Source organism: Lolium perenne, chromosome 1, assembly GCF_019359855.2.
Source record: "Lolium perenne isolate Kyuss_39 chromosome 1, Kyuss_2.0, whole genome shotgun sequence".
Taxonomy (NCBI): domain Eukaryota; kingdom Viridiplantae; phylum Streptophyta; class Magnoliopsida; order Poales; family Poaceae; genus Lolium; species Lolium perenne.
In genome coordinates, this window is record NC_067244.2 from 203373739 (window position 1) to 203445827 (window position 72089).

The 72089-nt window shown below is 42.8% G+C and overlaps 4 protein-coding genes and 2 long non-coding RNA genes across 7 annotated transcripts; 3 read left to right on the plus strand and 3 right to left on the minus strand.

Moving 5' to 3' along the window:
• Positions 1–9804: 9804 nt before the first annotated feature.
• Positions 9805–14711, plus strand: LOC127319747 (uncharacterized). The gene is made up of 4 exons (XM_051349717.2): positions 9805–10359; positions 13041–13523; positions 13677–14183; positions 14288–14711. Exons 1-4 carry the CDS (start codon positions 9859–9861, stop codon positions 14369–14371), a joined length of 1575 nt encoding a protein of 524 aa, XP_051205677.1. The 5' UTR covers positions 9805–9858; the 3' UTR covers positions 14372–14711.
• Positions 14712–19668: 4957 nt separating this feature from the next.
• Positions 19669–33003, minus strand: LOC127319781 (uncharacterized). Its single transcript, XR_007862679.2, has 3 exons — positions 32042–33003; positions 20534–21003; positions 19669–19924 (listed from the first exon to the last, which is right to left on the minus strand). It is a non-coding gene; the product is annotated as an uncharacterized lncRNA (long non-coding RNA).
• On the plus strand, positions 20814–24291 carry LOC127319751 (uncharacterized). Its single transcript, XM_051349731.2, has 13 exons — positions 20814–20869; positions 20955–21246; positions 21365–21513; positions 21600–21779; positions 21878–22003; positions 22082–22215; positions 22309–22384; positions 22470–22762; positions 22850–23048; positions 23147–23263; positions 23334–23593; positions 23695–23770; positions 23857–24291. Exons 2-13 carry the CDS (start codon positions 21129–21131, stop codon positions 23989–23991), a joined length of 1863 nt encoding a protein of 620 aa, XP_051205691.2. The 5' UTR covers positions 20814–20869; positions 20955–21128; the 3' UTR covers positions 23992–24291.
• Positions 33004–34017: 1014 nt separating the features above from the next.
• On the minus strand, positions 34018–36401 carry LOC127319766 (uncharacterized). Of its 2 annotated transcripts, XM_051349757.2 has the most exons (2): positions 34788–36401; positions 34018–34613 (listed from the first exon to the last, which is right to left on the minus strand). In XM_051349757.2, the coding sequence occupies exons 1-2, from the start codon at positions 36138–36140 to the stop codon at positions 34464–34466; spliced, it is 1503 nt and encodes a 500-aa protein (XP_051205717.1). In that variant the 5' UTR covers positions 36141–36401; the 3' UTR covers positions 34018–34463. The 2 variants fall into 2 exon arrangements, with proteins under 2 accessions (XP_051205717.1, XP_051205709.1); XM_051349749.2 differs by having other exon boundaries at positions 34018–36399.
• Positions 36402–42676: 6275 nt separating this feature from the next.
• Positions 42677–43391, plus strand: LOC139833880 (protein ALP1-like). The gene is made up of 2 exons (XM_071824246.1): positions 42677–42796; positions 42930–43391. Exons 1-2 carry the CDS (start codon positions 42677–42679, stop codon positions 43389–43391), a joined length of 582 nt encoding a protein of 193 aa, XP_071680347.1.
• Positions 43392–46735: 3344 nt separating this feature from the next.
• Positions 46736–48739, minus strand: LOC127313098 (uncharacterized). The gene is made up of 3 exons (XR_007858797.2): positions 48643–48739; positions 47792–47948; positions 46736–47106 (listed from the first exon to the last, which is right to left on the minus strand). It is a non-coding gene; the product is annotated as an uncharacterized lncRNA (long non-coding RNA).
• Between the last annotated feature and the right edge of the window lie 23350 nt (positions 48740–72089).

Here is a 72089-nt window from a genome sequence, read left to right on the forward strand (position 1 = left end):
TTTTGCTCACGGGAGAGGTTTTAGTCAACGGATCTGACACGCTCAGAAACGTATGTATTTTGCAATTCATTTGCGTCTCAACGCATCACTCATTTCCAAATGAGTCGGCATTAAATATGTTTGGTCTTCTGGTGGAACCTTAATTCCGCGGTCTGAAATATGTCACTAATATTGTCACACACAATATAGCTTCAAAGTTCTGACTCTGTCGGAACTACAGCAAGTTCTCAAAGAACCTCTTGACTTAACATCCTTTGTCATTGTCAAAACAATGACATACTCTGCCTTCTTTTGTAGAATCCGTCACAATATTTAGAACTCTTCTAAATCTAGCATAGACAACTTCTAGCTCATTGTGCTACCTTTTAAACAACACTTAGTCTAATTTGAGATTTGAAATTTTATTTTCATATGTGACAAAACTAATATCGGTGCAACACCTTACAGCGATTTGTTTTGTCATTTCTCCATACAAAAAAAAATATATATCCTTGGTTCTTCTCAAGTACTCAAGAATATTCTTACTGTTTTTCAATGATCATCACATGAATCATTCTGGTACATGCTCACAACATTTTTAAGAGCACATGACATCTGATTGTGTACATATTATTTGTGATCTATAATCACTCATGTGTTTTTACTCATTGAGTGTCAGATACACTCAAGTCTTGTTAAAACTTCACATGATGAGAATATTTTCTTAATATTTTTATATTGAACTATTTCAATATTCATTCTATGTACTTTGACTTAAACTTATTTTGTGTTTCAATCTATCTTCATAGATCTTGACACTAAATATGTTTCAGTCCATATTCTTTCATTGAAGTTAATTTCTCAATGAAAACTTTTTAATCAAGTATATAATTACATCATTTATAACCAACTATATGTCATCTACATAAGTATTATAAATATGTCTCAGCGCTCCCACTTAATTTCTTGCAAATGCAAGCATCTTCATCATTTCTGATGAAATCAAAAACTTTTTGACTATTTCATCTGGTGAAGATTCCAACTCCGTGATACTCACTTCATCCAATTGAAGTTCGTATACCTATCTAGTATTCCACGGACTAGCAAAACAATCGGTTGTATCTTGTATACACCTTTAATACACACTTCTGTTAAGTAGTGTATTTTGCCATCCTACTAGCATATCTCATAAAAGAAATATGTAGTGATTACTAGAATAATCCACATAGATAATAAGCATTGCTACGGAAGATCTAATCTTATCGTAGTCAACTCTTTGAACTTTGTCGTAAACAACTTTTTGACTAGTTGAGCTTCTTTAAGGATATTTCATCCAAGTCCATCAATTTCATAGATCTATTTACTTTCAAAAAGTATTCATCTATCTTGGATTTCATGGCGTATAGCCATTTTAACGGAGTCAGGGCCCATCATAACTTCTTTGTTTGTAGTTGGTTTATCATTGTTCAAAATCAATCCTTTGTCCACAAATCATTTATTTGATCACAAAGTAAACCATACTTACAAGGTTCAATATGTACTTCGATCTCCATGGCTAAAACACTTTGTAGTCATGGGAGCCAAGATCGTCGTGGCCGCTTCCGAAACCAATTCCGATGCTGCGCTACTCTGATCATTATGCTCAGGTTCATAAACCTTATCAAATTATATTGTCCTCCCACTCAAATACTTCACTAGAAACAATTTCTCGGAAATAAGAAACATTGACAAACACTTTTGTCTTTGTCTCGTGGGAAGAATTCCCAATTAAATCTCTGGAATAACCAACAAAGACATTCATCCGATTTTGGTTGTAAACTCTTAGACCAAAATTTTAAAGAAAAGACTATTAGGGTTTAAACCCATACCATAACTTGTATGGTGTCATTTCAACGGATCATGATGATGCTCTATTCAGTGTAAAAGCGGTAGTCACTAAAGCATAATCCACAAAAATATAATGGCGTCATAATATTTTATCTCATCATTAATCCAACAAGGTTTGGATACATCTCTCGGATACTATATCATCATTATGATACTCCAAGAAATGTGAGTTGTGGAACAATTTCATGACTCTCTTAGATGTTCGCTAAAACTTGTAATTCAAATATTTTCACCATGATCCAATCATAGATATTTGACTTTTCTATTACGATGATTTCCACTTCATGCTGAAATTTGTTTGAATACATTCAAATGTTTCAAACTTCTTCCTTATTGAATATATCCACATATATACTCAATTCATTGTTGAAAGTTTTCATGAAGTAGAAGAATCTCCCGCACACAACTATGCCCAGTGAACCATATACATCATCATGTATTTTTCACTAAGTTAGTTGCCCGTTCAACTCTTGGCCTATGAACGGTATTTTAGTCATTCTCTTTAGAAAAAGATTTGCAAGCGTCAAATGATTCAAAAATCAAATGACTCCAAAAATCCATTTGCATGGAGTTCCTTCATGCGTTCCTTTCTAACATGACCTAAAAGGCGGTTCCACAAATAAGTGGAATTCAAATCATTTGCCTTATGGCATTTTAGCGTCAGTGTTTATGTATGTGTGTTTCACCATTAAGATTTATAATAACTTATCCATCGTACATGGAGTAATGTCATAATTTGAACAACTCATTGTTTTCATTTGACCAGAGCTTAATAACAATTATTAAGTTCTTTATTATAAATTCTAAGGGCTAGATAGAATACCAACGACGAACATAATAACACTTTATTTTTGTTCTAGACGTGCATTCCTATCATATTCCTTGTCAGTCACTTAGGCCATTGTATTCTTGTATTGCGTTGTTTTGTATGACACTTCATACCAACCAATATGGTACTAATACCCAAGAATTTCATTGTGTGACCTAACTAGGAATACAACCATAACATGTATATCATTTATATACACCTGAGCTAGACTTTCTAGTCTTTTCTTTCTTTCTGCCAATAATCTTTTGTAGTTTCTCTTTTAGCTTTCCTCATTATTCAGAAAAACACTTCAACATCAATAACTTCTAGGTTTGTTGGTCAAATACCAATAACCTTGAGGTTCTTACTTTGAAGTTGATCATCATATGACAAGTGTTCTAGATTTCACTATTAGTAACTTTGTAATGTGATGAACAATTTCACTCATAATTTTATCCATTTTATCATGATGACTTTCCGAGACCATGTCTATACATGCTAGGCTCATAAAGTTTTAACCTTGGTATTCGCATGTGCAAATCTGACTTGCACCCGTTGTATGCACACGTAGAATCTATCACACCCGATCATCACGTGATGCTTCAAAACGGCGAGTCTTAGCAATGGTGCATACTAAGGACGATAACTTCATGGATATGCGAATATCGTTAGTGCCCCAATGGTTGGAGGATTGGGACGCCTTGCGTCTTCAACCTTCGTACATTCCCATAAAACTTATGAGTTTATGTAGTCTCACCAAATTATATTCTATCATCTTGCAATAAGGTCTTAGATATCACATATATCTCATACCTTGATTATTTCTGAAAACTAAATTTTCAGCTCCTTACTTTTCAAACAGATTTGAACTTCAAGTTTCACGGAGACAAGATAACTTTAGGTACTTATTGAAACCATAGTTCTTTGAATCAACAATGTGAGGTTTACTAAAAGTTTGCAATAGGACTTAATCAATTCTTGATTCTTTAACAATACGGTACCAATCCGTAAAGTTTCTTGTCAGATTTTAACAGTATTTCTATCTCAATAACAAGACTAGTGCATGGTAGAAAACGGATGCCAATACTACAAAATTAATTCAAAATACTACTCAGACTATGTTTATGATAATTAGTTCAAGTTTTAATCTAATTACTAATGAACTCCCACTTAATACAACATCCCTCATAGTTGTTAAGTGGTACACGATCCAAATCCACTACACCAAAACCGATCATCACGTGAGATGATGTAGCTTCAATGGTGAACATCAACATGTTGATCATATCATCCATATGACTCGTGTTCAACCTTTCGGTTTCCGTTGTCCCGAGGCCATGTCTGTACATGCTAGGCTCGTCAAGCAAACCCAAGTATTCCGCGTGTGCAACATGGCTTACACCCGTTGTATATGAACGTTGAATCTATAACATCCGATCATCACGAGATGCTTTGAAACGACGAACTTTGGCAACGGTGCATACGAGGGGAGAACACTTTATTATCTTGATATTAATGTGAGGGATCATCTTATAATGCTACCGTCGCGTTCTAAGCAAAATAAGATGCATAAAGGATTAACATCACATGCAATTCATATGTGATATGATATGGCCCTTTAGTCTTTGCGCCTTCGATCTTCATCTCCAAAGCACGGACATGATCTCCATCATCAATGGGCATGATCTCCATCATCGTCGGCGTAGCGTCAAGGTCCATGGCGCCGTCTTCATGGTTGTTCACCTCATGTAGCAACTATTACAACTTCTTTGAAATACTACTCAACATGAAATTTAAAGACAACCATAAGGCTCCTGCCGGTTGCCACAATACAATAATGATCATCTCATACATATTCATCATCACATTATGGCCATATCACATCACCAAACCCTGCAAAAACAAGTTAGACGTCTCTAATTTTGTTTGCATATTTTACGTGGTTTAGGGTTTTCGAGAGAGATCTAATCTACCTACGAACATGAACCACAACGGTGATACTAATGTTGTCAATAGAAGAGTAAATTGAATCTTCACTATAGTAGGAGAGATAGACACCATAAAGCCTCTTATGCAATACAAGTTGCATGTCGAACGAGGAACAAGTCTCATGAACGCGGTCATGTAAAGTTAGTCCGAGCCGCTTCATCCCACTATGCCACAAAGATGCAAAGTACTCAAACTAAAGACAACAAGAGCATCAACGCCCACAAAACCATTGTGTTCTACTCGTGCAACCATCTATCCATAGACACGGCTCTGATACCACTGTAGGGATTCGTTGCATAGAAAACAAAAAATTTCCTACCGCGAGAACGCAATCCAAGCCAAGATGCAATCTAGAAGATGGGAGCAACGAGGGGATGAACGAGACTAACCCTTGAAGATTTCCAAAGCCTATAAGAGTAGGCTCTTATTGCTATGGTAGACGATCACTTGCCGCTTGCAAAAGCGCGTAGAAGATCTTGATCACGGTGCCACGATCGGGCAGCACCTCCGTACTCGGTCACACGTTCGGTGTTGATGAAGACGACGTCCTTCTCCCCGTTCCAGCGGGCAGCGGAAGTAGTAGATCCTCCTCGGAATCCCGACAGCACGACGGCGTGGTGGCGGTGGTGGTGGAGAACTCCAGCAGGGCTTCGCCTATGCGCTGCGGGAGTTTGTATGTGGAGGAGGAGAGGCTAGGGTTTGGGGAGAGGGGGGGGGGGCTTGGGCGCCGGCCTCAAGGGGTGCGGCCAAGGTGAAGGCTTGAGTGGCCGGCCCCCTCCCCTTGCTCCTCATTATATAGGTGGAACCCCCAAGAGTTGTAGTCCAAGTCTTCGAATAAGACCCCAACATACAAACTTGGCATAAGGTGGGAAACCTACCCAAGGTGGGACTCCTACTCAAGGTGGGAGTCCCACCCCTTCCTTGAGGGGGTTGGCCGGCCACCATGGGTGGAATCCACCTGGGATTCCTTCCCCTTAGGGCTGGCCGGCCATGCTAGTGCCATTCTTCCGGACTTTTCTAGAACCTTCTAGAACCTGCCATAAATGCACCGGATCATTTCCAAACTTGGAATATGACTTCCTATATATGAATCTTATTCTCCGGACCATTCCGGAACTCCTCGTGATATCCTGGATCCCATCCGAGACTCCGAACAAAACTTCGAACTCCATTCCATATTCCATATCTACTTAAACGACATCAAACCTTAAGTGTGTCACCCTACGGTTCGCGAACTATGTAGACATGGTTGAGACTTCTCTCCGACCAATAACCAATAGCGGGATCTGGAGATCCATAATGGCTTCCACATATTCAACGATGACTTTAGTGATCGAATGAACCATTCACATACGATACCAATTCCCTTTGTCACGCGATATTTTACTTGTCCGAGGTTTGATCATCGGTATCTCTATACCTCGTTCAACCTCGTCTCATGACAAGTACTCTTTACTCGTACCGTGGTATGTGGTCTCTTTATGAACCATTCATATGCTTGCAAGCTATTAGACGACATTCCACCGAGAGGGTCCAGAGTATATCTATCCGTCATCGGGATGGACAAATCCCACTGTTGATCCATATGCCTCAACTCATACTTTCCGGATACTTAATCCCACCTTTATAACCACCCATTTACGCAGTGGCGTTTGATGTAATCAAAGTACCTTTCCAGTATAAGTGATTTACATGATCTCATGGTCATAAGGACTAGGTAACTATGTATCGAAAGCTTATAGCTAATAACTTAATGACGTGATCTTATGCTACGCTTAATTGGGTGTGTCCATTATATCATTCATATAATGACATAACCTTGTTATTAATAACATCCAATGTTCATGATCATGAAACGATGATCATCTATTAATCAACAAGCTAGTTATACAAGAGGCTTACTAGGGACTCCTTGTTGTTCACATAACACACATGTATCAATGTTTCGGTTAATACAATTATAGCATGGTATGTAAACATTATCATAAACTCAAAGATATTATAATAACTATTTATTATTGCCTCTTGGGCATATCTCCAACATATGCATGATTACATGATCAATCTCATCTAATCCCATCCAACTCACGTGCCTATAGAGAACTACTCATTGATGGTGATGCAGAGTGAGCACACGGTTGAGATGGAGCCGGTGTTGATGACGATGGTGGTGAATGTGGCATCGAAATCCCCCTCTCCGGCGTGGATAGCAGGAACAATCTGACCACCGAAACGAAGATCATGGTGGTGGTGGCGCATGGTTTTGTGAAAAGTTTTGTCCTCTTGGGAGGATAGGTTTTTAGGGTATATAAGGGGTACGCGAAAGGAGGCGGCGACACGACGTCTAAGGGCGAAACGAGCCTAGGTGGCATGGCCTACATAGGAACCCGCGCCACCTGTCCTATTTGCTAGTCTGTTCATCTCTTGGTGGCTCACTTCAGCTCATTTTGTTTGTCTAAAAAATTCCAAAGCTTGGCCTTTGATCTTGTTCTTTTTAGAATCCCGTAGCCCCTATAATATCCAAAATACTAATAGAAGATTTTTTTTAACACACAGAGTTAAAAGCAAAATAAAGGGACTTTATTGGAAAGTTTCATAAATCATCTAAAAATACACAAGTAATATTAATAAAAAATACCAATGTAAACTAGTATTATAAGTTGATATTATGATGATTTAAAATGCACGTATCAACTCTATTTATGCGCGCCAAACGCTCTACCGCGCGTGGGAATCGACCGTCCACCACGTAGCTCCTATAGTATCCAAAATACTAAGAGAAGTTTTTTCTGACACACAGAGTTAAAAGCAAAATAAAGGGATTTTATTGGAAAGTTCCATAAATCATCTAAAAATACACAAGTAATATTAATACAAATAACAATCTAAACTAGTCTTATAAGTTGATATTATGATGATTTAAAATACACGTATCAATTGTATTTGCGCGCGCCAAACGCTCTACCGTGCGTGGGAATCGATCATCCTCGCAGCGGGACTCGACGGTACGTTAATCGCCATTAAAGGAGCTTATCAGACCCAAAAAAAATTACGTCAGGCTGATGGGAATGCTCCAGAAGAAAACAGTGAACCTTTGCAGTCGATTTTCGTGTCCGTGATCCGATCCAAACAGACCTAATCTGTTACTTTTGAAGACCGAAATGCTTTGAGCCACTCTAAATACCCTTACATCTAGCTAGTATTCATTCTGGGAACTTCAACTTCTGGATCAGCCAGCTGCACCCGATCGATTCATATTTATACAGTACTTCTACATGCCACAACGAAGAGCGAACTAAAGCCGCACCCTATATGTAAAGGGAAAAAACAAGTACTCCAAGCACAAGTACATCCATAGTAAAAAACCCAAGTACACTAAAACTCAGAATATAAAATATGAGTACAGTTACATACAGAGCACAAGTATAGAGAAAGGATGAGAATAACTCAAATGCAAATCGAGTACAATTGTATTCAAAGCATGAATATAGTTATATATAGAGCACGAGTATAACTCCTTGAACACTCGAATACAGTTGTGTACAAAGCACGAATGGAATTATCTAGAGAACATAAGTACAACTAATCTATTGGGTGGATGAAGTGGAGGCAAGCATCTGATATCCTATGTGACAAGAAGGTTCCACAAAAGCTAAAATACAATCTATAGGATAGCGGTCAGACCGACGATGCTTTATGGGATAGAATGTTGGCCCACAAAGAGACAACATATTCAACAAATAAGTGTCGCCGAGATGCGCATGCTATGATGGATACGTGTCCATACAAGAAAGGACCGGATTAGGAATGAGGTAATCTGTGATAGGCTAGGGCTGGCACCAATCGACGAGAAGCTAGTCCAACACTGACTAAGTTGGTTTGGGCATATCCAGCGGAGGCCTCTAGAAGCTCCCGTTAACAGTGGAATTCTAAAGAGTATGGAGGAAGACTAGAAGGGGTAGAGGACGACCAAAGTTAACGTGGGTCGAGGCGATAAAAAGGGACTTGAGGGATTGGAATGTACCTAAAGTCTTAGCTCTTGATAGGACTGCATGGAGATCAGCGATCCATGTGCCGAAACATTAGTTTCTCGTTTTTTTTCTTTCTTTCTCCTTGTTTTGATCTCTTTTTCTGTTAGATTTCATATCTGGCCTACCCAACTTGTTTGGAAAAAAGGTTTTGATGTTGTTGTTGTTTGTTGTTGTAAGTACAACTAAGGACAAGTACAACTCGGTGAGCCTCGGAGTGCAGTTGCGTACAAAGCACGAGTATAGTTGCGTAAAAGCTCGAGTACAAGTACAATTGCGCACAAGTGAGTAAAAGTACAGCCAGACACACAAAGCGAGTACAAGTACATCTGCAGACACGAGCAAGGATAGTTACCGAGTAAAGCGAAAAATGCATCAAATACAGTAAAAACAGAAGTATTTATCAGTGCAAGCACGAGTACATATCCGTACACACGTTGAGTACAACCATGCTAGTATTAGAAGTACAGAAAAATTCTCAAAACCTATAAACATGAGATCTAGTTTTGAAAATCTCGGCGCGAAGATCTCAAAAGTGAAAATGGCTAGTAATTTAAACTTACGGTTCTTGATAGTTCATTTTAAAAAAATGAATCTAAAAAATAAAATAAAAGGCCGAGAAAACCCATCCCGTCATTCTTTCTCCTCCCTCGTTCCCACATTGTTTCCCCTTGCAACACATAATGAGTAGGAAGACCACTTCCCAATTTTTTCTTTGGCACCAATAGTAGGTTACATGTAGCTTGTCCCTGTCTTTTTATTTTTAGAGATTTCTGGCACCATAGCGCGCCACTTACCGTGTGCCGCGTGCGGGAAGAGTTGTCTCACTTTAGGAAGGTCGGTCTTTTTTTTAGAGATTTCGGTAAAAGAAAACGAGTAAAAAATAAAAGAAAATGTCTTATTGGGCCGGCCCACTGTGGGAGTTACCTGGATGTCCCCTCGTACCCAAAATAGGATCCCTCGTTGCTCCCGTTGGTCGTCAGCTAATCTTAAAAAGAAAAAAAGTTTATCGTCAGCTTGGTAAGCAGGAAATTGTGGAAATAGAAAGGAAAAAAAGAGCTTGGTAAGCACGAAAGACTGCATCTAAAATAGTACTGTACGAGAAAGCACGGAAGGCTCTGTCTCCCCCCTTCCCCCTTCCCTCTTCCCTCTCCCCAAACCCCAACCATGGCCGACGCTTCCGACCCCGCCGCCGACCAAAACCCTAAGGACGCCGGACCCCGCGTGCCGGAGCCCCGGGCCGGATCCAATGGCGAGACCCCCGAGGAGGAGTACGAGTACGAGGAGGTGGACGAGGACGAGCTGGACGGGCCGGCGGCCGCCGCCGTCGAGCGGGAGAAGGTGCAGTCCGTGCTCCGCAGGCTCTCCTCGGACCCCGTGGCGATCCGCGTCCACGACGTCATCATCAGGGGCAACGCCAAGACCAAGGAGCAGCTCATCGAGGCGGAGGCCGCCGACATCCTCCGCGCCGCCACCACCGTGCAGGACCTGCTGGAGGCCGCGGGCCAAGCCAGCGCGCGGCTCCGCGGGCTCGACGTCTTCGACGCCGTCAACATCACGCTCGACGCCGGCCCGCCCGAGCTGCCCGGCACCACCAACGTCGTCATCGAGGTCGTCGAGGCCGCCAGCCCCGTGACCGGCAACGCCGGCGTCTACTCCAAGCCCGAGGTGCGTTCCAGTCCTCCACTTGGTTCCGATTCGTTGGTGATTGCATTGGATTGTCGAATTGCTTGCGGCTGTAGACTTAGAGCAACACTTGTTTGATACCATGGGGCCTGGATTGAGATCTAGATTCGTAGTTAGCCCATTGTTAGAATCGTTCATTCGGAATTGGTCATCTTACCAAAAAAATTCTTATGCTTATATACTAGTATTACGATTCATTAAGCATCATCAGTTCTTGCTAGTTGGCTGCACAACACTAGGGGATATTGTGTCCTGCAACTGTACTGAAGGATTTATGTAATAAAAAAATACATTCAGTAAATTTCCAGGCGGTACTGAGAAAGAATGCTCTTCTGTATTAACTTTACTATCAGTGTATAGCCCCCTAAAGTAGCCAGGTGATAACATTAGGTTGATAGACTTAGCTGAAGGCTCCAATTAACTATGCTGCTGCCATTTTAACCAATAATGTTTTTCGTTTAAATACATGATAGTCTTAGAAAAGTAAAGTAATGGAACACATGAAGCTCTGTAAGTAAGAAGGAACACCTAGACCTAGCTGAAGTAATGAAATAATGTAGAGTTCTACATTCAATGTCTTGCTGGTACCATGTGACTTCGAGCAACACTTGATGGTACCATGGTGGCCTGGATTGAGATCTATATTTGTAGTTAACCCATACCCGTTGTTGGAATCGTTTCTTCGGAATTGGTCATCTTACCAATTATTTTCTTATGCTTAGTTAGTATTACGATTCATTAATCATCACGAGTTCTTGCTAGTTAGATGCCCAGATTGTATCCTGCAACTCGTAAGGCTGTCAAATTACTGAAGGTCATGTAATAAAAAAAATGGTTCCCTCCTTTTCTAAATATAAGATGTTTTGGCAAGCCAATTTGACTTGCCAAAATGTCTTATATTTAGGAACAGCGGAAGTACATAAGTAAATTTCCAAGCGGCACTGGGAAAGGATACTCTTCAGTAGTAACTTTACTATCAATGTGTAGTCACCTAATGTGGCGAGGTAGTACATTAGGTTGCTAGACCTAGGCTGAAGGCTCCAAATAACTATGATGCTGCAATTTTAACCAATAATGTTTTTAGTTTAAATACAAGACTTGCAAAAGTGAAGTAGTGGAACACATAGAGCTCCCTAAGTAAGAAGGAACACCTTTAGCCACTTCCATATGAAATAAAGTAGAGTTCTACATTCAGTTTATTAATCTGCTTGGACACCATCTTAGCTGATAGTGGATATCAATTAATTAGAGCTAAATTATATGATTCAGATTGTTGGAAATTGAAACATTGAATAAGCAAGAAGATTCAAAATCATATCAGTGTGGAAATTCTAGTAAAATCTGCATAGAATATGCTGAGCTTGAACATAAAAAATATACTTTAATACTTAGGAAAGTACATGAGCCCTGTGGATACACAATAACGTTTACTGGAAACATTTAGACTTTCCACATCCTACATACTATAGTACTCTCTCCGTCCCAAAATAACTTGCTCAACTTTTTCTAGATATGGATGTATCTATAACCAAAATGTGTCTATATACTTTCGTATCTAGACAAAGTTGAGCAAGTTATTTTGGGACAGAGGGAGTATTATTATACGCATGAGTCATGACTCTTTCCTGGCGTCTACTGAATTTTGTGGCCCTCCACCACCTAGGTAACAGTGGAATAGATAATGGTGATACGTTGTAGGTGTAGGGTCCTCCTGAGCTTGTCTACTATCTTCATCTCCAAAAATTCCCGAATGAACACTGAACATGTACTAAAAGCTGATTTAATCATTCATGTTATCAGTTACACTTTATTTCTCCCAGCTGGTAGCCGCTAGCCTGTATGTTATCCATCAAATTCTTCAATTGCGATGAATGTGAGTCAGCTAATAGTTAATCCCAATCCGTGGTAAATCTTTGTCAACTGATAGATATTTATACAGAGAGTATGTTTAGCTCCCCAGAAGAGACTTGACCTGGCAACTGATACTTAGTTTTATAGTTTGAGACTTTTTTCTTGACAGATATAGCTTTAGACTTAATCCACATCAATATCTGGTCTGAATAGTGTGGTAAATAAACAAAAATGCACAGGATATTTGTTTGTGTGATTAAGAGGGCAGCTTCGGCAGTCAAAATGCGAGTTCATTTGTTTGAGTTCAACATGCATCTTTCACAATTATAGATGAACTGTGTTTGCTCGTCTGCATAATTTCCTTATGTTCTTAACTACCACAAAAATGTATGCTAACGGTTTCAACAATTCTTCTAAGTACTAAACAAAAAGCTTCAACTACTAAGGTTGAACATAGGTGTCACTGTGCTCTAATCCTAATATATAGTGGTTTGGATCTATTGTTTCTGAGGAACATCGGAAATCGTTGTCTCATTATTTTATTAATTGTTAAAATAATTGTTCTGTTGAGATGCGCTTAGCTTCTTTTGTTTCATATAGGTAGTTGTCTTTATCCAATGAATACAAATACTTTAGTACAACTTTAAGTCTCTAAGCTTAGAGGTCGTTATCTTGCTGCCCTATATTATCTGCATCATAAGGGTAGAAAAAAGATCCGCTGTTGTGATTACTGCATGGCGCAACTGTATAACATCCACTATTTTAGAAGTTTCTACTTCTGATGTGTGGACGTGTATTCATTATGTTTGTAGGCAAGATCTTGGTCACTAGAAGGGGCTCTTAAGTTGAAGAATTTGGCTGGCTATGCCGACATCTGGGATGCTTCAGTTGCGTACGGTTGGGACCAAACATCAGAGGTTGGTGTTGGAGTCTCGGTACCAAGATTCAAGTCAATACCAACGCCCTTGATGGCTCGGGCATCATTGATGTCTCAAGATTGGCTGAAGTTCTCATCTTACAAGGAGCGCGCACTTGGTCTTTCACTTGGTTTGGTCTCAACCAGGAACCACGATCTGTCTTATAACCTTGCATGGCGTACCTTAACTGATCCATCACAAAGCGCGTCACAGTCCATAAGAAGACAGTTAGGGCACAACCTTCTATCTGCGTTGAAATATACATACAAGATTGATCATAGGGATTCACATCTCAGGCCAACGAGAGGATATGCATTTCACTCAGCCTCTCAAGTTGGTGGTCTTTGGGATAACAAGGGACTGAAATTTTTTCGCCAGGTCTGTTTTTCCTCTGTCCCCTTTTTCATGATTTCTTAAGCTCTAATCCTTTCATTATTTCTCTATTTTTTTTCATCACAATAATGGAGACGTATCTTGCCATGTCTGTTCTCAATATTGTTATCTTACAATATGTTGCTGGCTTTGCTTCAGGAGTTTGATGTCCGTGCTGCTGTGCCTTTTGGATTCTACAATGCTGCTCTCAATTTTGGTCTAGGAGCGGGTGTCATTTTGCCACTAGGAAGAGGATTTTTGGATTCTGCTACACCTGTGACTGATAGATTTAACCTCGGAGGCCATTCTTCTCCAGTTTGCAGCCTGGGTGGAATATCATCTTTGCTGGGTTTCAGAACTAGAGGAGTTGGCCCAACAGAACCACGTAGGCTTGTCCCTGGCGAGTCGGATTCTGCTGCTGCTCCAGGGAGGGATTACTTGGGTGGCGATCTTGCTGTTTCTGCCTTTGCTGACCTCTCTTTTGACCTGCCTCTGAAGGTATTCAGAGATGCTGGCATCCATGGCCATGCGTTTGTCACTGCTGGCAACATTGCGAAACTGTCGGAGGGTAATTATAAGAACTTCTCCCTCGATGAATTCCGGCGTTCTTTTAGGAGCACTGCTGGCGTTGGCATTATTCTGCCAACTAAACTCTTCAGAGTTGAGGTAAGTTTCAGTAGCACTTTTTCGATTTCCCTTCACCAAACTACTGATGATCATGTATGCCTGCTTCCATACTGACAAACTACTTGTACTCTGTATTTGTTCAGGTGAACTACTGCTACATTCTGAAGCAATCTGAGCACGATAGTGGGAAGACTGGAATTCAGTTCAGCTTCTCCTCGCCCCACTAGATATTTGCTACGAAGCGCCCCTGCGGCCCAAGTAGCATCCCTTTTGCCGTCGTCGTCCGCTTTGCCTCCCCCATCCCTCTTGGTTATTTTCTGTCTCAAGTAACTGCTCAGCAAGTGTATCCGCGTGAAGCTGCGACTCTTTTTTGGGCATGAGGAGCCTAGAGTAGTACTGTTGGGCGTTTTTGCGCATCTCCTGGAAGAGTTCCCCTTCCCTTCTTCGCACTAATGATGTGTCACGGACAAGCCTGTGTAACTGAAACACCCATGCTGCAATGGTGAATAAAACTTTGTGTGGACAAGACAACTTCTTTTTTAGAACAAAGTACTGAAACTTGTTTAATCCGTTTGACAGGCGTTCTGTGCTTGCACTTACGTTGGCAATCTGTAGCTAGCAAACTGACAAGGCCATGTTGGCATAAGGCTTGATCCGCCCCCACCGACCCCGATCTGTTGAGCTTTGGCGTCCATCGACTCCATCTTCACGCTAGGTGTTCGACGATTTTCCTAGGCCATTGTTACACGCTAGGTGTTCGGTGATTTTCCTAGGCCATTGTTTTGAATAAGGAGAAGATTTTCCTAGGCCATTGATTCAGACAATGAGAACTCTGTCTTGGTTCATAGAGCTTGCGCTTGCTCATAAAATGTAAATTTGAACATGATAATACAAGATATATATTAGAAAACTTTTAGTATCATTAAAAAACTCGGATGTTCTACTACAATTGATATTATGTTAACTAAATTGATAACCTAGAAATAGGTGTAAGCCCAATGAAATGGGATGAGGTAGACTTCGCTAGAGAAGCTAGTTGCTATTGTTCGATACCCCACTCTTATCTGGTCGAAAGATTAGATGTGGAAGATCGTCAATTTTTATGCGATCATGCATAATATGATAAGTGATAGCGAACGGGAGAACTCAGTGATTGACACTAAACTGTATCGTTAGAAAATTCAAGACGCAAAAACGCATCACCATCTCTAAGATGATTTGATGGAGTATATGTGGGCAATGTGGCAAAGAAAACGCTTAGTACTTACCTTTCCGTCTGTTCTTTTTTTTTTTTTTGAAAGAACCTTTCCGTCTGTTAGACAATGAGACAGCGCACATCTAGTCATCCGTATGTTTTACGCCAGGGTGCTTGGAGACGCAGACTCGTGTACGTGACAAGTGGGCAGTGGATAATTATCCATACACAACGCATACGTGGCGTCGGATACAATACTGGACAGCTAGGACGCGATCATGCAGTCTTGCTGGTCGAGCTCGCCGACCCCACATGGCGCCGCTGATGGTCTGTGGACTGTGGTACGTGGCACGTGGTTGAGAGCACTCGCCATGTGCGCGCACGAAAGAGATTACGTGGCTGAAATTGATGGAGTGCGCGCGCATCAGCAGTCAGTCATCCCTCGATCTCGATGGATGTCATTGGGTCGTCAGCACTCATCGGAGCCGTCCGTCCATTCAATATGCCAGATTTCCGTGGTTTCCTACCGCCTTCATCTTTTTGCCGCGAGTCCAGATCTTTCGTTCGATCTCATGTCCGAAAAAAGAAAGATCTTTTGCTGTTCTGAACAGGAACCGTCAAGGCTGCGTACAGTGTGCAAGCATGGATATTTCAACGGAATCGCCAGGGCATTGCGACTTGGGGGCTGGGGCCTTGGGGGAGATCCTATAAATTGATGAATTATCATATTTTTTTTATGTGGATGATGACTAGGGCTGCAGACGAGTCGAGTTCGAGTGAGTTAGACTAGGCTCCGTTCAACTCATATACTACTAGATTCAGGGGCGGACCCAGAACGAAAACAACCCGGTGTCACTCTTTCAGTTATGCATATTTTTAAACTTGATTTAGGGGTGTCACACACTATAAATGGGCAAAATTTACAAAGAATAGCATGTTTGACCCGGGGTCCTGTGACCCCTGCTAGCTTAAGGTAGGTCCGCCCCTGACTAGATTCAAGCAAGATAAAAGTGTGTCCAGTTAAAGATAAGTGATTTATACTCAGCTTGTAACAATCCAGAATTGATGTCAAGCTAGTTTCGAGCTCAGCAAAACAATAAAATTTTCAATACTACTTGCACAGAGAAGAAGAAGAAATCCATACATGGCACATATGAGAGATGAATTAACCTTCTGAATTTTCTGCATTAAATCCATATACAGCAAGCTAAGATCAACTCGCCTTCTGAGTTCTGATCGAGCTAGATAAGGCACTTCTAGAGCAGGTCAGTGATTTTAGGTGTGGATATTCGAAATTATAGTAATAGTCACACTATCTTATACATGTTTGAGAAACCCTCACAACGAAGGAGTATCAAATATGTATCTGTCTAATGGAGTTAACATGAAAATAAAAGAGTAGAAGGAACACTATATGGCTTTTTATGGTAAAAAAAAAAACACCATATGGATTTCTATGACAAAAATACATGAAGATAAGTTTGAAAAGTAAGTAAAAAAATGCAGCACTTGGGGTTTGAAACTTGAAACCAAACGATTCAGTTGATTCTTCCAGACGAATTGATCCGCTTCATCATTTATGTCATCATTGTTAGATTTATTTCTTTATATGTTTCCTAGAACATTACTATATTTACAAAATATTTGGATATTCGAATAACCTTTAATTGAGGTTGGCCCGTCCCTGAGTTATACTCGACTCATTTCTTTTCTTGTCGATCTCGAGCCGCTCTGGAGGCTAGATCTTTTCTTGGAGCCCCATATATGCAACTTATTTTGGGTTGATCGAGAATTAAGACTTATAATTCTCTTAATTCTCTGCCAGATATAATCTTCCAATTTGTGCAATTTAATTTAACAAGTAGAAAATTTTCTGTTGTAACTTGCAACTCATGTGCAACCGCAACCACATGTGTAGTTTGCATGAATCATGACTATGCTAGTCCGAAAATTCCGAAGTCAACTAAGCTCTAACTTAATTCTTGATCGACTGAGAACTAGAAAACCCACTTTGTTTTTGTTTATACAATACATCTCCGAACTAAAAAAGATATGACGTGCAAAAGTAACACTTAAAATGTACTACCTCTGACTATAAATAGACATCTAAGATTTATCTAAATTAGGATCTATCTAGACGATATTTAGTATATAGATACATATAAATTTAAGTAAACCTCAGACATCTAGTTATAGACAGACAGAGGGAGTATGATACTCCTGATGCAACTGTGCATGTGTCCCGGACAGGGTGGCGAGGCATTGGCCATGGGTGGCGGGAGACGGCCCGGTGGCCACAAGCAGATCCAGCAGTGCAACACTTGGAAGATCGATAGGCGGTGACAGTTTTGACGGTTAAATTTCCATGTCTGTCGGGATCAACCACATGGGAATTCCGAGGCGGTTGACTGGAAAATAGATGACAACACATATGAGCACCTGACACGCATTGTGGAGTGTGGACTAGTCACTAGTGGATCAGTGAAACTCAACGGAGGAACCAATGCTACACGCCGCATGAGCCGCATCATTGTTCCGCACAGCGTCCACGTGCCAGCCCCCCCGATCGGCTAGATGGGACAGCAAATAGTCAGTGTGGTGGCGCTGCTTCGCCGGTGCCATCCACGACGATCCGCTGCCGGAGGCAAGATCCGAATTCCAAGCGAGGGCAGCAGCAAAAGCCTGCGACGCACGGGGCGGCAGGATCGGTCGAGGACGATCTGCCTAGGCAGCAGGTGGGATGGTTGGTGGCCGTGTCATGTCAGCGCGACAGGTTTCAAAGGACCGGAGGAAGACAAGGATCATACGACCTTGCCCTCAAATGGCGGTGTGCAACATCAGGACCAGATATGCCTACCACCAGCGTATCAACAGTCCCGACTAAAATGGCATGTAAAGCACCGGAGCTAAGGTTTTTTCCTTTTTTTTTTTTTTTGACAAATCTGGTATATGGGCTGAAACTAATTTCTCGGCGGAACTATTTGGAAATCTAACCCCGGTCAGGGTCAATGAGGATGACACCTGACATATGTAGGTCAGCGCCAAGATTTTGCGGATTTTGGGGGTTGGCGCCACCCTCACTAGCGCCAAGGTGAGTTCGGCGCCAAACCCTAGGGCGCCGACCTTACTCGGTGATGGAAACTCAAGGCACCGACCTACACATGTTCCGCATCGTCCTCGTTGGCGCCGATTTGAAATAGTTTTGTCGAGGGGTCACGTGAAGAATTAGTTTCGCCCAAGAACCAGATTTGTCAAAAAAAACAGAGCTTATAGGCTCGACATGATCATACATACATATATGTAGAAGAAAACGATGATTTGGCCTTAAAATTGCCACCTTTTTAAAAAAAAATGTAGCAATGGGGCTCTTCAGGTTTCAGGAAGACCCACCAGTGGATATTTTGCGTCCCTTGTGGATATTATTGATTGCTCGGACTGTTGGATGGAAAGGAATGTTCAACTCCATCATGATGCCAACAGCCTTGAACTGAACATCTGCACAATTCCCCGCAAAGAAGAAAATTGAACATATGCACGGCAGCATTAGCAGGTTACAGCTTTTTTTTTGTTCAGCGGTAGCGTTCAGTCGTACTCCATAACAGAATTGACATTCGAACAGATACATGGCTTTTGGAAATACACGTTGTATCAAATTAAAACATGCCTACACTACATCTTGTATAGCTAAAGCTTGCTAAACTTACATGGCAGCTATTACTGATCGACAGACTCCATAACAGAATTGACATTCAAACAGATAGATGACTTTTGGAAATAAAATAAACGTTGTATCAAATTAAAACATGCCTACACTATATCTGCATAGCTAAAGCTTGCTAAACTTACATGGCAGCTATTACTGATCGACAGACAGTAAGCAGCTCCAAAAAGTGAATGAATCATGCCAACAATTCTTTGTAAATCTTTACCTACTAATAAAGGAAGGAAGGTTTCTCCCCAAAATTTTCGTCCGTTTTTGAACTACCCTTTATTTTCAGTTCAATTTACGAGCAATGCCACCGCCCATGTTACATAACGATTCGTTCAGTCGTCGCACGAAAAATAGTTCACGTCGCGTGGTTGTCCTGGGCTCCAGCAGCCCAAACAGTCCTCTGCCTGATCTCTCCGTAGTGTAGTTGTCCCGGGCTCCAGCAGCCCAAAACGTCCCTTGCTGAGCGCCTTATGGGCTGTCAGCTCCAGCAGCCCAAAAAGACACCTGCTGAGCGCCCGTTATGGGCTGTCAGCTGATGGACGTATGCATACTGCATCTATTGTTTCGTACGTACCACTTCTACCTTTGATCGCACCACATCAAGGAGGTTCAGGATCTGACAAAACGACGACAACGTACCAGAGGAAAACTCTTGCTCTCCTGCATGTACACGCAATTTTGCCCGTTCCTCAAGCCAAAGTTAGCTATAAATACTGCTCGACTCCCTCGAATACTACCTCAACAGGAGATTCCTTTAGACACCGCCGTTCTACCGACTTCGTCCGATATCTGCACGAGTTCGCAATTGTTGTTGCGCTCTTGAGCAGAATTAAACAGAACACCAACCGGCTGTGGTCCACAAGGTACGCCTGCCTGAGATTGCATAGATTGTAAAAGTTAGTGCGTGAGGTTAGTTTAGATTGGCTACATCTACATGACTTTCGAGTAGAAGGTGAAAAATCCATGTGCATGTATATTGGATTACTCAATCAGTGATTTTTTCTTCTCAACAGGTAAGGTAATGGAAGGAGCAGGACAGGCCCCCCAGGAAGCAAAATCATTTGAATCTATGGATGACGAGGTAATATTTCCTTATATTCTAAGAGTTTTGTGCCGATGAAACAAGCATGCATGATCCGTTATAGCATTAGATACTGAATCTTCGATTGCTTATTTCTTGCAGACAATTGAGGAAATAGAAAGAGCAGGACAGATCTGTGAGGAAGCAAAATCATCTGAATCAATCAATAAGGAGGTAAATTTTCCATAGCTTCTATAAGTTTTCTTCCAGTGAAAAAAATGCTTGATCCGTTCTAACGCTTTGAAAAAAGCATGCTTGTAAGTAATTTTTCCATAGCATCTATGAGTTTTTTGCCGGTGAAACAAGCATGCATGATCCGTTACCATTATAGCATCAGATATTGAATCTGGTAGTGCTTGTTTGTGGCAGAGAATTGAGGAAATAGAAAGAGTAGGACATACCTGTGAGGAAGAGGAAGCAAAATCATCTGAATATATCGATGAGGAGGTAAATTTTCCATAGCTTCTACAAGTTTTCTGCCGGTGAAACAAACATGCTTGTACTTGCTGAACTATAGTCCTTGTGTTGGCAGAAAATAGGACAAACCTGTGAGGAAGAGGAAGCAAAATCATCTGAATATATCGATGAGGAGGTAAATTTTCCATGGCTTCTACAAGTTTTCTGCCGGTGAAACAAACATGCTTGTACTTGCTGAATTATAGTCCTTGTGTTGGCAGAAAATAGGACAGACCTGTGAGGAAGAGGAAGCAAAATCATCTGAATATATCGATGAGGAGGTAAATTTTCCATAGCTTCCACAAGTTTTCTGCCGGTGAAACAAACATGCTTGTACTTGCTGAATTATAGTCCTTGTGTTGGCAGAAAATAGATTACAACATTGAAACAACCACGGATGACGATCTTGGTAACCCTATCAAAAGAGCAAAGTGTTCAGAATCACCTACATTCTCAACATCATCTCTGGTTTCTGAATGTCCAGAAACAATTAGTTCAGAAGTAGAAAATCAGTCAGCATTGTCTCCAGTTTCTCAATTGATGAATGAAGAAACAATTTCAGCACATGATGATGAGCAAATATTTTCAGAAGATGGTGAGAAGCAACAAGAAACTAAACACATAATTAATAGTATAACATATGATTATCTCCCACAAGGTAAATTTTAACTTGTTTTGTTTTACTTTTGTTAGAGATGCTTTCCAATATAACGCAAATGTTATTAAGCATTATATATGAATGTGCATTTATTTATTTATTTTTCTTATTTTTTCAGATTATATATTGACCGATCTGGATTTATCTGCTCATTGTGTTATACAATACTCTAATGAAGACGATATACTCGTGATGATAGATGATATATATATCAAACAACGATATCTGGTGTGCCTGCTAGATGGAAACAAATGGCTAGACGATGAAGTAAGTACCCTTATTACTAACAAGAAAATTGTTTCTGATTATTCATATACATTAGTAATGTATTTTTATAATTTTAATATTTTTAGGTAATCAGCGCATACATATGTTGTTTAAAGGAGCAAGCACAACTTCTTAATCAGAATAAGGCTAAAGTATATTTTGAGAATCCATTTGTTACCAGGCTATTGAAACAAGATGGTGAAAGTGGAATAGGTGGACCTACCGGTTTGACAACGGTTGTCAAAAACTATCTGGACCATGACATGGTAACATTGATATCCATAATTGTCAAGTTTATGTTTATCAGACTTTTAAATTATAATAAGTATAGATGTCTTAAAATAACTCATTATATTTGTTACAGATCCATCTTCCAATAAACATTAAAAACTCGCATTGGTATTTAGCCTCTGTTAATTTTGACAAGTCTGAGATACAAGTACACGACTCCTTGTGTTGGAAACACAGTCGAGCTGATCTCATTCTTACGGTAGGTCACTAACATTTATAATGATTCCGTAAAATATATTAAATTGATCCGTTACATTTATTGGTAATCATTTTACAGCTGAAAGGACTGCAATACCATCTAAACATTCTAAAAGGACAAGAAGTTTTGAGTGATCGTCATAAATGGAAAGACATCGATTTTACTAAATGGAAAATTACAGAACAGCTCCAAAACCCGATCCAGAAAGATAGGTACAGAGAGAAAAATATGTTTTATAATAATAACCATATCAGAAATATTGTGATTCATGAGGATAATTCATATTTATTCTAATTATTATGTAGCTCATCTTGTGGTCTATTTCTCCTTAAATTTATGGAATATTGGACCGGACATACACTGTCCCATCCAATTACACAGGTAAATGGCTCTATTGTTTGATAAATGTACATATTTACTTCTTTTTTAAATTTTCTGTATGCTAATATTTGTTGGTCAACTGCAGGAAATTATTACTTCTTTTAGATTTAAGTTAGCAGCAGTACTATTATGCTGGAAAAACAACAGGGCACCACCGACTACATCGGTTGAAGAAAGTGAAGAAAGTGACGGAGATCCAAGTGATGTTATAATGTCAGAAATTCCATTTGATCAAAAAAAATCAAAAGAACTGAGCTCATTATCTCCTGAAAACAAATACCAGTCGCTGATGTCTATTCTTTCTAACTTGAGCTTACATGAGTTAGTAGGTGGACTTTGTAACTACATCAAATCAATAAATTCTGCAGAAGCTTTAGAGTAAGCAATATATTGTGTATAATTTATTATATTGAATACAATTGACAGCATACATTAGCTTATTTTCCTTATGATAATGATTTACAGGAAAGTCTGGGTACAAAACTCTGATCCATATCCCATTAGCTTGACTCTCCAAAAAATACAAGAAATGCTGAATGAGGAGTTGGCCATGGATCGAGATTGTTTCAACTTGGTCGTGCGGAAAATTATGTTTGACGACATCCAAATGGTAAAGAAAAGGAGAGGAGTCATAACAAAGCATTACCTTGACATAAAATTCTGGGTATGCTCTTCCACACGCTATATATTTTTGTGTCTACCTACATATATACTAAATTATTTTTCATGACCTTTCTAAACATATTTTTTGTAATATCATAGATGATTACTGATTTTGGAAGACATCCAGACTACCGCAAAAAGTTAGATGTGGAACAACTAGCATATTCCGTTCGTAGCTGGCCTGGTATCAAGTATAGTGTTTCATCATGCAAATCGGTAAGGAAATTGTCCTATAAGTGTCTAGACAAAAATAATTTTGATACATCTAATATCTTTCCTATTTTAGATTCATATTCCAATACAATCTGGCCGTGATTTTATTCTATTCATACTGGACAAAGATACCAGAACTGTCTACATTTTGGACCCTACTCCTATTGATCCCATCTACCAGCGCAACCCACACGCAAAATATATGCACCGACTTTTATGGATTGCTGAAAACTTGCCCAAAGCCATGTCAAGGGCATGCCCTGGATCTATATGGAACGAGAATATTTTCCTATGGCAGCAAAAAGTAGTACATGGTATTTCAGGTTATAAAAGGTAACATTTGTTAAGAGACTGAGGCTGTATACTTTGTATTTAATGTTCTGAGCATGCCCGATATGTATTTTGTCAATGATTACTAATCTATATTTATATAGGGAGCTCTCTGGTTTTTTTGTTACCCTCTTCATGTCCACATGGGAAGAAGGAAAAGTTAATTTGCCATTTTTAAAGGTGAATATCATAAGCATTTAAATCATTGTTCTTCTTTCAAATATGGTGTTTTTCTTATTCGCTTACAAAAAATGATAAATGTGCAGGACGGATACGAACTCAGGAAACAAATTATGGGGAATCTTCTAACAATGAAGGATAATGAATGTCAAGACAACATGCACACTGGTGTCCTGGATTTCATCAGTTTTATTAGGAAGATCCAAGACAACAGAATCTGAAGACATGACAATCAAAGGGCAACCAATACCTAAAAGAAGCTGCATTTCAAACTCCGTCTCAAGCTGTTGCCCCTCAATTGTCACCACGCACTTAGAGGCTTCCACAGTCCTATATTTTATTTTTTCAAATTTTCAGTGAACAACATAGGTTTAGCCAGTAGCGATGTTTTGATTCTTGTCCGAAACATGGAACTTGCTTCAAAGTGAGTTATTGTGGCACAATGCTATCTTTAAAATTAATTCCTTACGAGGCAAATAAATAAATATATATATATGAGTTTGTCGTGTAATTTTATATTATGTAACTGTTTCATGTGCTTGCGTGTTGATTGCATGTATTTGCGCAGCGTGACTACATGCATTTTAACTAAAGGCTAGGATAACACAGAACGTTGCACGAAAAGAAAAGACGCCCATAACAACATCTGTATGCTAAGCAAATGAGACAACAATGCAAACAAATACTAAAGACTGGGTTTCCACCCTTCACCTAACCCACGCCTCTGCGCGCCTACCGGTTTCCCTCCAGACGACCTCCCCACAACACCTCTCCTTCTCACACTCATAATGTGATGATTTCTTCCCTGACATGTTTCTGCAAGGATTTGTTCTGGAGCTGCCGCATAATCTGATGCTTTCTTCCCTGCCATGTTTCAAGAATACGCCTCCATCTCAAAATTCTGGGCAAGTTGCGCCGGATCCATCGTGCATATTTTGTAGATGACGTTGAGAATGCCTAACATGGATGAATCCAGGTGCTTCAATACAGGTTCGTTGATTCCAAATATGAAAAATGCAACCGAAATAAGGATAAAAATAAAAGGAAAAAAATGTAACAAGGGATAAAGATTTTTGGTTAAAAACGAAATAAATATGAAAAAACGTGTTTAATACAGGATCTTACTTAGCTAGGAGTCTACGAGAGTCCTGATCTTACTTAGCAAGGACTCTAATGTAACAAGGGATAAAGATTTTTGGTTTAAAAACGATATAGATATGAAAAAACGTGTTTAATACAGAGTCCTGAACTTACTTAGCTAGGAATATACGAGAGTCCTGATCTTACTTAGCTAGGACTCTACGAGAGTCCTGATCACGAGTCCTATCCTACCAAAATAGGTGAGTCCCGATCAGTTGATATACTGAACAATAGATACGGTTTTTCGTTTCCCTTTTTTGCCAGATATTGACGAATAAGAGGAGTCGAGTGCCCGTGCTCTGTTACTGGTACGTGCGTCGAAACTCCCGAAGGATTCAGCTGCGCTTGCCCAGACGAGACGACAGGTCATTAATACTTTCGGTTTCAGCCTCTTTGTTCTATCCAAGATTCTATTGCTTTTTCAAGGATAAGTATAGGTTAGATTAGACATGAATTGAGATGAAAGTTCCAGCGACTTTGCTATTTTCAGAATTCTGCTTTACAAGTTTCAGTATAGGTTAAATATAAATCAAGATGAAAGTTTGTATCGTTCAATAAACTCATCTTTTCCCAGAGCAAAAATTCAATGTATCGTTCAATAATCTCATCTTTTCCCAAAGCAAGAATTCAATAAGGCCAAGAAGCAAAAAATTGGGAGCTGTATCAGGAGGGTACTTACTTGGCTTTTCTTGCTCCGTTACAGATTTAGTAGTCGGATAGTTCTGAAGCCTGCTGAATAAAATAGCATGATCTTCGATATCAACTGGCATAGATCTACTGCATATTAATTGTTCTAATTAGCCAAACGTACATTGAACTGAAATCAAATATTAGTAATGGTGACTTGTTAGCCATTTATCAAATTGCTTGATGTTACTTTCATGCTTACAATATACAAGCTATCATACAGGCAAGTCATTTGGGTCAGAAATTCAAGTAATGGATGCTAAGGAAGAAAGAAGGAAAAGAGACAGAGAGCGGTATGCAAGGATGACAAATGAAGAAAAGCAGGAAAAACTTAAACAACGCCGTGAAGCCTATATGCAAAACAAAACAATTAAAGAGCCGAAGAAACAAGCAAATATAGAGGCAGAACAAAGCACAAAAAAATGCAAACAAAAAAGGCAGAGATATGCAAATATGGAGCCAGAGCAAAAGAAGGCTCGAATAGAACAAATCATCGCCAGAAAGGAATTGAAGCGCAGTACACCATGCAAAGAATCGATTGCGATGGTGAACCCAGCATATATCCCAACAGAAGAGGAAGTTCGTGCATCTACCTTGAATGTGCTACAAAGAAAGTCTGTGACGCCAGGAGAAAGACAAACATTGCTACATCGTCGAAATGAAGTGTTCTCGGCAAAAAAGAGGAAAACTGTTTCGCTATCATCACAAGAAGACGCATCCGTGATGAACAGCTACAACGATGGCACAGAACCACCAAACCAGCCACAAGTAAAGATTAACGGTAATACTTTAAATCTCATACAGTACCGAGACATTCCAAAAACAATATACGGTATGTACAACTAACAAACTTTCATGGACAGGCATTTACTATCCATTGTGTCCGACCAATAAAGATGGAGATGCGCCAACACAACCATTCAGCACTGATGATGAACATGGTAAGGCTATCGATCTCATAATATCAATGATGAAAAAGGGCAACGGTGAAATACAAACTATAAAGCAGCCAGAAGAAACAATTAAAGATGGAGATGCAGCAGAACAATCATTCTGCAATGATGATGATCAGGGTAAAATTAATTTCATATATATTCTTACAGGACACAAATATACAGTATGAAGTGTCGACAACTAACCATCTTCCGTAAACAGATATCCCCTCTTCAGCGTGTCCAACAAACGAAGACACGGATGCAGCAGAACAATCATTCTGCAATGATGATGATCACGGTAAAATCAATTTCATATATACTCTTACAGGGCACGAAATAATCTACGACCAAATTTGTTGTGCAGGTAATAATGAAGTCATATTTGAACATGACACAAGCGACGATGAACACATATTCTCTGGTCAAGGTATGCTCCATACAGTATTAAATATATTTGCATCATTAAGGTACAACTTTAATAAACTTTTAATGCTGCAGATCAACAAGATTGGGAAAAAGAAGTGGAAATCGAAATCATAGAAGACGAGGATGATAACAACCCTGATCCGTATGACGACGTCTACAGAAACATACCACAAAGAACACACATGCTCAAGAATGAAGAAAATTGCAAATTCTGCGGTGCAAAAAATTCCAATATGAAGCAGTGGGGTTATGCTGCAAGAAAGGACGGATAAAACTTGCCAATCCAGAGACACCAACTGAACTCATGAGACTTTGGACAACCAATGACTCAGATGCAAGATATTTCCGGGAAAATATAAGATTCTTCAACGGACATTTCTCATTTACAACTCTATACTGCCACCTTGACAGAGACACAACTGACATACGAACGGCTGGTATTTACACCTTTCGAGCTCATGGTCAGATCTATCACAATATACACTCATTTGCTAACAGTAGATCAGATCCAAAACATCTGGAGCTATACTTCTATGACGATGATCCAAGCTTAGAACATCGGTACCGCCGTTGCCGGAAGGAAACATACGAGCAAGATAAACACGTAGTCGGCGTGATAACCGGCATTCTACGTGACAACCCATACTCTCAACAGTTTAGGAGTTTGGGGCAAGCCGAGAACCTTGATGACTACAGGCTTATCTTAAACCTTGACCACAGATTGGACCAGAGAACATACAACGCACCTATCACTTCAGAGGTAGCTGCAGTGTGGGTCGAAGGAAGTGAAGGAGGAAATAATTTTGACAAGAATGTAGTACTACATGGGAACAATAGTGATATACAGACCATTAAATCATACTATGGGTGTTATGATCCGCTATCGTATCCTCTATTCTTTCCAAGAGGTGAACTGGGTTGGCATCGAAAGATAAAGAAGGAGCCAAAAAAAAAGGGAAATGTGAGAAGGTCCGCTGCAGAAGATAACGATGGTGATGATGACGATGACCCAGGTTAATATTTCACATATTACCATTTACAAATTTCAGTATTGATATATGGTACACTCCTGCAAATGCAACTAACCTTTTATTTCCAAATGCTTTGAACAGATGCAACCAATAGCCAGTGGGTAACCATGAAAGAATACTATTGCTATAAATTGCATACGCGACCAAACATATTCAACCCTATATTATACGGCGGACGGCTGCTCCAACAGTTTGTTGTAGATACATACATCAAAATTGAGAGCTCCAGACTGGAATACATGTTTCATCATCAGAAAGAACTAAGGGCAGACCTATACAAAGGACTTCTGGATAGCATTCAGGCAGGAGAACAAGACGGAAACGCGGTTGGGAAACGAACAATCCTCGCGTCATCATTTATCGGAGGTCCGCGAGATAAACTACGCAGGAATCTAGATGCAATGGCTTTAGTTAGAAAATATGGAAAGCCAGACATATTCCTCACAATGACCTGCAACCCCAACTGGGAAGAAATTACACGTGAGCTGGAGCGTGGGCAAACACCACAAGATCGCCCAGATATCGTAGTCCGTGTTTTCAGGGCTAAACTAGAAGAGATGAAGAAGCAACTATTTGAGAAGAGCATTCTTGGTAAGGTGATGGCATATACCTATGTTGTGGAGTTCCAAAAAAGAGGACTACCACATGCTCACTTCCTGCTAATCATGACCGGAAAATACAAGTACACGAGTCCAGAGCAATATGACAAAATCATCTCCGCGGAACTACCTAACAAGCACAAATATCCAGAGCTATACAAAATGGTCATCAAGCATATGATGCATGGTCCTTGCGGTGCACTAAACAGAAACTGTCCATGCACAAAGAATCGCAAAACATGCAAGAACAATTATCCGAAGCCATTTAATGAAAATACAATTCAAGGCAAGGACTCATACCCAGTGTATAGGAGACGCCAAGACGGCAGGACCGAAACTGTCCGTAAGTGCACGCTAGATAACAGGTGGGTCGTCCCTTACAACCCCTACCTATTGAGGATGTTCAACTGCCACATAAATGTTGAGATATGCTCAAGCATTAAAGCCGTTAAGTACCTGTACAAGTACATTTACAAAGGACATGACCGGGCATCTATATCTGTGACTGAAAAAGAAAACGAAGCCGATATTGACGAGATAAGACAGTACAGAGATGCACGGTGGGTGACACCTCCAGAAGCACTCTGGAGAATATATGGCTTCGAACTAAGCAAAATGAACCCACCTGTTCTACAACTGCAGCTACATCTCGAAAATATGCACATGGTCTCATATAATGCCAAAGAAGATATCGACAACGTTATCAGCCGTGATGGAACAGATAGGTCAATGTTGACAGCATACTTTGAGGCAAACAACTTAAATGAGGAAGCCCGAGGCATTCTATACAAGGACTTCCCAGAGCATTATACTTGGCAAAAAACAGGAAAATTTTGGCAAAAGAGGAAACGGAAAAGTTTGCTACAGGTTGGCAGGATCGTCGCAGCACATCCGGCTGAAGGAGAACGATACTATCTCCGAGTACTCCTAAACAACGTGACAGGCGCCACAAGCTATGAAGACCTAAAGACAGTCGATGGAGAAGTAATGCAAAACTTCCGTCAAGCTGCAGAAAAAAGAGGGCTCATTGAGGCAGACAACACACTAGATGACTGCATGACAGAAGCGGAGTTGTTTCAGATGCCATCGTCCCTTCGAAGGCTATTTGCGACAATCTTGGTGTTTTGCGAAACCAACGACGTCCGTGGACTCTGGAACAATCACCTCGAGGCAATGTCTGAAGACTACAGCAGAAACTACAAATGCAAGCACACGGTCCAACAGATGGTACTCAAAAATATCAGAGACATGCTGCAGTCAATGGGGAAAGACATCCGGTCGTTTCCTCTGCCTGAGATCGACGAGCAGCATGACACAACAGATGACATACCTAGGGAGATGACCGAGGAGTCGTCTATAGAGGTAAACCCCGAGGACAAATCTTTACATAAGAACCTAAACAAAGAGCAGAGGACGGCCTACGACGAAATCCTAGCAACGATGGACAGTCAAAAAGGAGGCATATTCTTCGTCGATGGGCCAGGAGGCACAGGAAAAACATTCCTTTACAGGGCTCTCCTAGCAACGGTACGCGAACAAGGAAAGATTGCACTAGCAACGGCCACCTCCGGTGTTGCCGCTTCCATAATGCCTGGAGGGAGGACAGCACACTCAAGGTTCAAGATTCCACTAAGAACAAACGATGGAGCTATTTGTGGATTCACCAAACAAAGCGGGACAGCGAAGCTACTACAAGCGGCATCGCTAATAATATGGGACGAAGCATCTATGACTAAGAGGCACGCAGTTGAGGCGTTAGACAGAAGCATGAGAGACATAATGGACAGACCAGATCTACCATTTGGTGGCAAAACGGTCGTATTTGGAGGAGATTTTAGACAAGTGCTCCCTGTTGTACGAAAGGGTACAAGAGCACAAATAGTAGATGCTTCACTAAGCAGGTCAGAGCTCTGGAAATGCATGAGACAAATGAAGCTTGTGCGTAACATGAGAGCTCAAAACGACCCGGGGTTCGCAGAATACCTACTGCGTATTGGAAATGGAACCGAGGAGACAAATGAGAACGGCGAAATACTTCTACCTACAACTATATGTGTTCCAAATAAAACAGATGATAATGGCCTGGATAGACTAATCGATGATATCTACAAGACGGATGGCACCTCCCTAGAAGATCCAACATACATCACGTCAAGAGCAATTTTAGCAACAAGGAACGACAGCGTAGACAGAATAAACATAAAAATGATTGAACGATTCCAAGGAGAGGAAATGGTCTACCACAGTTTCGATTCTGTGGAAGAAGACACATATGGCTACTATCAACAAGAATTCCTAAACAACCTTACCCCAAACGGACTGCCTCCCCATTTGCTAAAGCTCAAGATTAACTGTCCGATCATACTACTCAGGAACATAGACCCCGCTAATGGACTTTGCAATGGCACAAGGTTGGTCGTGCGTGGATTTCAGAAAAATGCAATCGATGCAGAGATTGTGCTAGGGCAGCATTCTGGAAATCGAGTTTTCTTGCCTCGAATTCCATTATGCCCCTCTGATGACGACATGTTCCCGTTCCGTTTCAAAAGGAAACAATTTCCAGTCAGACTAAGCTTCGCGATGACAATAAACAAATCACAAGGACAGACAATACCAAATGTAGGCGTCTACCTACCTGAGCCGGTTTTCTCACATGGTCAGCTATATGTCGCACTTTCTAGAGCAACCGCAACAGCAAACATAAAGGTACTAACAGGTACGATTGATGAAGAGGAGGACAAGAAGAAGAAAGATAACAAGAAGGAAAACAAGAAAAAGGACAGCAAAGAGACAAAAAAAAGAAAAAGGAAGAAAAATGACATCAGTACAAATGAGACATACACAAAGAATATTGTGTACAAAGAAGTACTCAATAAATAGGTTATGCAACCTTCCAAAAGTTACTTTTTGCTTCCATTATTGTAAGGTTCTGTGAACACATTCGATATAGTTAAAATTACCCGTGGTTTTTTACCCCTTCTCATTAGAGGGGTTTTTCCACGTTAAAAAACTTGTCTCCCCTGTGTTTTGTTTACTCGTTCTTCATTCTTTTGCTTCTCGCAATTATAACACAAAATAACTGTGCACTAGCTGTAAAAATAACATCCAAGAGATTGTGTACGTATATGAATTTAAATCTGCTTACCAAATGCAATATACTGCAGTTCAGAAAGTGTCTTAATCATGCGAAACTAAGTAAAAGAGCTACACAGATAGTACAACTCAAACGTGAAAGCTATACAGTTACTCATTCCATATTTTAGGGGCAGATCAAACAAATCGGTAGTTTACTTAGCGCACTTTTTTACCTTACACATATTCTGCCTCAAGACAGAACTAAAAACTACAGTGAAAAACAAAACAATAGAAGTATAGATGAGAACTAGCATAACATTCAACAATACAAAGTAAGCTAACGTACCAGCAAAGAATGCAGGCAAGAATGGATCATACCGGTAGTACTAACTGCAAGTAACGCCGAAATTCCATAGAGATGGCCCTCGAGTGCCGCCTGTTGCGCCGCCGAGAGGAATCCGAGACTCAACGGAAAGCAACTTCAACTCCAGAAAGGCGACATCCACCTCACGGCAGGCCACAATCAACCGCATCAACCAACCTCGAAAACTTTCCAGGACCACGCGTGCACGCCCAAGTCAAGAAGGCCAACAATTAACTCAGGAGAATCGACTCCAGCCACAAATAGCGACAAGCAGCCACACGCACTCAACTATTGGCGATTTAATCCAGGCAATTTGCTTCAGCAAACGAACAAAATTAATGGAGATTTGCAGCAGCAGCTTCCACTCAATAGAGCTACCACAAAGGGGATAAAGGGGGGCCAGACAATAAAGGGAAACACCCAGCAGGGAGGAGGTCAACGACTCATGGCTATGGTAGAGAAAGGGGAATGAACGTGAGAACAGGAGAAGTGGATTAGGGGAAGGACAGGAGAGACTGAGAGAGAAAGTCAGGGAAGGTGACAAGGCCTGGGTGCGGGAATTAAAAAATGAGGCTAAAGAGTGAGCAAAGATTAAAAAAATAACTACGGTGTTAATTTATTGTAAGCCGTATGTTAACAAGGAAGCAAGAAAAATCCAGACGGGCCTTGTAAAGGGCATGGATCACGATATTTATTCGAGTCTTGACATCCTTGTGAGAAATAGAGCAAATATTTCTTAGCAGAAAATATTGATAAGGATAAGTCCCTTAGACCTTCCCTTCCTTTTCTTATTGAGCGCGGATAAACGGAGACGCAAAAGTCGAAGAGACGACACGGATGCCAATGTGACGGTTCTTCTTCCAGGCAACTGCATGTGCGCATAATTTGTTGGTTCCCCATCGACAATTGTCATAATAATGAAAATGCAATCAAATTCTAACATTTGCTCCACCCGATGCAACGCACGGGCATTTTTACTAGTACACATCTAAGAGAGCAACATAATTAGATTTCAGCACCCGTATCTAAATCATCAACCAAGAACATAAATACTAAAGTCATGGGATAAGATGAGACTATCATAAAAAAAGGATTTTTTTCCTCTTACTACGTACCACACTTTGCCCAGTAACAAGAATAGTTACAGAACAGCTGCAAAGAGTGAAATGTGAATACGTACCACTTGGCATTCATTCATTCATTTCATTCAACTAAATATCAGCTCAGCAAAATCAGTCAGAGCTTCAAAATGCAAGTGGTATCAAATCAAAACATGCCTAATTAAACCTACTATCCTGCATAGCTAAAGCTTGCTAAATTTACTGGACAAGACAGCTATTTCCTGGCCGACAGAGCGTAGCCAGCTTAAAGAGACAATGAATCATGCTAAAAGTTGATTGTAATATAAATCTACGGGAACAAGATAATTAGATTTCACCACCCATATCTGAACCATCATTAAAAAAAGATTTTTTTCACCTTTACTACATCACCACTTTGCCCAGTAACAAGAATAATTACAGACTAGCTGCAAAGAGTAAAGCGACAATGGAACCCGTTACTTGGCATTCATTCATTTCATTCAATTAGCCGAGAATCACATGTTCATCTAGGACTCTTGAAATCACCCGGATCTTGGAAATGCAAGTGGTGTCAAATCGAAACATGCCTAAATCTACTATCCTGCATAGCTAAAGCTTGCTAAATTTACCGCACAAGACAGCTATTTCCTGATCAACAGAGCGTACCCAGCTTAAAAAAGATAATGACATGCTAAAATAGATGATTGCGATATAAATCTACAAGAACAACGTAATTAGATTTCACCACCCATACCTGAACCATCAACCAAGAACATAAATAGTACTCCCTCTTGTACTAAAATCAGCCACACTTATTAAGATGAGACTATCATAAAAAAGATTTTTTTTCCTTTAGTGCATACCACTTTGCCCAGTAACAAGAATAGATACAGAGCAGCTGCAAAGAGTAAAGCGACAAATGATTCCATTACTTGGCATTCATTCGTTATGTTGGACTAAATATAAACTCATGTTCACATGTTCATCGAGGGCTCTTGAAATCAGAGGCCATCTACAACCTAGACTCGATTGATGGTGCATTATTCATGACACTAGAAGTTTATTCCACCATATGGTACATGTTTGCAAGTCTGATTTACGATAAAGGAAAATTCATCTAATGAGCATCTCCCGGATTTCCTTGGTATACATGCCTCTAGTAACAGCATAAATTAAACATGTCGGAGGAACTAAACGAACAACCAACCAGGCAGTACCTATTAAACAAGCAGAAGATGAAGAGTTTTATGACACCCAGCATATAGTGCCCGAAGAGATGAAATGGGCTCTCCCGCTGCGAAAACTGGAACAACCTGAAACCTGCAAGACTCGGTTCGGCCTTCTTAGCTTAGCTTCAGTTCAGCCGCCTTCTCTTGTTGCGGTGTATGTCCCCACCGTCCACATCCAAAGAAGCCAAGGCGTCGCTTCTTCCCCTCCTCCTCAGGGTTCTTGAAGACCCTGCATTGCTAGGTTCTCCTACGCTCTCAGTGAAAGCAGCATCCTCCTGAATGACAGCCATGGTGCTTGAGTTAGAAACTTGATCTGCAGCCAATGCTGCTGCAGCGGCATGAGCTCCATCAACTGCGGGCTCATGATTTGGCGAACTTGACGAAGTCGATGCTCTGTGACTGAAGTGACTGAATGGGCTTGGCCTAGAAAACCTTCTAAGATCACTCACCGCCGTTGCCAACCTCTCTGTATTCGCAAGGCCTTCAAGGGTAAGTCGCTGCAGCAAATCAATTCCTTCTGAGGAGAGTGGGCTTGAGCTGCGCCTCGGTGGATCCGGCACGCTGTTCACTGGCACTCCGCCGCTGGGAGCGGAAGAGTCGACAAATGTAGGGTTCTCCGCCTCTCTCTGCAGCCTCCTTGCCCTCATCCTAGTAGTGATCCGGCCCAAGCGGCCGGTCTGATGAGCATGGTCTATCATCTCCTGGACAGATGATGACTCAGGAGGCCCTTCGAACCTGCCAACGCTGGTCATAATCTGCTGATCAAGAATGCGCCTCCAGGACGACAGTATCCCGTGCGCCTCGCCGAGCCTCCTGGAGATGGGGCGCAGATGGTGGAACTGCTGCCGGAAGCTCTCGAGCCGGTTCCCGTGCGGCCTGGCCGGGATGGTAGGAGCAGACGCATTGCCATCGTCTGCAAGTTTCTTGTCCGCCGCGTCTGAGGATGAATTGCCTCTCCCGTAGATGGGAGTGATGTTCCCTTCGGTGACCTCGCCCTTGCAGACGGGGCACTCCTTGTGGGTGGAGTGGACGTGCAGCCACTGGTAGAGGCAGGGCCAGCAGAAGAGGTGGCCGCAGGAGGTGACCACCGGCTCGTCCGCCATGTCGAAGCAGATGTTGCACTCGAACATGGCGGTGCTCTTGCCGCCCTCGGCGGGCTCGTTGTCGGAGGCAACCACGGCCCCGGCGGCGGTCAGCTTGGTGTCCGTTGCGACGGTGTCGTCGCGCTCGGGCTCTTGCGGTGGTGGAGGTGGAGGTGGAGCTTCGTTGTCCGGGGTGGGGGCGTCGGAGCTGAGCGGGGGCAGGTCCGACCGGAACCGCCTCGGGCGGTGGTACCGCAGCTGGCGGCCGCTCGGGGAGATCAGGCGGCGGTAGCGCTCGGACCGGTCCGGGCGGAAGGTTGAGGAGGCGGTCGAGGAGGACGGGCGGTCCGCCCAGCCGAGCAGCTCGCTGGGCCGCAGCGGCGCGGGCGGCGGCGGCGCGTGCAAGAAAGCGAAGTCGAGGTCGTCCGCGAGCTCCGGTATGGCGTCCGAGGCGGCCGGCAGGTAGAGGTCCGGCGGCGGGCGCATCAGGTCGGCCCGGGTGGGGGAGTAGGGCGGGTGGAGCGGGCGGAGCGGCTCCGTGTCGGGCGGCGGCGCGTCGGCGGAGGCGGCGGAGGAGGAGGGGGAGGAGGAGAGCATGGAGTTGCCGAGGGCGAGGTCGGAGCCGAGATCGGGGCGGCGCGTGCGCGCGCCGCGGGGCAGGCCGAGGTAGAGGTTCAGATCCATCCTCCTGCGGCTCCGGGCGGCGTCATCGGCGGCCATCCGGCGGCGGCGCGCCTAGCTGCGGACGACGCGACCTCCGTCACGGCGCACCGCGGGACACCACCTCGCCACCATCAGGGCATCGAGGCACGATCCGGCGGTGCCGTGGTGGGAGGTTGGGTGGGTAGGTGGATGCGGTTGGGCGGCGGCGGCGGCGGCGAGGGAGGTGGGGAATTATAAGGCGAGGCGAGAGGCGGGTGGCTGCGTAGGGAGGAGGAATGGAGGAGCAGGAAGGAAGCACGCGATCCGCAAGGCTGTCTTCTGTTCTGTCTTGGTGACGGAAAGAAAACAGCGGCTGCGGCACGTCAGGGTTGTCCTAAACCGGCTGCGGCGTGTCAAGCTGCCTTTAGCCGCTGTGTAGGCGCTAGGTTAAGCGGTCCATTTTCTTTCTAGGGTTTTCATATTTCTAGGGTTTTTTTTTGGTGCCAAATGTATAAGATAAGAAAGATATCATAATAGAGAAAAAGTAATTATATTGTCTTGTATTTCATAGACTATCCTATTGTGTAAACTTGTCTTGTACACCGTTGCAACGGTTATCATTTTGGCGCGAGTGATACAATTCGAACGGACACGAGTTGAAGGGGCATAAGCTAAAAGAGGGCGCAAGTGAACCGTTGTGACGGTTACCAAGTTGGCGCGAGTGATACAACCCGAGCGGATACGAGTTGATCGGCGTCTATTTCGGGAGGGTGTGAGTGAAACATCGCGACAATTGCCCACTTGGCGCGAGCAAACCCTCACGCCAGTTGCTAACTTGGCGCCAAATGAATCTAAACAGTTGGGAAGCGTCTACCTACCTTTTGCATATAGTCCCCATGGTGGTATTATACGGGTCTTTTTTGCGAGATGTACGGAACTCAGTAGAGATAAAGTAGTCAAATTGTCCGTAGACTATCAAATTGTCTTGTATAAAGTTGCGACGTTTGTTACTTTGGTGTGAGTGATAGAACTCGAGCAGCCACGAGTAGAGGGGCATATGCTAAAAGGAGGCGACAGTGAACCGTAGCGACGGTTACCAGCTTCGCGCGAGTGGTATAATTCGAGCGGGGACAAGTTGATTAACGTATGGTTGAAAAGGGGGTGTGAGTGAAACGTCACGACAATTGCCAAATTGGCGCGAGCAAACCGTCATGACGGTTGCCGGCTTGGCGCCAAATGAATCTAACTAGCTATGACGTGTTTACCTTCCTTTTGCGGATATCATCGGCAATATTATATAGGCAACACGACAATATGTGGCCGATCTCACTAGTGATTTCTTTCTTGAGAGTACCCCAAAGGTGTACACAATTGTTTTTATAGAAGGAGATAAAAGGCTTTTTTTTACAATATGTTGTTATGTGCTCCCAAAATATAGCAGAAACACCACAATAGCGTAGGTGGGCCCTGTAAATTTTAAACACCACGTCACACACCTAATCACATAGCTCACGCGGAGGCGGCAAATAATAGCCGCCAAAAATAATTGCGTTCGGGAACATGCACACTTGGCGCTTCGCATCCACCGTGTGATCTCCTATCGTGGCATCACGCCTATACGTGATGAATAGACGGTGCAAAATTGAAAACTATGTAGGGTAAGGTGCAACAGACAATTTTTGTCGTGTTTCGTGCATCTTTTAGGGCTAAAAAGGTAATCGCAATCAAGGATAACAAATTAGCTTCTCCATTTCTTTCAGATTGTAATTTTCATATCATTAAGATAATAAATATTTCATTAACATATAAAAATCATTAAAATACACTCCAAATGTTGTTAATTTTATAATTTGAGGTAGCCAAACATGAAACTAAACATTTTATTTTGCAGCAACTTAACTACATATTATAACCTATTTTAGAACTAATCTCTTAGTTCTTGTTCTAGTTCTTGGCATCTTTAACTTGCCTTGCGCTGACCTCGTCGACGATTTGTTCTTCGTTAGGGTGATAATCGGTTTAAAAAATTTATTAGTGTGGAAGCGCTTGTCGTTATTTGGTCACTTTGGCTATATAGAAATAATAAGGTTTTTAATGGTAATTTTTTCTCGTGCATGTTATACACCGGTGCACAACTTTGATCTGTTCATGGTCGTTTTTACAACATGTGAAGAATCAAGGCCAATTTATGGAGGTGTCTACCCGGTTGGAAGGCACGGCGGTGGATAATTTTATCTAACATTGATGGCAATCTGATCTTCAGATTGGCCATCCACCGCCTTAGGCATCTTCAGAGTTTCTTGAGGATTACATGTATTGCACATTTTTAATTTGTTTTATACTTTTGAATGGTCTTGTGTGGTTGTGTAAATCTTAGTTATGCAAAGACCGGGTGTAGTACACAGAAAATCTAGTGCTCGTGTACCCGTTGAACCTCCATGACTCGATGCATCTTATGCTTGACCTATACATCTATAGTCATGTCCACGTGAGAAGTGCGGCTATGCTGAAGAACCCTTACTTGGCTCTATGGACTCATCATCTTGGATATACCGCGTCCTTGCCCATGATGCGTCCTCCTATTTGAAGTCCATAACCTAGATTGAACTGCCAAGCATACGAAAATATTAGAATTGAGAGAGAATCCTTATTTTCAAATGTCACCGGTCATAGCAAATCCTCCTTGAAGCGTAACAGAGGGCTTTATGGTTATTTGGTAGAGCACAGACACATCAGCGACCAAGGTCAAGAGAAAACATCATCTCAGTTAGTTTCACGGCCGAGCAATGTGATGACAAGCCACAGTTTCACACATTGTTCTGCCGCCTCATTGCCTAGCATGACTATAATGTCCTCCATCCAAGGATTAGCCTGCAAGGCTCTTGTGCCTTGTGCTGATAGAATTAAGAAGAGGCGAAGATAGAGAATTTTTTTATTATTCAACGTCCGGTCGAATCATGGCCAATGGCTATTGGAATTTCATCTATCTTTCTATTTTCAAAAGAAAATTTAGATTTGTTAGAAAAAAGCGAAAGTGTTTTTGGCTCCCGAGCTCCAGTGCTCTCGCCATTTGAAAAAAAAATACAAGTTACTAAAAAATCTGAAAAATAATTTTGGGGATTTTCAATGATACATATCACAATCAAGCAAAATCACAACCCGAAATTTGTTTTATTTTGTGCTAGACAAAAATGACAAAATCTGATATGTTTGGGAGATTTAAAAATGACTACTCACATCTACACTTTTATCATTTTTGTGTAGATCAGAATATAAACTATTTGAAGTTGATATTTAACACGTATGCGAAATACAACATTGACTATATACAAATTTATTTTCAGAATTTTTTGAAACACAAAAATAAGAATTTTATTAAAAAAAATAGAATCACTCGTGCTCATATGCACCAAATCTCTATCAGCGAAGAAGGCAATGTTTTCAACTGTCATATCTTCTATGCATATGTCTGTCCGAAACAGCACAGACTTGCCATTCCTGGTCTGAATCCTATCAAGGGTATGCAAAACTGTAGTTGCCTATGTGTCCTTAATCATTTGCAGACATTACCATGGCCTATCTTTCTATTCTTAATAGGTGATCCCATTTTCCTGGACATGCAAGGTATCCACCTCATCAAGCATCACTAAGCAATCACAACCTGCCACGTAAGCAATTCTTCCACGTCAAACATGCAGCCCATCATTAAGTGCCAACTCAGCAAGTTATTATAAGAAAAAATGCCACCTTAGCAAATATTTTTACTTTTCTTCCGTAAATACAACGTGCCATCTAATTACGCTCCCGGCTCGCAATGGCCCAGCACATCCTTCGTGCACCACATGTTGTTTCACCTCTCCATCTCCTCGGCACGAATTGACAAAGAAAATTCACCCCGACCTTTCCTCTCAAATCTTCTCCTCTTCCTCTTCCGGATCAACACGGTGCCATGCATGTCCATCCGACTTCATACCAAATTACTCATTCTGTAACTCCCCCAATAACCGATGGAGAGTTAAGCACCGCAGCTGCTGCGCGTTCATTTGATCAGCTGGCTTGGAAGCCCTTTTTTTTGCGCCGGAGACGGCGATTTGGTGGCCGTATGTTGGCCCAAACTTCATATTCGAAAACCTTTTCGAATTTGGTGACCGTGTGTTGGCTCAAACTTTAAATTTGTAAAATTATTCGAATTTCTATGCTTTTGTTTGTATTTTCAAATTCAATTCATCTATTGGGGCCGTCGTATGGGGCGCGCCGTTATGGGAGCAGCTTCCCTAAATGGAGAATGTTGTGCTGACATCCCCCATACGACAATGCCGGTGCCCCTGACGGCGACTATTTAAGGAGCGCCGGTGGAAATGCTCTAAGAGCTGGTGGATTGGCCTTGCTGCGACGACTTTGATGCGTGCAAGGGAACATGCACAAGCGATATGGCCTCTTTGCCATGTTGGTACTACCTCCATTTCAAAACTTAAGACTTATATTTTTTTTGAAAAATTAAACTAAGTAAAGTTTGAGCATTTTTTTTGAACAATTTATCAACAACCATAATATGTTGTAGATATCATACAAAAATATATGTCATTATCTCTTTCATGATATTAATTTTATATCTTACATGTTACAACTTAGTCAAACTTAACATAGTTTGACTTTCTAAAAATAACATAAGCCTTAAATTTTGGGATGGAGGTAGACGACCTTGAGCATGGGGGGAAGCCATTCTAGATTAGTGAGGAGCCGAAGAGCTGGCTGCAGATCTAAATATCTCGATGGTGGCTACAGTTCTTCAATGCGGTCATTTCATTAGGCTGGTCATAGTGCATAGTATCATATTGTAGTATCATGCATATGATACTTGTCTATGATACTATCATTATAGTGGGTGGTATTATAGAGTAGTATCATAATCTTCTAAATTTATTGTTTTGCAGAATCCCAATACAAAATGTGTGTACAAGATCTATTTAGCATTAACTTTTCTCGTACTGTGCGCTATGATACAGTATCCACCTATGTTACTCTAAGGCTGGTCATAGTGGTAAGTATTATATAGTAGTATCATGCATATGATACTACTACATGATATTATCTCTATAGTGGGTAGTATCATGGAGTAGTATCATAGTCATGCTACATTTATTGTTTTTTACAATCTCAATGCAAATTTGTGTACAAGATTTGTTTAGCATTAATTTTTCTCGTTGTTTGCGCTATGATATAGTATCTACCTATGTTATTCTAATCTCCTCTCTCCTCCTTAATTAGCTGCCACATCAGTATTTTTGTGGGACCAATGTGCATGATACTAGTTATGATACTAGCACTATGGCCAGCCTAATCTTGTCTCTCCTCATTAATTAGATGCCACATCAGCATTTTTGTGGGCCTAAGATGCATAATACTATTTAAGATACTAGCACTATGGACAGTCTTAGGCTCTCATGGCTCTGTCTTGGATAAGGTCAAATCTTACATCGAGTTCAGGAGAGCCACCGTGCATGTATGAAGTGTATCAAATAGGCAAAAGTTTATTCCGGGACCTTTAGGTACGGATCATGAAGTTATACATTGTGCCCACAATTGAGCAGAAGTTGAAGGCCCTTGTTTGGTTGGTTGGAAGGCCGTTTCTCGCTTCCACTGGGCTGAAAATCACTCGTTTTGTTGGCTAGGTCGCATGAAAAAGCTGCATTGCACGAACTTTAAAGTGGCCAAAAAGTTAGCCCGCGAGAAACGTTTGATTCGTTCGTTTTTTCTGGGGAAAGGCGCTGGGGAGCGCAAATCGGTCGGATTCGTGCGCAGGGGAAACACGGTGGAAAAGGTGGGAGCTCCCCGTTTAGACGCGCAAAGTAGCCTCACCACCCGCCATAGTCGGTCACCCCTAGCGAAAACGAGATTCCCTTTAGCGAAGAAGGTGACGACAGTGATCTAGATCTGCGGCGGCGGCGATGAGCTAGATCTGTGGCGGAGATCTCCGGGACCGTCTCCCACAACCTCATCGTTGAGTTTTCCAGCTGGTTTGCGAGTTCCACATCTCCAGGACCGGCGACCCGTTTGTGCCTCCATCCCCTTCGTCTCCGGCTCCGGCAAGATGCAGCTGCCTTCCAAAAGGATTGTAAGCTCAAGCAACCTACTACCGTCCCTCCTCTTAGTGATTTAGCGTAGATACATGCCGATTTAGCCTAGATTCGTTCCAATTTAGCTCCTGATTTTGCCACATCAAAATGCCTAGGACGACCTGCAGAAGATGTTTGTTCAAGCGGGTGCCCTCGTAGTTGTGATTCAGGCATGTGTATTTTGTATGCACGTGAGAGCCATTCATCGCCACACTAGGCTCAGCGTGACATATGCACCAATGTTTGTCTGCGACAGAGAGAGGATGAACAACCTGAACTACATCTACAACAATAGCGATGTGGAATCGGTGAACATGCCGAGGATGAAAAAACTGCTTTCAACCAACTTGTGAACACATTAAGAGGGAGCGGTTGCTCAGGGACAACATTCACACCTGTATTGAAGAGCAGGTGGCTATGTTCCTTCATGTCATCGGGCAAAATCAACGATTCTGGGTCATCCATAGCACATGAAGGAGATCGACTGAGACAGTTTCCATGTACTTCAAGGAAGTCCTCTATGCTATTGGAAAACTGAGAGGAGAGATGATCAAGCCTTCATCTTCCACCATCCCCACCAAGATCGCTGAAAGTCACCGATGGTTTCCATATTTTAAGGTGAGCAACACCTTGTACAACGGATTTACACATTTGTGCAGAATGTTCATGTTAATGTACACTATTGGAGAACTTTCAGCTCTTTACTGTTGTGCATCAGAAATGGCTTACCATTTGTTCATGTTCATCTTAGGATTGTGTTGGTGCCATTGATGGTACTCATATCACAACAAAAGTGCGAAGAAGCCACTCGCTTTCTTACATAGGGAGGAAGCACTACAACAGCCAGAATGTGCTTGCCGCTGTGGACTTCAATATGAAGTTCACATATGTGCTTGCTGGGTGTGAAGGATCAACCCATGATGCTACCATTTTGGTTGACAGCTTGGAGAGAGTTGATGGTTTGAAGGTCTATGAGGGTAAGTTGTACCTAGCTGATGCCGGCTATGCTTGCCATCCTAGTTTTCTCCCACCCTTGAGGACCACAAGGTACCACATCAATGAGTTCTCTACAAGGTTATACCCCAAGAATGCCAAGGAACTCTTCAATCTCAGACACTCTAGCCTCAGGGTCACCGCCGAGAGGGCATTTGCAGCTCTGAAGAACAAATTTAATATCCTTGAGCATAAGCCTTTCCACACCTTTTCCACCTAGGTTAACCTATTGCTGGCTTGTTGCATTCTGCATAAATGGATCTTACGCTGGGGTATTGATTCGTTTTTTCTCGGACGATAATGAGGTCTAGCCTAACGAGGTTGATGTTGGCGATTCGTTTTTTCTCGGACGATAATGAGGTCTAGCCTAACGAGGTTGATGTTGGCGATGTTGTTTCTGCCACCGATAACATGGCCTGAAAGAACAAGAGGCAGGAGTGGGCGAACGCTATGTGGGCTGATAGTGGCCATACCAGGATCTGAAGAAGAAGAGAAGCATTCCCGTGATGTGTGTTGTGTCATGAACTGCTCCCGGTTGTGTGTCATGAACTACTTGTGCGCTCTGCACTACCATTCATGATTAGCTAGGGCCTAACTTGTTCTGTTAAACTGCTATTTGAATGTAGCTAGGACCGAACGATGTTATAATAGTCTTGCTTGTTAGTTTCATTCACTGTTATGGTGCCTCTTTGTTATAGCTGATGAGGGGTAATATCACCATTTAGGAGAAGTGGTAACTAGAACTACATCCCGTAGATTACCGAATAGGCAAAACGTGTAGTTCAGACGCATATTGCAGCTTACTTGGCAACGAAACAAGGCGCACAAATAAGTTGAAAAATCTTTGTTAGTAACCAAACAAACTGTCATTCATTTATATGGACTTGACCCAGTTAAACATGACTATGTAGAGAAGATCTCGCCCAATGCAATGAAGAGTTACGACCAACCAATCAGACCCGAAATGATAGAAAGTTCCACATTCTTACGCTGGAAAAAATGTTCAACTCTCGCAGAACCAAAAAAAAAATGTGGCTCAATAATACATTCTGCTATGAACCAAACTTAATTCGTGACCACTGTTCCAAATAAAGCATACTGAATGTGTAATAGTACCCTCATTCAACCAATACAATAAGATTTCAAGTTTCTCAAACAATTGCAGCCACAATGACACCTCGGACAATGGAAATATTAAAATAACCAGACTCCTCTTTCACTTAGTCAATCCCAGAAAATCAAGAAAACTTTGCCAGCTGAAAGTTTACGCGAGTGCAACCCGGTGATAAACATGTGAGCTACTTCCTTCGTACAGGTTTAGTCGACGCGGGAGGTAGTGCATACGGCGCGAGAGCTAGGCGTGAGAGTGCGCCGATTAAATCAGACTAGATTTAGATGTGCGCCTTGGCGCACGACCCCGTGAAGTTCGCATCGATTTACGATTTGTAAAAAGAAAAAAATTAAGTAGGAAAATATTAATGTGTTTTTCAGGTTTTATTCAAAACAAAGTGGGGTAAATTAAATTAGGATAAAGCAAACAAATTCACGAAGGGAATAGTAGTAGCACATGAGTGGCTCAGGGCTCCGGTAAACAATTACAAAACACTATATTAAGCATCTATAGAAGTGAAACGAAAAACTATCATGGGTGAAACACTATGTAACTCTTCATAATACAATTCCTAAGCACACTTAGATTCTGTACGGTTTGGCACCCCATAATTTCCCATTTTCTGTACGGTTAATTTATATACCATTCTTCGAAGATTGCCGGCAAGCCTCCAAAAATTTCAAACGAAATTCTTGCATGTAGAAGATGCACGTATATAAGTGCGTTCCTTCTTTCGTACATAAATTTAAAAGTATGCAGTTTAAAAAATGATAAATTTGGAATAAACAACTTGAAGGAAACTTCTCCTCCAGACCTGTATGTAACCTAGGGATTGATACATTTCCCTCAAAAAAAACCTATGGATTGATACACTATTTTTTAATCTAATGTCGGATTAAGTAATATTGAGTTCAGGAGTACCAAGGCGCAGAAGATTCTTCTTAATATATATGCACATCAGTAAAAACAGAACAAAAATGCCACGCACGCACAAGTAAAAGGCCAATATCTGTAGAAAAAAAACTCCCGGTGTCTCTGGCGTCACTCTGGATCCCCTTCTCCCCTTTATCTCTCGCTTGCTCTCGGGACTCTACTGGTCGCCGCTGACTAATCGATGCAGTTGGCCGCTCGTCGGCGCTCGGTTCACTGAAGCCGTAATGTCTAGAACTTGGACGGGGAGGTCTCGGAGCCAACAACATGGGAGGCAAGCCGGCGACCCCGATTAGGTGGCGGTGGGGTAAATCTAGAAGGCAGCGCACAGCAAAAGATAAGCCTCTTTATGCATATGGGCTCCTCTCAGTTACGCCGTGTGCCCCTGTCGGCCCTTCTGCCCTTGCTGGAGTAGAAGCGAAGGACCCTTCTAATAACGGACGGTCGGACACCGATGGACCCGCGCTCGTTCGGGCAACGGAACGGCAGAAGCGGAGGTCGGCCACCACAATTCCATCCTCAAAAGTGGTCGGGATGTTTGTCGGGCCTCCACTCGGCAGAAGACGGGCACAGTGTCGGCATGGACATGGCTGACTCTTTGACGGGATGGCCACAACACCACTCATGCGCGGAGCGGAGAACTGAAAGCTTGCAGGTGCACTTCCCGACCTGCACCTATATCTTCTCCATGCTTATCTAGCTTCGCTGTTTGGCCAGAATGCGTGTTCGTTTTTCGTATGCTAGCTACAGTTCAATCATCTTATGTTGTATCAGGCGTCAGGAGCATGATTCCAGTAGTTCTCATCGAAGAGACAGTACACGAACAGTCTGATGATGGCTCCATCAATTCCCTCTTCCCCTTTTTTCCCTTCTCTTCTTTGGGATCCACATGTCTACATGCAAGGTACCAACAGCTGGTTATCAATCAGTTGTTACGTACAACTGAACCTTAATTTGCGTTGAGCGGTGCAGGTAAAAAGAGTAGCATGTAATTTTACTGAAAATATGTAGATCAGAAGAGTGTAATCATGCTTTCAACATAGTAAATAGTGGTGGGTGTTGCTGCTAGATAGTCAAGACATGCTGCTTTTGCATGTCTAAACTCTAAACAAGCCCCATCAGTCACCGCACCTGGGGCTATAGGATCTAAATTAAATTCAACTCATTCTCATCATTCATTTCTGCCTGACAGAGAACAATTGGAGATGGCGACTCAACAATGCCACTGCATATATTTGGCTCCTACCCCTGAACCGAATATGATTGCTTAAATAAGGCAGCAGGCTATTTGCTTTATTTTGAAAGAATAAGGAAATAGGCTAGGCAGGCTGCGAGATTTGGTTAACCTAACATTTTGAATGAGGAAAAATCGGAGGGGCTCTAGTGAAACACACCTCTCTCTGTCTATTTGTCCCTCTTCAACTTTTGAGGATTTGAGCTAACAATTTGCCTCTCTGCCTGCCTCTCTCTCCCTCACTCCTTCCCCTTCTCCCTCTCTAATGACTTTCTTGTGTTTTTATATAACTCTTGTTTGTGCCATCTAGAAACAGCTATGTATTCATATGGTTCACATGCAATCAACCTTGTTTATCTTCCCTGTAATTCCCTTGTACATTTGCATGGTCTACCTATTCCTTGTCTATTTACAGAATTAAGCATGCTCATATAATGCAGTGTCGCTCCTAAAGTCTTGGCTCTGTTTTGTGATTGGCTCTGAGATATATATATATACAGTGGTAACCATTAGATTTGGCTTTGCATATGCAGCACCAGCTAGAGCTGTCCTATGCTGCCCTGTTATGTCCTGTGCTGATGCTCCTGGGAACATATCGGTTAGCGGGAGGATGCTGGGAAGACATCGGTGTCGAGCAGCGGGAGGATGCTTTGGTCGAACCTGCAATGGCCAGCCAAGCACAATCTGAGGAATCATAGGTACACACTCTAGCTCTTTCTGATTCTTAAGTCACACACTATTCAGACAACAACATTATTTTTAAAATAATGTACAGTACTTAGATTCTGCAAACCTATATAATATTTTTCTGTTACATAACTTAGTCCTTCTCAACTAAATAACCAAACCTCATGAATAGATATGAGAGCAATGTGCTATAGCTTATTTAGGTCATTCCAGAGAAAAGGTACCCCCTCTGATCCATAATAAGTGTTGCAATTTTAGTTAAAATGTCCTCAACTTTGAACTAAACTTCCAACTCTTATTATGGATTGGAGCAAGTATTACAACAGCAATGAAACAATTAATCTGGGCTTATGTTTGTAAAAATCCTGCCATAGCAATCAAATCAGAACAGAGAAATCATGGCCCTATAAATTCATAAATTTGCTCAATCTCAAAATACTTCATGTGAACCTCATCTATATCCCTGGTGTGTATCATTGCTCTACTGTTTTCACCGGCTCAGCATTGTAAACTTGGATGGTGAAAAATGTTTGCATCAAATATACAATATAGATATGTTTAAGTACCTATATTTTTATTTAAAATCATTTTACTGCAGAAGCTCCCATTGAGAGTGAAACATACTGCAGAAACAATTTTAAGCAGACCAACTACTAACCTCTTCATTGTCTCTAATAACTGTTGGGGAATTAGATAATCAATTCTGATGATTCTTTGGTTGGATTTACGCCTACTGGTGCCTGGTACTCACAAGTAAAGACACCCAAAACTATCGTTCATTCCATATATCATGCGCCAAGTGATTGTTTCGGAACCTGTTAGAAGAGCAACAAACATGATTGAGTAAATCACATATTTGGATTCTGAAGCAAATTGAAATCTGAGACCCAATGTATAAAAAACGCACTGCTTAATTTCCCTAATCACAAAAATATAATTCAAATGGCACCAACGGCTGGAATTTTTGATATTCTAACAACATGCACGGAAGTAGATGATAACAAACAGAAGTTTCCAACTTTACATCAGTTTAATCAAACCAGTATGAATACAGGTGCACTTGTAGCTTATAATATGAATACAAAAGGGATCACAAGATGGTTAAGACACATCGCATGCACATAGAAGCAGAAAAATGAGAATTATGATTTGGCAAAGACTGATATCAGCAGATGAACTATTACTGAAAAAAGCTCAAATCAGGTGGAGATTTTGAATGGTCGAACTGGACATTACCATTTCCTGCGCTCTATTTATTTTTTTAGAGGTGACCTAAAATAATTCTTGAGCCAAAAAAAGTGTGTCAATTTCTTTTTTGAAATCCATGTAGTGTAACATGTAGCTAACATAAGCCTTATTTTACTAATACTTCATCAACCAAAAGTTTTTATTTGAATGGATAGCAACTCTGAATGAGCTGCACACAAGCAAAGGTAAAGGTTCTGAAGGTCAACAGCTTTGAAACATATTATCGAAGAAAATACCAAATAATGCTAAGAGATACAGTACCTGAGCTAATCCTCCGGGAATTGCTCTCTGCCACATGTGAACTGACTAAATCACTCAACATAGGCCAAAGGTTGTGCCTTCAAACAAAATAAACAAAAGTAGTAAATCATTAACATCAGATCCATTCAAAGATGCAGCGTATCATAATTCAACTACCAGTATGGTACCTGCTTGTGCCGACACCAGAACAGTGATGATAACTGGAGCCCATTGATCCACTTCCCATTTGATGCTGACATATTTAGTGGTCTAAAGACCTGCTCACAAAACAATAGAGATGTTACACACATATACTACTGCCTATAAACATGGTAAAAATATGTAAGATACTAATAAAAAAAATAGAGAACATATTATTCCTTAGTTCAAATAGAGTATCTGAAAGAATGCCATGCTTTGTACAAACATGGTCTAGCCGTACATCATTAGAGAAACTCACATTGTTTTTGCAAAGCCCATATGTATTTTAGAAACCTCTTGATATTCCTCGGCATCTCAATATTGTTTAGTTTGGCAAGGCCTAGAAAAAAATGCAATTTAGCACCAACAAAATGCTTTACCATATGCTTGACAGCCACAGCGTCGATGTGGACGAATATGGCATGGCCGACGATGCTTAGTTCTTCCCCAGCTATGCTCAGTTCCTCCAAAACAAAATACCCTGCGAAGGTCAGTACTAAATTTTTCTTGATGTCTATGATTACCGAAATTTTAGTATTTCTTCTAAAACGCAAGAATATATAGTGCACTATAACTACTATAATATGTGTTAAAACATGAATTTAGAGTAAGATGAGGAGTAAGAAAACTTTACCTGTGTCAAGAAGGAAATGATGAATACCACAAATCTAACGGTAGTAGCTGATGCTGCTTTTGATACAGATGTGGATATCATGAGAGCAGAACCAAACTGCAGAAAATATAATGAACATGCCTATTAAGAAGAGAAGAAGAAAAGAACATCGGGGTCTGCAGACTGGTAGAGATAAAGAAAAGAATAAACATGAAGAAATGAAGTGTGATCTATATCTGAAGCATTGCAATGGAAAGGAACAAAGTTGGCCCTGCTTGAGCTATATAGTAGAGAAGGTTTCAGTTGCTAGGTGAGAAAATTCCTTGAGCCCCATTCCATTTAAAATTTTTATCTGTTAGTCAGTGAAATTTACTGTTATTCCCAATACTATAAAATAGAAGCAAACAATATGCATGTAGCATTGATTTATGCAGCATACATTCAAGATACCTGGTCAAGTAACTACAACTCAAGCAGCAAAGTTCTTCTCATTTTGTTCTTATGCTGACAGAACTTGGCATAGCAGAACAATAGTATGTGGACAATATTTGGCCAATAGAACATTAGGATATTACAAACTGAATTTTGGCACCTGATGAAGTTCTTGCTGAAACTTTTCATGCCAAGCTGCATTTCTTGCTTCAGTTATTGTAATGTGTTCTTCAGATGTGCTAACTCTAAGTGATCTCATTTTGGGTTTCATTCATATTCTAGGATGATGTAATCAGAAGTGGACGCCAAGAAGTTGTACATGGTGATGTAACCTCAAATTGACATCTTGCTTTGATATCAGAATAAACGTCCATATCTCCCGTTTGTCCTCTGTCTAGTTGCCAAGGATGCTAACTGGATTTAAGTACGCCCTAGTGTCCATACCTACAGAATTCAGCAGGTTTGCTCATCTTCTCTTAGCTACTTTTAAGCGTCTAGAAATTTTAAGCTTTTAAGTACCTCTTATGTCACAATACTTTCAAGCTTCTAGAAATTTTGTGCGAGCCACAATCACCAAAACCATTTATATGTAATACCAAATAAATGGTTGGTTGGTCTGAGCTTTACATGGCCACACAAACAGAGGAAGAACCAAAACCCTCGAGGAATTAAGAGCATAATTTCATAAGGAAGCCCACATCATCACTCGTTAGAAGCAGAAAGAATTAACTAAAACTTAAAAGCGAAAAGTCAAAAGAGACGAGGAAAAATAATCTTAACATAATATACGCTTTGCACTAAAGAATAAATGTCCCCTTTGAAAACAAAACAATTGTAGTTGAAAATAGATAAGAGTAGCAAAATAAATAGGGATACCCTTTATAGTGTTTGTCCCTGGCCATTTTCTTCTTCCAACTGAATTGACGTTAAGTCAAGTTGGTGGATAAAAGCAATAGCTTGGGTAATCTGGAAAATAGATGCAGACCAGATACCATCTTGCTTCAAGGCATCACTCTGCAAGAAAAAAATATCACAGCCTATACGGGCAAAAAAGAGCATTGGAACACGAGTACTGGGAATAAACTAACAAAAGTTTTGATATTAGATTTGGGGTTTTAATCCCTTTATAAACCAATGTTTGAGATTGTACCTAGACATGATAAATTATTCACAACATACATCTTTGAGATTGTACCAATGTTTATAAACCAATGTTTGAGATTGGAACAAGAGAATCCTCTTGAGGCAAGTACAATCCAGTGTGGGCAAACATACATGTTGTTGGCATTGCTCTTTGCTCCTTTCCCATGGTTTGAGCAGCAATAGCTTCATGCTCATCTCCACCTCTGCAGAAAAAATGCTAGTGATCAGACTTGACTATACTCTACGCATTAGAAAATAGTATGCAATATGCCATGTCAAAACGATACATTTGCTTCTGTATCATGAGCACTTGATCAGCTTTGGATTCTGCAATCATAACTGACATCAAAAATAATTTGATTCTGTAGGCTGTCACTTGCCACATATGATTCCTCTCGTCACCACGTGCGGCGGCTCTAGCATTCATAACCCAGAGCATGCGTAGAAGGAACACCAAATGGCAATTCATAATACCAAAAGATATTACTCCTGCAGAGGAAGCAGACTTGCAATCAGGCTTGTTATAACTTAACCTTGGACAAATCTAAGGGAAAGGGTGTAGCTGAACTAATTACCTAGTATCACTACCGTAGGAAGGCAGTGGGGTTAGGTCTTCTTCCTCTTAGTCAACTGCACATCAGGTAGAGCTTACTTCAACAATTGGCTGTGTCCTGGGGTATTTCAAACATAACTTGGTTTAAGATAGTGATGTGTAGGTATACTAAACAGGGTTGTACAGAAAATTGGTCCAAGGGAAAACTGTTGCTATATTTCCACTTGCAACTAACGTGTAAGTAAGAAACATAATTTACACATGTAAAAATTGTTGAGAACCATAACACTCAATTGCTCTACAAATAAATAGATAAAACTTAGGCATATGTATTCTATTATTTTGTTTGATATTAGTATACTTGATTCTACCCTCATCAAAAACAGAAGCGGTAAAGCTTGAAGCTCATCAGTACCATAGCGGCTAGCTACTGTAATACATGGATAGCAAAAACAGAACAATAAAAAAATCCAGTGCCTTCGGACATTCTGTAACTAAAGAGGTGGAAAGGATATTATATTATATATATACCTAAGCTAGAAGCACGATCATTTACGAAATTGGGAGTTCCTGTTGGCACATTTACACATCCTCGATGGAAGTACAACAAAAGATCCATTTTGATTTCTTTTAAAGAAATAACGAGAGAAAAAATGAGACCGTGATCATTGAAATTACAGCTCAATACCCAATAATGTTCAAACATAGCAAACGAGGCAAAATGGAAGGAAAATACCCATTGTGGAAATGAAGATGATCCACTGGAGGTTGGAGTGCCCTTCTCGAGGTCGACGATGGCAGCAACAGTGCTGCAAACACCACAATATCACAATCATTCAAAACTTTACTGATCCTGAGCAAAAAACGGCTGATTTGCTCATAAGCCTCTGAAATTAGAAGATGCTGGTGAAATTTGAATGAAACTATTGGATCCAAAGTTCATATATATAGCATCATGGCATTATGGAACACTTGGTCTAGGTACAAATAAGTGTCATTTGTCAAATAAAAGAGCAAATAATCTAAGGAATTTGGATTTTTTTTAGGAAGCAACTGAGTCCAACAACGGAACAAAGCTTTCATCAAATCTGTAATTTTTTAACAATGCAAACCTACTTCACAATCACGGACAATTTACACCAAGGAATACCAGCCCGGCCACATCCTACTCCACAATCATCACCAAACTACACCCTGTAAGTGGACATACTACTCAGGCAGGAACCAAACTAAAGAAGTAACTGATGACGGATGGATGAAACAGACACCTCTTACCACGAGCAGACTTAGATAGCAGACCAAGACGAGAACCTTCAATCAGCCGCGTCAACTCGACACAGCAATCTCTAGGAAGGCGATAACCTGTGAGTAAGAAATGAGAAACAAGGAGAATTCACGTCACTTATCAGCCCAGAAACGGGAAAATCGATCAAAAGAGCAGCGACAGAAAGAACACCAGCAACCTGAAAGAATAATCCAAATTGGAAAAGACTCAAACTAAAAAAATCCAAAAGGTAAAGGACAAGAGGAGAAGCAGCAAGGGACCAAATTACAGTCAAAAAGAACACGGGAGCATCCAGAGAAAGAAACGACCCAAGAACAAAAAAATCTCTCGCAGACCCCAAAGAAAAGCGAGCGGATTGGAACAAAATCCCCACCGGTCAAACAAATGTTGATCGTAACCGAACCCAACTTCGAGGCAAAATAAAAGGACGGGAGATCCAGCCAAAGAAACCAACGAGAGGGGAAGTAAATTCCCACCGGTCTTAGAATATCCCCACCAGTCAAACAGAGGTTGACACACGAGGTGAGAGGAGGAGGTGCCTTGCCATTTTTACCGGAGGAGGAGGGCGAGGCTCGGAGGAGCATGGGAGGAGGCGGGGTGCCGGTGACGCAGAGGAGGAGCCGGAGCAGGGAGGGCAGGCCAGCCGGCGCTCCTCCGCGGCCAGCGAGCGCAGGCGCCGCCGCCGCTCTTCTCTGTGTCTAGGGAGCGCGGGCGCAGGAGCCGCCAAGGGAAAGGGCACGCGAGGATTGCCTCAGAGGGTGCTAGGTTTTCACCGTGGGCTGCTCATTTTATATGGGCCTGGTGAAAAAAGATCAACGGACGAAGTCTGCTGGAAGGCTCCATCGGATGGCTCAGAATCCAAACGAACGTGGTGGCTCCGCAGGGGGGTATCATATATACCCCTGGATACAAGGTAGTAATATGAAGCAATAACATGAAAAGCAATGCCCACGGCAAAAGAAAATGGGGAGGAGACATACAGTACAAAGCAGCCGTTATGCAGAGTGGGTGCAATATTGGCTAGGTAGCCCGTGGACCGTAACCCAACCTATTTATAAATCCAATGGACATCTGGCCGTTGTGGCCTGTAGGCTGTAGCCTGTAGGTATAATAAACTGGGCCATGATTAATCCGTAAAAAACAAAACTGGGCCATGATTAAATATAGCGCGCATCACAGAGATGGGCCTTTCTTCATGCGTTGGGCTGTTTTGTTGATCAGTCCGACGGGCCGCGAGGTCCGTACGAAGCGCAACTTGGTCGAGAAGAGAGTGAAGTTTGTTCAGTTTGCTACCTCAAAAAAACATCGTTTGTTCAGTTTGCAATGCTGCAATAGGGTGCGTGCGAAGGGCAACTTGGTCGAGAACAACATGAACTGTTTCGTGCTCAGCTACCAGTAAAGAGTACGTAGTTTCGTGCTCAGCGTCGGTAGTAGTGTATTCAGATCCACCGATGTCGGCCGCCGATGCCGGCTCGCCGGTTACAGGAGCGCAGAGCAAGCGGGGCCACCCCTCGCCGTTGCCCCCGTTGCAGCCGCCCAAGCGCAGGTACATCCAAAGCTTCGAGTCCGTGGAGGATTGAGACTGCGCTTTATTTGCGGCTGCAGCAGCCGGAGATCTGTGCAGAAGAGGGTGGTGTCGGTCAGTCGGTGCCCATATCCGAGTGCGGCGAGCGGGCCAGGGTCAACAGGGAGGGACCGCCGCCGCTGCCGGACTGGTGGGCGTGGCGCAAGTACGGCCAGAAGCCCATCAAGGGAAGAAAAGTGTTGATACGTTACACCGGACTCTGAATCTGTATTGTGAGGGATCAGGACAGAAAGTTAATTTGGATAAATCCACAATTTTCTTTGGGAACGGCTGCCAAGAGGAAGTCAAGATTGAAGTCAAACAAAAGCTTGGTGTTTATAACGAATCTCTTCAAGCCTCGTATCTCGGTATGCCTACTCAGATTGGACGCTCTCCCATTGCCACGTTCAGATATCTCTTTGATCAGATGTGGAGACGGATCAACGGATTGTCGGATTGGCCTGATGCTCAAGGCTGTTATCCAGGCGATCCCTACATATGTTATGAGCTGTTTTGAATTGTCAGTGGCTATTTGCGAGATGATGAGAAAAGCAATAGCTAATCAGTGGTGGGGTTTTAAAGATGGTAAAAGGAAAATGCATTGGCGTTCTTGGAGTTGGCTATCTACACCTAAAAATCTGGGTGGGATGGGCTTTCGTGACCTGGAATTATTCAACCAGGCGATGTTGGGTCGGCAATGTTGGCGTTTGCTTACGGATTCTTCTTCTCTATGCGCGAGGGTGTTAAAAGGAAGGTACTTCCCAACCGTGATTTTTGGTCTGCTTCCTGTCCTCGCTCGACATCCTATACTTGGCGCAGTATTTTGCATGGAAGGGATTTGGTGAAAAGAGGTACTCTATGGAGGATTGGCAATGGCTTATCAATCAATTTCATGAAGGACCACTGGATCCCTGGCACGATTCCTTGTGTACTACGTTCCTCTGACTTCTCTTTGTGATAATCTGAAAGTAGCATCCTTGTTTGCTGCTGATGGGTACTCATGGGATGTGGACCGCGTCAGATCTTGGTTTGCAGAGGATGTGGCTTTGCAGATTTTACAGCTGCCAATTAGTCGGCACCGCGATGAAGATTTCCTCTCGTGGCCGCATACCAGACACGGTGGTTATTCCGTCCGTTCGGCTTATAATCTGGCCCGTCATGAAGCTGTCTATGTGGAACGTAGCCGCTAGGGCCAGGGCATGTCTTCAGAGGTCGGCGATGAGGAGAAAAGCTGGAAGGCATTGTGGGCTATTCAGGCGCCATGGAAGATGCATATCACTCTTTGGCGTTTCGCTCATAATTGTTTGCCAAGTGGTCAGCAATTCTAGAGACGGCAGGTGCCCTCTCTAGAACGGCATGTATACATTGCTCTGTTGAAGAAAGCGTCGAACATGCTTTGTTGTTTTGCCCCTTTGCCCGTGCAGTTTGGGATGGTGTGAAGGAACACATTGGAATCCAGCTCAATCGTAGGAGTTTCACCACCCCTAAATTGTGGCTTTTCGACTTTCTGGCTCGGTGCGTTAAAGAACAAGCCACAACTCTCGCTGTGACGTTCTGGCATGTGTGGGACACGAGGAACAAGCTGCGAGAAGAAGGCGGTGTTGTTAATCCATCAGGGGTGGCCAGAAGGGTGATTGCCTATGTCGATATGATTCAGACACATATGTACCAGTCTTGTACCAGCCTCAGGCGGGAGACCTCTTCAGCAGCATCTTGGTCTCCGCCGATGGAAGTTACTCTGATGATTAATGTTGACGCGGCTTTGTTCTCTTCCTCCCAAAGTATGGGGACTAGAATTGTAGTGCGCGTATCACTCTGGAGACTGCATAGCAGCATGCTGCGACAAGTTCCCAAATGTCACAGGCCTAGAGATGGCGGAAGCAATGGCGATCAGGTGCGCTCTCTCCTTTGCGAGAGGGGAAGGTTTTGAAAACTTTATCTACGCAACTGATTGTCTTTCGGTGGTCCAGCGTGTGAATTCGCCTGAGAAGGACCGATCGGCTTGTGGGTCTGTGATCGAAGATATCAAAAGGTTGCTCTCTTCTTTCCAATCTAGTTCCATTACTCATGTTTACCGCTCGCAGAATGTTGCCGCGCATGTTTTAGCTCATTTTGTTGATCACTCTAGTGTGTCAATTTGGCGTGGTGTGCCTTCTGATTGTATTCGGGATGCTATCTGTAAAGACTCTATGGTTGCTTGATCAATAAAGTACATGTTGCTATAAAAAAAAGGATCCCCTTATCCGTGGTAAGCCGGTAACCACGCTTTCCATCCAGCTCTCTTTCCTTTTTTTCTGAGCTAATTACACTTCTACTCAATAAATTGTCTATCATGTGATGATTTGATCCTACAAATTGCAATGTGTGAAGCCATCATCCTACAACTTGCAATCATGTGATGATTTGGTCCTCAATCAATAGGAAGATGACATGTGGCATCATATTTGACCCAGCGCTGGTGCTTACAGGCTACTACCACGAGGGCGAATGGCCGTTAATGTCTTACTTGAGGATGTTGTAGTACTATTATACATTGTTTTTTCTATTTATAAGCATCAGGATCAGGGACACTTGTAGCATATCTAATTATCTTCGCAACGAGGGAGTCACCGGCGGACGTTTTCCCAATATATTTTTTCCCTTTTCCCTCCCTTATATTTACATACACATGTCTTGAAAAAAATGTTATAGCTCTCATCTCTATAATTAATACATGCAAATCCTATATATGTACATGAGCATGCACAATTAAATATAAAGGCATCTGCCATTTTCGAAAAAATATCGCCGTGTTATTCACCAAAGAGCCAAAACAAGAAACTAGATTAGGCAACCATTTGGACATTTCAACTTTTGTCATCGACCGTCGGAGTTTTATTAATCTTCTAGGAGTTCTTGCCAATCCAATCATATCTAATCTTAGCACATATGTTTATTTGAATGTCTTCTCAACTTTTTAATATTCAAACATGTTGTGAACATTGAAATGTGTGAACGTGTATTTAGGGTTTCCACATTAAAACTATTGTTAAAATACTCTTTTCTCCATGTGATGCTTACCCTTGCCTGAGGAATTTTTTAGTTGCCTTACGACTCGTCCAGGCTTCGATAAATTCTAGGGCCCGCCTCTGCCCACATTGTATTTTTGGCATCCCCTTCAATGCAAAGTTAAGGTTAAAAAGTTGGATCTGTTGTACAAGCTTCTTATTATGAGAGTATAGTGCCTTATATCAACGTCAAGAAATATATATGCACCTTTTCTAGGATTGTTCATTGCCCGTGATGGGGAAAAGGCACTCAAATTATGGGAGAAATAGGGATTGTTCAACAATACATCAACCTATTGTATGCCACGAAAATTGTCAATTTGAACCTAGTGCATTTAGAAAGCACGTCATGTAATGCAAAATATTTCAAGTATACTTACGAGTTTCGATTGATGGAAAATATTCAGGTTGTTAGCATGCACCTTCATGCCAACTGAATCTAAGATACTAAAAGGTCATTTGGTTGGTAGAGTATATTTTCCTCATGCTAAATGGGGTATACATTACTTAATTTACTTATGGACATCTCACTTTAAAACACAAATGATTTGTCATGGAAATTGTATACACTAAACTAGTTTAGAACAAAGGACCATGTATTTGTATTTGACACTCAACCCAAGAATCATTTATAGGAATAGCTTATTTTCCGTATTCGTAAATTGGCTAGCACGGATGCACAAAATCTCTCAAGAAAAATGACAACACGTTCCATCACTCTTCTTAAACTACATACTGATACAATTTTTACAAAAAAAAATGTGTGTGTGCTACCAAAGTAAAAATTGACCAATTTTATGAAAAATTGATGTAAGAGCATCTCCAGTCGCATCCCCAAACGTCATTTGGGGGACCGCAGACAAGAAATGGAGAAAAAACGTTTTCCAGTCAGGTCCCCCCCAAAACTAAATAGCGTCTCATTTTATGTCCCGCGTCTATGCATGCAGTCCCTAATCTCTACATGCCACTCTATTTTTCCATATTTTTTCTCACCTACTTTTTCCCACATTGGTGACCCCCTCTATTAAAATGCATGCATCTGGACCCTATTTGTGAGACGCAGCTGGGAAGGACCTCTTTTTTTTTTACAATTTTTTTATCTCTTTTTGTTCGATGCTGTCCCCAAATACATCCCAAATCATCATGCTAGATTTTTTTAGGGACGCAACTAGAGATGCTCTATCTATAAGAGACGTACGTTCTGAATGCAGATCACAAACATTGTGTGTTCTAGAGGCGACAGTGAGTTTGTGTTTACGCCAGCTCGAGGGATCGGAGCCCCGTCCGGACGTAATAAAATTTTATTTGTTTCGTCAGCACTGACCTACCTGTATGATGGCACAAAATATTACATATGCAAGTTAAAAAGTACCAGGGTTTCTTCCGCAAAAACTATAACGTCACATGTCATCTTCTGATTGATTGATGACCAAATCTTCAAATGATTGCAAATTGTAGGATGGTAGCTTCACACCTTACAAAATGTAGGACCAAATCATCACATGATAAACAAGTTGTTGGACCTGAAATGTAATTAGCTCTTTTTCCCAAAACAAAATTAGCGGAGTAGTACACCTACACAGTATGCCACTTCCGATTGATTGAGGACTAAATCTTCAAATGATTACAAATTGTAAGATGGTAGCTTTACACTTTACAAGATGTAGGACCAAATCATCACATGATAAACAAATTGTTGAACCTGAAGCGTAATTAGCTCTTTTTTCAAAACAAAATTAGCGGAGTAGTACACACTACACAGTAGCCTGTTCTCATTTGCGTTAGAGAAACTCTACACACACCGCATATCAGCCCTCGTATGCCAGTTTGGGTTTGATGTGTTTCGCTGTTTTTTCGGCTAGACTAGAACACCACATCGGTGGTCTTACCTGATTAAGTTTTTCTGGCCGTAGCCCAAAACGTCTCTCATCCGCTATATATCCCGAATGGAGACCTATATATGGGTCAAACCCCATCCGTGTCGTCGCTTCCATTCCCCGCGGATGAGAAATCCACCACCTCCAGACCAACCTCTAGCGAGCAATTGAGCAGATCCACTGCGCGTGACAGCCATGGTGTCCAGCGGAAGTCGAAGAGGCCACGGTGGAGGGAGAGTGGGCATCGCCAGATCCCTTTCCCTCCGCGCCTACACGCTGTCCGCCTTCGAGGAGCTCGAGCGGCAGCATCGGGTCTCCGACGCCGCGCTCACTCGCAGCTCCTACCGCTACCTCCGGCAAGGCTGCAAGTCTCCAGCGGCATTCGAGCGGTGCGAATCATGGTACTATCGAGATCTGCAGCCACCGAGCTCCCGCGGCTCGACGTCGCACTACAGCGATCTGCCGCCACGCGCCTAAGCTTCAGCGAGTCGTGGAGCTCGAGCGCGCCGCCCCGGTGCCGCGGTTCAAACAGGGCGACTATGTAGAGGACGAGGACATCCTGATGCTCGTCGCCAATCTCGAGCACGCCACCCCCGCGCTGATGGCCGGCGACTTCATCCCCGACTCCGCCCTGGGCACCATCACCAAACTGGTGCGGGATAATGTTGAAGTGTATAAGTAGATTGTCTTTCCCTTTCCATCAGTTCGGATTTTTGATTGCGTTGGCTAGTGCATGAACCTTAACATGGTATCAAAGCCCAGGGTCTCGAGCTCGAGTCCTGACTTTCGCAATTTATCCTAAAATTGTTGTTGCCCCCTCGTAGTCCATGTATAGGCCTGTCGAGCCTGCCTCTGACTCTACACTTGTTGACTTGTCTTCCCGTCCCGTCACACGTGGGGGGGGGGGGGGGGGGGTTGAAGTGTATAAGTAGATTGCTATCCCTTTTCAGCAGTTCAGACTTCTTATTGCGTTGGCTAGTGCATGAAGCTTAACATGGTATCAGAGCCTAGGGTCTCGAGCTCGAGTCCTGACTTTCACAATTTATCCTAGAATTGTTGTTGCCCCCTTGGAGTCCACGTATAGGCCTTTTGAGCTTGCCTCTAACTCTACACGTGTTGACTTGTCTTCCTGATATGTATAAGTGGATTGCTTAACTCTTTTCATCAGTTCGGACTTTTTGTTGCGTTAGCTAGTGCATGAAGCTTAACAGACAAGACCCGCCGCGACACCGACAAGAAGGCGTAATGGCTCCACGAGCAAGCGGCGCAGGACGCCTGCTACATCGAGCTCTCCGACTCCGAGTGGGCTGCAGCTTGCTTCGCGGCCACGACACAAAGCTCCGGTGAGGTATCCCAGGCTATATTTTGGTAGCCAGCGGCAGCGCCGGCGTCATTAACGTAGAAAGCGGATAAGGCTTCGTTGTTCATCTCCTTTCTCGGTCAAATATACTGAACAATCTGGTGCAAATGTTTGTTTCAAATTATGCAATTTAGTTTGCAGCTTCTAGTCTTTGCGATTATTTTTCAGCCCATACATCTCTTTTGGGTAGCCTCCATACGGTGTTTTTGGGGTTTATGATTTGCGGTGTCTTCTAGAGTTTATCTTATACGTTCGTTTAGGGACTACTACCGCTGCAGCAGCTCCAAGCGTTGCCTGGCGAGGAAGCATGTGGAGCACAGCCGCACCGACACCACCGTGCTGCTCGTCACGTACTCCTATGACCACAACCACCCATGCCCCGCACGCAAGGGTGGCGGCGGTGGCCACCCAACCAAGTCCGCACCACCGGATATAAGGCCAGTAAAGAGTAGTCTCTCTCTAGACAGAGATTTGGTGCACATGGACACCAGTGATTCTATTTTTTTAATAAAAAACATATTTTTAAGTTTCAAAAAATTCTGAAAATAAATCTGTATATAGTCAATGTTGTATTCCACAAACGTGTAAAATATCAACTTCAAATACTTTATATTCTGATCTACACAAAAATGACAAAAATGTAGATCTGAATAGTTATTTTTAAATCTCCCAAACATATCAGATTTTATCCTTTTTGTCTAGCATAAAAAATAAAACGAATTTCGGGTTAAGATTTTGCATGATTATGATATGTATCATTGACAATCCCTAAAATTATTTTCATATTTTTAGAAACTTGTAAACATATCTTTTAATTTTTTTAAATGGCGGGAGCACTGAAGCCCCGAAGCCAAAAACACTTTCCGTCTCTCTTGCTCCATTAATCTTGTTGCTCCGTCAAGGCATCAGGATAGATCTGACATGCTTCATAAACTGCTCTTTCTATGATCGGTCACTTCGATCAATCTACCGTTGCTCCTTTGCTTCAAGACTTCAAGTACAATCCATGTTATTTACGACTTGTGCACGCTCACGACCTAGCAGGTAGGAACCTGTGTTTACTCCTGTACTTTATGCTTCATGCATGCATGTTAAGAGGGTGCAACAATCAGCTTGAAGATTTTTATTTCCTTTTTCTACTTGCAGCATAACCGAATCGGTTTAGTCATGTATTACAGTATTTGTACTCTTGATGCTTCTTGGCCATATAATAAGCTGCGGAGGTTTCCCAAAGCGGTTCTACTAGTTGACTAGTTTACTAGTAGAAAACCTCTCATCCATCTAAGCCTTTAGTACCGGTTCCCTAACGAACCGGTACTAAAGGGGGCATTAATACCGGTTCCGTGCGTGGAACATCAATACCGGTTCGTTATGGACCTTTAATACCGGTTCGTAACACGAACCGGTATTAAAGGGTTTGGGCCCGATTTCCAGGCGGTGGTGGGGCCAGGGTTGCACCTTTAGTACCGGTTCGTGTAAGGAACCGGTACTAAAGGGTATGTGCCCTATTTGAGCGCGCGGCAGCCCGAGCTCCCTGCATATCTCATTCTCACTTTTCCTCTCACATTTCCAAATATTTTGCACCTCTCACACTCCAATAATCTTTATTTTTCTCCACCATTTTAACAAGATTAACGGCATACATCTATCCAAGGGTTAGCAATATCATCATTCCTTCCGGCGTTCCTAATTTAGTTCAGTTCTTTGGTAGTTTTAACTCGTACTATTTTTGTAGTGCAAGCAAGGTGTTCGATGAAATGCCTAAGTTAGTGATTTTATTTTTTTATATGCAATTTGAGCTGAAATTATGGTATGTTTTGTAGGTTTTAATTAGTATCATCCCCGTCCTTACCGCTGTCGATCGTCCCCTAGCCGGCACGGTACCACCTCGGTGAGCCCCTCTTCTTTTTTATAAAAAACAATTAGTTTTATGTGATGAACTTGAATATTAATTAAGTTGGTCACTCATATATCCATGATGTTGTGTATTTAATGATTTTTGATATACATATAAAATGCAGATGAGTCGACAATGGATGTACGGTGACCGGTGCCATCCCGAGTTCATTACTGGCATGCATTATTTTCTCAACGTGGCTGAGGCAAACAGGCGGTCGAATGGTTTCATATATTGTCCTTGTAGTTCCTGTAAGAATATGAAGGATTACTCTACCTCGAAGACCCTTCACGTCCACCTGCTGGAGAACGGTTTCATGCCCAGCTATAATTGTTGGACCAAGCACGGAGAAAGAGGGGTTATATTGGAAGACAACGAAGAAGAAGAGGATAGTGACAACTATCCCTTATTCACTGAAGACGGTGGTAGTAGAATGGGGGAAGACGAAGCTGAAGAAGAGCCCATTTTCGATGAGCCGATTTTTGATGACCCGGATGACGATTTGGGTCGGGCCATTCTTGATGCGAAGATGAACTGCGGAAATGAAAAGGAGAGGTTGAAGTTGGAGAAAATGTTAGAGGATCACAACAAACTGTTGTACCCAAATTGCGAAAATGGTCAGAAAAAGCTGGGTACCACGCTGGAATTGCTGCAGTGGAAGGCAGAGAATGGTACTTCTGACAAGGGATTTGAAAAGTTGCTGAAAATAATAAAGAAGATGCTTCCAGGGGAAAACGTGTTGCCCTCTAGCACGTACGAAGCAAAGAACGTTGTTTGCCCTCTAGGATTAGAGGTGCAGAAGATACATGCATGCATCAATGACTGCATCCTCTACCGCGGGGAGTACGAGAATTTGAATGCATGCCCGGTATGTAGTGCATTGAGGTATAAGATCAGGCGAGATGACCCTGGCGATGTTGAGGGTGAGTCCACCCCAGGAAGAGGGTTCTGCGAAGGTGATGTGGTATGCTCCTATAATACCACGGTTGAAACGTTTGTTCCAGAACAAAGAGCATGCCAAGTTGTTGCGATGGCACAAAGAGGACCGTAAGAAAGATGTGATGCTGAGACACCCCGCTGACGGGTCGCAGTGGAGAAAAATCGACAGAGAGTTCAAGTCATTTTCAGATGATGCAAGGAACTTAAGATTTGGTCTAAGTACAGATAGCTTTAATCCTTTCGGGGAGCAGAGCTCCAGTCATAGCACCTGGCCAGTGACTCTATGTATCTATAACCTTCCTCCTTGGTTGTGCATGAAGCGGAAGTTCATTATGATGCCGGTGCTCATCCAGGGCCCGAAGCAACCCGGCAACGACATTGATGTGTACACGAGGCCATTGGTTGAAGAACTTTTAGAGTTGTGGCGTGACGAAGGTGTACCGTGTGGGATGAGCACGAACAAAAGGAATTTAACCTACGAGCGTTGTTATTTGTAACCATCAATGATTGGCCTGCTCTTGGTAACATTTCAGGCGATCAAACAAGGGATACAATGCATGCACACACTGTTTAGGTGAGACTGACGGTAATTATTTGGGAAACAAGAATTTGTACAGGGGATCGTCGATTTCTTCCAAAACAACATCACGTAAGAAAGAGAGGAAAGCATTTCGGAGGTGAGGCGGATAACCGAACGAAGCCTACCCGCCCTGCGGGAAGTTATATATGATATGGTCAAGGATTTAAAAGTGATCTTTGGAAAGGGTCCCGGCGGACAATCTGTTCCGCATGATGTTGACGGACACGTACCCATGTGGAAGAAGAAGTCGATATTTTGGGAGCTACCCTCTGAAATTATTAGAGGTTCACTCTGCAATCGACGTGATGCACGTGACGAAAAATCTTTGCGTGAACCTGCTAAACTTCTTGGGCGTGTATGGGAAGACAAAAGATACACCGGATGCACGGCGGGACCAGCAAAGTATCCACGAAGGAAACAACCCGAATCCAGAGAAGTATCAAGGTCCCGCGACTACGCTCTTACCAAAGAGGAGAAGGAGATCTTTTTGAAGTCTGAGTAGCATCAAGGTCCCGTCTCGGCTTCTCGTCGAATATAAAGGGAATAATAAACATGTCGGAGAAAAAGTTTCAAAACCTAAAGTCTCATGACTGCCACGTGATTATGACACAATTACTTCCGGTTGCATTGAGGGGGCTTCTGCCGGAAAATGTTCGAGTACCCATTGTGAAGCTATGTGCGTTCCTCAATGCAATTTCTCAGAAGGTGATCAATCCACTTACTCTACAAAATTTACAGAAGGATGTGGTCCAATGTCTAGTTAGCTTCGAGTTGGTGTTCCCACCATCCTTCTTCAATATTATGACACATCTCCTAGTTCACCTGGTCGAAGAGATTGGCGTTCTCGGTCCTGTATTTCTACACAACATGTTCCCCTTTGAGAGATTCATGGGAGTCTTAAAGAAGTACGTTCATAACCGTGATAGGCCAGAAGGAAGCATCTCCAAGGGCTATGGAACAGAGGAGGTCATTGAGTTTTGTGTTGTCTTTATTCGACCTTAAGCCGATCGGTGTTCCTGAATCGCGCTATGAGGGGACACTGCGTGGAAAAGGCACGCTAGGAAAGAAATCAGCAACGTGTATGGACGGACATTCTTTCACTCAAGCACACTACACAGTTCTACATAATTCCATCTTGGTGGCTCCGTACAAAGAGGAACACAAGGAGATGTTACGCTCTAAATACCCGGAGCAACGTGAAGATTGGATTGATGGAGAACACATGAAGACTTTCGGCAGTTGGTTGCAAACACGTCTCATGAATGTCACCGATGACGAGCAGCTGTACTTGTTGGCCAAGCAACCATCTTCTACTATATCGACTTTTCAAGGGTACGAGATTAATGGGAACACATTTTACACTTTCGCCCAAGACAAAAAGAGCACTAACCAAAACAGTGGTGTCCGCTTTGATGCAGAAGATGGCAATGGGAACAAGGTCACATATTATGGGTACATAGAGGAGATATGGGAACTTGACTATGGACCTAATTTCAAGGTCCCTTTGTTCCGGTGCAAATGGTTCAACCTGAAAGACGGGGTACGGTGTAGACCCGCGATGCGGAATGACTACAGTGGATTTCAAGAATCTAGGGTACGACACCGAACCATTCGTCCTAGCCAGTGAAGTGGCTCAGGTTTTTTATGTGAAGGATATGTCTAGCAAACCGAAAAAAAGAAAAGAAAGGCAAGAGGACACATCATACGATGAGCCAAAGCGGCACATAGTTCTTTCAGGAAAAAGAAACATCGTGGGAGTAGAGGACAAGACAGACATGTCAGAAGATTATAATAAGTTTGACGATATTCCACCCTTCAAGGTAAAAATTGACCCAAGCATCATCTTAAACAATGAAGATTGTCCATGGTTGCGTCGCAGTAAGAAGAAAGGGAAACAGACGAAGAAAACTCAGAAGACTAGCTAGCTACATATAGGGATCATAACTTGTGTATCTCAATATGGAAATCACTTTTGTGTAATGATGTTACTGTATGTAAGATATTAACAATGGAGATGGTTGGCTTGTTTTACTAGTTAAGTAGCTTTCACGGGCTTGCAGGGAAATTTTTCCGAGGCGGAACTTCCGAATATGCCATATATAGGGCATGTGCACCAAGGGCATATTCGAGAAGTTCCGCCACGGGAGATTTCCCAACCCTTTCCCCAACATTGTTAGAGGAGATGGAGTCTTTCACGGGCTTGCAGGGAAATTTTTCCGAGGCGGAACTTCCGAAGATGCCATAGGGCGTGTGCACCAAGGGCATCTTCGACAAGTTCCGCCACGGGAGATTTCCCAACCCTTTCCCCAACATTGTTGAGCTGCTTGCCATGGCGTATCGATGTTCCTTTTATAGGCACGGCGCCGCTTCTACATTCTCTTCTTCCTCCGACAGGGCGTCGTGCGCTACATGCTTTATCTCATCGAGCAGGGCGTCCTTATCCTACCGACAGCTTTAGTACCGGTTGCACCCACCAGCCGGTACTAAAGGTTACCCACGCGTCCTTATCCCACCGACAGTTTTGTTACATGACAGAAAAACCACCTTTAGTACCGGTTGCACTCACCAGCCGGTACTAAAGGTTACCCACGCGTCCTTATCCCACCGACAGTTTTGTTACATGACAGAAAAACCACCTTTAGTACCGGTTGCACCCACCAGCCGGTACTAAAGGTTTCCCGCCTATTTTCTTCCCGCGCTTTCCACCGGTTCCCGCCTCTGTCTTTCCGCCATTTTTTCACTATATATATGTAGGCTTGGCCTCCATTTACATATCACATCTAGACTCATATCTGCAAACCTCATCATTCTCTCCCATGGCTTCCATCGTATCTCTAACCCCCCGGGAGGCGGAGGCGCTTTGCGCCTCGAACTACCCCTGCCCGCCGGGCTACCGCGTCCCGACCGGCTGGTTGCTAAGCGTCGGAGGCGTACCGGTCCCTCCAGTCCCTCTAGGTGTGGCGCGCGAGATGGCCATCACGAACCACTACTACTTCGAGCTCACGCCGAGCGGCGGAGGAATCCCCGGTGGCATCCCGACTACAGCCCGACTTGGGAAAGCTTCTTCATCAATCGGCGTGAGAGGGCGCTTGCCGAGCACGAGGAGGGCGGCCCGCCTCCTCCGAACTTCAACGAGGCCGGCCGTCGGCTGTGGTGGCGCGGCCGGACTCTCCAGGGCGTCATGGCCTACCGTGGCCCCCGCCTGCGCTACCCTCAGTCCCAGCCCACGCGTGCTCACCCGCCGACGTTCGAGTACCGCGACCCCGATGCCAGCGACGATGATGACGGCGACTACGACGACTACAGTGGCGACTACTACAGGGCTAGGCACGAGTATGACTGAATGACTCCAACAGTAGAATTTGGCCATGTATCTTTAATTTTCAGTTAAGCTATGTACTTTTAATTCGAGTTCACTCGTAATAAAAATTTATTCCCGCCCTTTCTTTCCCGCCTTTTTCCGTCGTACGTGGAGGGAAAGTTTCCCGCGCGGACGGCGTCGTGGCAGGAGTAAAGAATAGAAATAGATAATATATAGAAAAGAATTAGAAAATATATAGAAAAGAAATATAAAAAAGGATATAGAAAACAAATAGAAAAGAAAACAAACGAAAAAAGAAAAAGAAATAGAAAACAAATAGAAAAAAAAAGAAATAGAAAATAAAAAGAAAAGAAAAGAAACACAAAAGAAAAGAAAAAAAATAGAAAAGAAAAGAAAGAAGAAACATAAAACAAAATAAATAGAAAAGAAATATAAAAGAAAAGAAACACAAAAGAAAGGGGAACGAAAATGAAAAGAAAAGAAATAGAAAATGAAAAGAAATAGAAACTGAAAAGAAAAGAAATAGAAAATGAAAAGAAATAGAAAATGAAAAGAAAAGAAAAGAAACACAAAATAAAAGAAAAAAGAAACAGAAAAGAAAGAAGAAAACAGTAAAATAAAAAAAAACAGCAAAAGAAAAGAAAACAGTAAAAGAAAAAAGAAAACAAAAAAAAACCCTTTAGTACCGGTTGGTATCACCAACCGGTACGAAAGGTCTTTCGTACCGGTGGGTGGTACCAACCGGTACTAAAGGCCATCCCCCTGTTTTAACTTAGCCGTGCGACCAAAAAATCCCCAAATCCTCTTCTTTCTCCCCCGCGCGACAGCAGAGCCCCGACGCCGCCCGACGACGCCGACGCACCCACGCCGCCGACGCACCCACGCCGCCGCCGACGAAGCCGCCGCCGCAGACGCAGCCGCCACCGCCGACGCAGCCGCCGCCGCCCACAGGTACCTCCCCGGCCCTCTCCTCCTTTTTTCCGCCACCCCTCATCGCCGCCCGCAAGGTGTTCGACGGCGAGCCCGTACAGCGACGGAGGCACGGAGCCAGTCGTCGACTCCGCCCTCCGCTCTCCGGCCATCCGACGATGGCTCCTCGGCTGCCCCTTGCGCCGCCCCCAATTTGCCCGCTGGCCCGCCTCGGCCCTCCGCCGGTCCGCTGCAACTCGCCGGCAGCAGCACCCCGGCGGCCGGCTGGCGTCCTCTCCTCTGCTTAGATCTCGCCGGGCCAGCCGCTCGCCGCCGTACGTCCGCAGGCCCGCAGTTGCAGCTCCAGAAGGGCAGCAGCCAGCGGGTACTCTGTCCATTCCATGGACAGGCGATTTGCACTTTTGTAGACTTGTAGTGATGCGCAAGCGCTGGTCTCCTGATAGAAGCTATCTGAACAACACAAAGGCCCAACTTCACTTGCTAGTCACTAACCTTCTCCAAGGGAAATAGGGCAAAAATTGATGGGGTTGAGGGAAATGAGATGGTGGTTACCGTTCATGGTCGGCAATCATGGTTGCACCATCCTTGGCAAACTCCATCAATGTTGACAATCAATTTTTCTGCACATTTCGTATATGGAAATCGCCATTTCGTATAGGGCAAAAATTTGTATTGTATAATCTGCACATTTCTTATATGTATTGAACTTTAATGTTGACAATCAATTTTTCTTATATATTTTTATTTGGCAAACTCAAAATTGAGGGGGTGCAAAAAATTTTTTTTGGAGGTGTGCCCCCCCTCGAATTTCTTCCTGCGTCCGCCACTGGTCACGGCCGTAGGTGAAGACCAGGTCCTCGCCGGCGTACTCGGCGGCGGTGAAGGGGGGGGGGGGGGGGGGGGGGGGCAGGTCGGGGCGAGCGGCGGGGATGGCTCGCGCGGGAGCAGGTCGTAGGGCACCTCCCACCTCTGCGGGATGAGCTCGGCTACGGACACTGGCTCTCTCTTCGCTTTTATTTTTGCCCTTCCGTCCGCGAAAGCAAAATGTCAATTTTTAGAGTGGCGAAAGTAATATGGACAAAGGAAGAATGCCTATTAACTATAGAGCGGCGGGGATGACATTACGAGATGAGCTTGCGTTGCATTGTTCTCGCAAGAGTGAATTTGGTACACTCGTGACTGAAATAATGCACTATTTCATCGAAGCTCAACTCTGAACTTGGGTGCCATTTGTGTGTCCGTAGTTACATGTGAACTCGCAAAGACTTCGGGATTAGCTGGCCAGAGCAAAGTGTTCTATTTGTTGGCATGGATTGGAATTGATAGTTCTTGAACTACTATTTGTTGGCATATGTGTTTGTATTTCACATGATTATGCTATTAATTGCTTTCTTCATTTTGCAGTGACATTGAGGTATGGAGGACGGCACCTTCGTCCGAGATGAGGAGGGGGAAGAAGCGGTGCAGAAATTGATCTATGAGAGTGCCCGTGGTCCGGAACCCGACGATGGAGATGACAACGAGTACCAAGACTTTCTGAATGATTTTGGCGAGGGACTTGAGTCTGAACAAGTTAGAAAAGACAATGAAGTGTCCATCACAAACTCCGGCGAGGTGTATATCTATGTATCAATTAGTCTGTGTTCATCCCTAGATGCATTCATTTATTTGTATTGCACTTATTAACGAATAATTTTTTCTTTTAGCCTTCTGGATCATCGAGCAAGTCTGTTAGAACAAAACGAGGCCCGACGCGGGTGCTAAAGTGCGAGGGCAGGTTAGCCCTCACGGCATTCAAGGATAATGGTGAACCAGTTCATCCCAAGGAGTTTTGCCGCAAATTTACAAGTCAATCCGGAGTTATTGTTAGGGACCATGTACCGATCAGCATTCAAGAGTGGCATAAGCCGAAGAACCCGGAGAGTGGTGCTAGTTATATCAACGACACGATGAAAAAATTTCTTTGGGACACGCTACTGACAAAGTTCAGCCTACCGGAAGACATAACGGAAGGCCAGAAGAATAAAGTCAAGGAATGGACATTGAAGAAGATGGCCATACAATTCCAGAGCTTCGAGAAAAACTTATGGGACAAATATAAGAATGAAGATCCAGTATTCGATGATAATCTAGTGAAGATAAAAGATCACTGGGCCGCATTTAAGGAGTATAAGCAATCGTCTACTTTTGTGTCCCGATCGAAGAAAAATACCGAAAATGCTGCAAAGAAGAAACTTCCGCATCATTTGGGGTCAGGTGGCTACAAGAGTGCCATTCCGAAGTGGACAGCGTTTGAGAATAAACTGATTGATCATGGAATCACTCCACAGACATGGGACTGGCCCGAACGGTCCAAGTTCTGGTTGTTCGCTCATGGGGCAGGGTTGGACCCAAAGACAGGGCTGATCGTTGCGAAGGGAAAATGGAAGGAAAAAATTGAGGCAATTGTACCGAAGCTTGTAGATGCAATTGAAAAGGTCAGAAAGGGAGAGTACATTCCCGATCGAGAGAATGACGAGCTGACACTCGCTACGGGAACCACGAACATGTTGGACGGGTACGAGCTCGCCCAGGTCTCACCATGAAGGAAGCGTGGCCGGACAGCGCTGACACTTATAGAAGCCGTTCGCGAAAGAAGAAGAAGGACGCCGACATTGTAACGGAATTGTTAACTAGGGTGGAGGCTCTTGAGAGAAATCAGAGGGCACCTGATCAGCCGCTGTTTCTACAGGATCCACAAGGCGATGCTGCCCCATCTCAGCGAAGAAGCAGTGTCGGTTCCTCGCATCTTGACGGGTGTGGAGGAAGCTACCCCGTGGATTATGTCACGGAGAAGACAGATTGCGAGCTACATATGTTATTCAGGACCGCGTCCGTTAAGGTGGCGGTCGGCTATGTGTACCCAAGTGAAGATGGAGCAATGCACCATCATATGCCCATTCCACCTGGCTGTGTTCGTGTCGGGGTGGATGAAGTGGTTTCGGGTTTTGAAACAGTGGAGCTTGATATTCCTCGAGGTGAAGATGAGAGGACACTGGCCGATGTCAAGCACGGTTTCGCCCTATGGCCGAAGAAGTACGTCGTCCTTTTGCAAAGGCCACCGACTCCTACACATGAGCAGCAAATGCCATCGACTCCTCCTGGTGGCCGTCCTGGTGAGCAGCCAAGTCCACACCTACCTGAGAGGGACCCCAGCGTGAGTCCACCATCTCGAGATCCTCCGCCTAAGACAGCGTCCGTTAAGCGGAACGGTACGCCGCCTAGGAAGAAAGCTAGAAAGGAGAAACAACTGCTGCCTACTGAGAAGTTACCTTGGGAAAAAACACCAGAGGAAAACGCGGAGGCCGTTCAGGCCGAGGTGAAGAAATTTTTTGCACCGAAAGTGCCAGAGATACCTTTCGAGAAGACACTAGATCGGGTGAAAGTTGTGCGTACCGTTGACAATCTATATGACCCTGTACCATCGCCGCCATCTGACTATGCGCGTTCTATTGAAAGGTCGTATGACAAGATGATCGAGGCGACACAACCCGTTAAATCGGGTATCAGGGAGATAAAAGGGATACACCAAGTCTACCAGCTCGGACAACAACCCGTTCAATCGGTCGACCCTCTCAAGGTGTTTGACGGGAAGACCGTTCAAAGTTCTCGACAAGACGCAACTGATTACGCCTTCGCTGAACGAGCATATCAATTTGTTCAAGGGAAAGATTTGGTCGAGAATC

Coding starts and splice junctions, on each gene's coding strand:
- LOC127319766 (XM_051349749.2), bottom strand. CDS start 36,140: ATGGCCGCCGATGACGCCGCCCGGAGCCGCAGGAGGATGGATCTGAAC.
- LOC127319751 (XM_051349731.2), top strand. CDS start 21,129: ATGAATGAAGAAACAATTTCAGCACATGATGATGAGCAAATATTTTCA. Junction 22,004..22,081: donor GAGCTGATCTCATTCTTACG/GTAGGTCACTAA, acceptor ATCATTTTACAG/CTGAAAGGACTGCAATACCA. Junction 22,763..22,849: donor AATTCTGCAGAAGCTTTAGA/GTAAGCAATATA, acceptor AATGATTTACAG/GAAAGTCTGGGTACAAAACT.
- LOC139833880 (XM_071824246.1), top strand. CDS start 42,677: ATGTACTTCAAGGAAGTCCTCTATGCTATTGGAAAACTGAGAGGAGAG. Junction 42,797..42,929: donor GATGGTTTCCATATTTTAAG/GTGAGCAACACC, acceptor TGTTCATCTTAG/GATTGTGTTGGTGCCATTGA.
- LOC127319747 (XM_051349717.2), top strand. CDS start 9,859: ATGGCCGACGCTTCCGACCCCGCCGCCGACCAAAACCCTAAGGACGCC. Junction 13,524..13,676: donor GACTGAAATTTTTTCGCCAG/GTCTGTTTTTCC, acceptor GCTTTGCTTCAG/GAGTTTGATGTCCGTGCTGC. Junction 14,184..14,287: donor CTAAACTCTTCAGAGTTGAG/GTAAGTTTCAGT, acceptor GTATTTGTTCAG/GTGAACTACTGCTACATTCT.